Source organism: Crinia signifera, chromosome 4, assembly GCF_055691185.1.
Source record: "Crinia signifera chromosome 4, ASM5569118v1, whole genome shotgun sequence".
In the NCBI taxonomy this organism is placed as follows: domain Eukaryota; kingdom Metazoa; phylum Chordata; class Amphibia; order Anura; family Myobatrachidae; genus Crinia; species Crinia signifera.
The window spans coordinates 16,187,376-16,259,464 of record NC_139220.1 but is presented as its reverse complement, the minus strand read 5'-3'; the positions used below and the strand labels follow the sequence as shown (position 1 = coordinate 16,259,464).

The 72,089-nt window shown below is 47.4% G+C and overlaps 2 protein-coding genes across 4 annotated transcripts; one reads left to right on the top strand and one right to left on the bottom strand.

Annotated features, from left to right (window-relative positions):
- Window positions 1-12,144: 12,144 nt before the first annotated feature.
- Window positions 12,145-62,422, bottom strand: SLC37A3 (solute carrier family 37 member 3). Of its 2 annotated transcripts, XM_083181225.1 has the most exons (16): window positions 61,906-62,422; window positions 60,474-60,644; window positions 34,580-34,720; window positions 30,449-30,563; window positions 29,567-29,659; window positions 26,948-27,031; window positions 26,102-26,247; window positions 22,500-22,596; window positions 21,336-21,420; window positions 21,015-21,202; window positions 20,271-20,412; window positions 17,977-18,078; window positions 17,214-17,261; window positions 15,379-15,530; window positions 13,720-13,785; window positions 12,145-13,250 (listed from the first exon to the last, which is right to left on the bottom strand). In XM_083181225.1, exons 2-16 carry the CDS (start codon window positions 60,530-60,532, stop codon window positions 13,158-13,160), a joined length of 1,611 nt encoding a protein of 536 aa, XP_083037351.1. In that variant the 5' UTR covers window positions 60,533-60,644; window positions 61,906-62,422; the 3' UTR covers window positions 12,145-13,157. The 2 variants fall into 2 exon arrangements, with proteins under 2 accessions (XP_083037351.1, XP_083037353.1); XM_083181227.1 differs by lacking the exons at window positions 60,474-60,644; window positions 61,906-62,422 and adding an exon at window positions 36,950-37,096.
- On the top strand, window positions 41,332-56,072 carry RAB19 (RAB19, member RAS oncogene family). Of its 2 annotated transcripts, XM_083181224.1 has the most exons (5): window positions 41,332-41,390; window positions 43,497-43,765; window positions 48,102-48,387; window positions 49,208-49,391; window positions 50,777-56,072. In XM_083181224.1, the coding sequence occupies exons 3-5, from the start codon at window positions 48,193-48,195 to the stop codon at window positions 51,040-51,042; spliced, it is 645 nt and encodes a 214-aa protein (XP_083037350.1). In that variant the 5' UTR covers window positions 41,332-41,390; window positions 43,497-43,765; window positions 48,102-48,192; the 3' UTR covers window positions 51,043-56,072. The 2 variants fall into 2 exon arrangements, with proteins under 2 accessions (XP_083037350.1, XP_083037349.1); XM_083181223.1 differs by lacking the exon at window positions 41,332-41,390 and having other exon boundaries at window positions 43,298-43,765.
- Window positions 62,423-72,089: the final 9,667 nt, after the last annotated feature.

Here is a 72,089-nt window from a genome sequence, read left to right as displayed (position 1 = left end):
GTGTAGGAAAACAGACGTGATAGTCGATCTGCTCCCTGCGACTCTCGATGTTATTAATCTATCTCTTATACTTCAGCTGTTGGCTTCCCTTGACAGACACAGGGTCCCTCCTGAATTATAATACGGCGCATTGTATATTGGATTGTTATTATATATTTTATTGTGGTAATAGGAAATTAAACGGGAGCTGCTCCTTGCGATGTCCTATATTTGATTTATTCACATTGTATATTCCTGTGTTAGTTATTTTTATTGTATTTTTTATTAGATCATTAACATAGGGCCTAATTCATACCTGCCCTCCAAACGCATGCGCGCCCCCCACTGACCGAATCCTCGCAGTAGCGCGGTTGTGTACGCTTACACATACGCTCACATGCAGACGTGCGGAGGAAAAATAATTAGACGGAATGATTTTTCCTCCCTTCGTGGATAAAAGGAAGTCTATGCTTACCTGGATGGAGATGGCCGAAACGGGGCCGACCCTGTAGTCATGAGACATCAGTCGCACGCCATAAGCAGGCATGGACACACCTGTGTTGGCAAGGGTACGCCCCCATAAAATGCTGGGTGTTGCCTTGCTTCCGCCCCATGCCCGCCCCGTATATAGCAAACAGCCCGATGTATATCAGGTCTGAATCACCCCAATATTTAGCAGTGTTGTACTGGTACAAGAAAGTGCATCAGCGCTGATTATAATACCAAACGATAAGGGCTTTTACACACAACATGACTGGAGACAGTTATACAGTGGAATACCAATTTCCCAGTTTGCCAGGGTCTGACCCATTGCCCGGCATTACTGTTTAAACTTGACCCTCCCCCTCCAGTCCTGACTCCTCCCCTTCCCATTCCTGACTCCTCCCATTGTTGTAAGATTGCCCCCCCCAATAATAATTACAAAAAAACAATAATATATGTCAAAGAAAAAAACCCTGCATGGGGGGGGGGGGGGGGTCTGCATTGCAAACACACTGTACTGTACGGGGGGGGGGGGGGGGCGGTTTACTGTTTAAACTTGACCCTCCCCCTCCAGTCCTGACTCCTCCCATTGTTGTAAGATTGCCCCCCCCAATAATAATAATAATTACAAAAAAACAATAATATATGTCAAAGAAAAAAACCCTGCATGGGGGGGGGTCTGCATTGCAAACACACTGTACGTGCAGCCGGACACACCAGCAGCCGGACACACCAGCTGCTGGACAGTGCGCACACAAGGGAGCTCCAGGCTGTGGCTGCTCCTGCTAATCAGGCGACTTCATCCTGAAAACGGGCACACACCCACCGTGTGCCTGCCCGGCAGTGCTGCAGACACAGCCCACCCCGCACTGTCTGTGAGCAATCAGGGTGGCAAACCACCTAATTTATAGCCCACCGGCCAATAGGACGGCAGGATGGGGAGAGAAAGCCATGCTACTGTATATCAGCTACTGGGTGAGAGAGGCGGCGTCATCACCTCCCCATCATCACTACAATCATTACTTTGTAGGTGCGGCTGCAGATGCGGCCGGGAGCAATGAGGGGTATACCCCTCGCCCCCCGCAGTGATTCCACTGGCCTGGGGGGGGGGGGGGGGACCGCCCCATTCGCCCCCCTTAAATCCACCCCTGAGTGGATGTAGTAATGGTAAGGGGTAACTGTAATGTGGCATAATCTTTTAACGGGGAGGACATTATAATGTTACAGAATAAGAAATGGAGGGCACTGTAATGTGGCACAATATAAATGGGGGGGGGGGGGCACTGTAATGTGGCGTAATCTGAACTGGAGGGCACAGCAATAGGTCATTATCCGCATGGCTCATTGTAATGTGGAAGGCACTATGTTACATAATAAGGACTGGGGCACTGTAATTTGGCACATTTTGAAATGGAGACATTATAGTGTGGCATAATAAGGACTGGGACACTGTAATGTGGCACAATATGAAGTGGAGGCACTATAGTGTGGCATAATAAGGACTGGGACACTGTAATGTGGCACAATATGAAGTGGAGGCACTATAGTGTGGCATAATAAGGACTGGGGCACTGTAATGTGGCACAATATGAAGTGGAGGCACTATAGTGTGGCATAATAAGGACTGGGGCACTGTAATGTGGCACAATATGAAGTGGAGGCACTATAGTGTGGCATAATAAGGACTGGGGCACTGTAATGTGGCACAATATGAAGTGGAGGCACTATAGTGTGGCATAATAAGGACTGGGGCACTGTAATGTGGCACAATATGAAGTGGAGGCACTATAGTGTGGCATAATAAGGACTGGGACACTGTAATGTGGCACAATATGAAGTGGAGGCACTATAGTGTGGCATAATAAGGACTGGGGCACTGTAATGTGGCACAATATGAAGTGGAGGCACTATAGTGTGGCATAATAAGGACTGGGGCACTGTAATGTGGCACAATATGAAGTGGAGGCACTATAGTGTGGCATAATAAGGACTGGGGCACTGTAATGTGGAACAATATGGAGTGTGGCATAAGAACAATATAGGGGGTTATTCTCCGCTCGGGAGGAAGTGGGCAGACAGCTGACATCCGGTGATGTCAGCTGGCCACCCCCCGCACATCGAGGAATTTGCATGAGAATGCCCAGCGGTTGTAATGGGAACGCCCATTAAATGCATATGCAAATGGCCCAGCCCGCCGCCCCACCACACCCCCCCGCCCGCACACACTTGGGTGCATGCGCCCGGTGAACACCCTGTTCATTGTGGCCTCACACACCCGGCGTCTGCGCATGTGCAGAAATGCATTTACGCATGTTCAGATGCACACCATCGGACCCCTTGCAAACGAAGGGGTCCGAACGAACAGACCTGAGTGCGGGCCCTGGTTCCAAGAGCTTACAATCCGGTATGAAACAAGACATTGAGAAGACTCGAGTGCAGGGTTTGGAGCGGCGTACCAGCCACATATAACATAATACCTGTAATGACTAAATATTAAATCAATGAATAACCAAAAACAAGAATCTACCACTAATGTCATTTTTATTAGTGGTATGAAGAGCACAGGACCCCGTCTGGGCCTATTTATCTGCTTCTGGAAGCACGGCCATCCTGTGTAGTAAATGACATTTCGGTGCGCGAGGGGTTAAGCGCCGGAGGCACAGAACTCGATAACCAGCCAAGCCCAGTGACAGGCGCAGATCCGGATAATGTTATTGCCCCGGCAATACCGCAGCTGTCTAACAAGCGTGTAAGCTCAACTCACCTGCCTGCAAAGGCTGCGAGACAAAGAGGGTATCGCTGACTAGTTTGGGCACCGTTCCAAGCCGGGGGAATTGGAATGAAGATTCTGCCGTTACATTACTGCTCCAGTTATTCCGACAGATAATTATGGCTGACATAATACGAAAGGTGCTGTCTTCGGAGCTGACGCTCGTCTCCTTTTCAGACATCCAAGTGACAAGCCCCAAGACTCATCTACATTAAAGATGCCACATCACCCGCGAGACTGCTCCGTGGCACACTCTCATTAATCATACATCTGACGGAGGGTGCGAGCGGAGGCCCCAGCTAGAGTGGGACACTTGCCATGCTTTGAGAACAGCCCCTCCAGTGATAAGATGCCGGATGCTCCGCTACAGGGATCTAATCCGTCGTGTTTGTACGTAATTACTGGTGTAAACCAGGGAACGGGAATGTGCCTCAATCCCGCTCGTCTCTTCTCATAGCAACATTTGTATGGTTAATTTAAAGAGGCAGCATTGAATCTTCAGTTGGTCCCGGTCGATAGACTCTATTTCCGACAGGGGAAATAGTGGCCGCCGCCTTTTCAATGCTGATGTTTCCGACAGCATTGACGTTGGATTTCGACAAAACGGATCCGACTTTTCAACAAGTCGGATGTTTTGTCGGAAACTGCCGCGGATTGTCGAATTTTCTCCAGAATCCACGGCCGTTTTTGCCGACACACCCACACACACACTTTTCACCACTGGAAAGGGGGAACATTGAATTGTGCCTGTCGAGTATCTGTTGAGCAGAGCGAAAACGGGCCAGGATTCCGACTGTCGGGACGTTTCAGACAGTCGGAATCCCACATTGAATACCACCCCTAGTGTCTAGATCAGGGGTAGGGAACCTTTTTTGTGCCAAGGGCCGTTTGTATGGGGAAAAAATCCTCCGGGGGCCATATGTAAAAATTTCTCCTACAAATTGTCCTGCTTTAGCCGTCCCACGCTCCGGTGGCTGCCACTGAATAGGACTGACAGTCTACGGCTGCTGTTGATTAAGAGGAATCTTGTGAGAACTACGGACCAATCGCGAGAATTCCCCTGTACTTGACTCCTGGCAAAGCCGCTGGGCGGTTGGGAGGGCCACTCAGACCGGCTACAGGGGCCGCATACAGCCCCCAGGCCTGAGGTTCCCCACCCCTGGTCTAGATAGACAGCCAATATGTCTACCCCAAAAAAGGTCAACATGCAAAAAGGTAATCAGGGTCAAAATGTTGACATGCAACCAGTCGACATGCAATAGGTTGTCAGTGTCAAAATGTTGACACATGAAACGGTTGACATGAGTTTTTTCTGTGTAAGGAGGCCCCGAGCCTGAAGCATGCTGAGCCAGTGATTGCTAACCTTGACCCTCCAGCTGTTGGTATACTACACATCCCAGCATGCCTTGCATCAGTTTTAGCATGGCCAAATAGCAAAACTGTAGCAGGGCATGCTGGGATGTGTAGTTCAACAACAGCTGGAGTGTCAAGGGTAGCCATCACTGCGTTAAGCTAACTGGGGGTCAATGTCGACAGTTGTCGACATTGCCACCAAACAAGTGAAAACCGCATGTTGACATTTTTGCATGTCTACCGTTTTCATGTCGACATTTGACCCTGTTGACCTATTACATGTTGGTCTTTTGGGTAGACTTAATGACTGTCTATACCAAGCATGTCCAAACTGTGGCCCTCCAGCTGTGGTGAAACTACACATCCCAGCATGCCTTGGCATAGATTTAGCATTCCCTAATATCATAACTGTGGCAAGGCATGATAGGACTTGTAGTTTCAGCTGGAGGGCCATAGTTTGGACATGCCTGGTCTATACAGATAATAAAACTTTGGCGATCATGACATATTCTTACAATCAGGCTTTTGAAAACATTCCTAATAATTTGACAAATCATTGATGAAACCCAGGATGGTCTCACACAGAAATATGGCAGCGTGCCCTGTCCTCTAGTTGATGCGGAGCTAGCTATCCCAGAATGCTTTGCCAGCCCTTGGAGAGCCACAGGTTTCCTTTACCATAAAGTATTTATCATATTTATGTTGTACTGTGAATCCGTTTAGCACCTGCTCACCCATACACGGAATAATTAACCATCATTGGCGAGTAAGTGATCGCTCCTCATTACTGGGAGCCAGCACGGTGCCAGGTGGCAGCAGAGTGTGTGTGTGTGTGTGCGCTCTGTGGTGTGGGTGCCAGTTGTTTTGCTTTGTCCATTTCTCAATCTGTTCCGAGCGGGTAACACTCCTCTCTGCATCACCCCCTGTCCCCTGGGGGACCGCTGTGCAGGATTACTTACAGGTGTGGCTGGCTCAGCTGTCAGGTCTTTTCTCCGGCCGGACACCTGCACACAGAGGGCAGGAATGTGACACGATAACGAACTTTCACGGCCTCTAGAGAGGTCAGTGCAGAACCTGGGGGGGAAGAGGGGGAACCAGGTGTCCTTTTGGTGGTAAGACTTCAGTTGTTTTTTTTTTGTCCTCGACAAATGTTATTACCACCCCCGACATGAAATAAAAAAAAAAAAAAAAAAAACACCCCATCCGGCCCTGTAGCTCTGATTCTCAGGGTAATGTGGGGGATACGGCAGCCGCTGGCCAGAGTGAACGGCGGTCGTTTTATAGATTCAAAAACCATGTGCGCCATTCATTCCTAACCGACACATTCTACAGATCCACAGGCGGTCTGGAAAACATGGACTGTTATCGAGTACCGGTTTTGCCATCCCTGACTTAAAGTGTAGCAAAAACAAGCCGTCTCCATCTCTAAAAAAATCATTTGGGCCCATCTAGTACATACTATTACTAATATCCTAAGGGGGTCTTCTGCAATCGCACCTGCATAGAGAACGAGCCCTTGGTCACCACCACCCATCTGTGTATGCCACTCTTTCCTACCCCCGCTCCTGTACAGGAAAACCCTCTCCCGTACTTCCTGAAACACTTCCCCAAACCCTAAGGTTACTCCGATAAACAAACAGCAGGGGTGGAAGGCATCAGTCATCGAGCTGAGAACATGATCCCTACTGTCTGTCTGTCTCCCTCTATCCTTTAGCCCTGTCTGGACCGAGAGGTCAGAGGGATTTATTTTAGGAAGCTGGATAGTACAGATCAACAGGTCAGTCTGCCCTCCTTAAACAAAAGTTGTTTTAGTTGGTGTAACGAGGGCTGTCAGAGGCTCTTGTTTGGACTGTGCGTCTGTCCTCGGTAATCAGTCTGGCCTCTTAATTGCAGCAGAAACTGGTGTTGGGTGAAGTGGCTGCTCCAGACCTCTGTAGACCAATGTTTACACCATGGGATCCTGGTTATTAGTGCCACCGTCTACCACCGCGATGACGATTTCACACCATAGCAGTATATGCAACAAGGACTCGTGCAATATATTGTATATAATATACACCTACCCACATTTGCACTGATTAAGGTTGGCTTCTTAAGCTGCAAGCATGGCAAGATCAAGCTCCGTCACCGTCCCTCCCTCTCCGCAACAAACGACTCAATGAGCACATGCTCAGACTCCTAAACATCGGAACGGGGCCGAAGTCGCCCCGTGCTGAGCGAACTTGAATCAGAGCGTTTGTTCTCTGACAAAAAGTTACTTTTTTTTTTAAGGGTTTGCAGATAACAATCCAAATGACTATAGCAGAAAAAACATTCAGAAAAGACGTTCGGTCGGCAAGCAAAACGTCAACCTCTCGTGATGTCATGATAAATGTCAACATTCATTTGATATTTTAACCATGCCGGCATTTGGCTCGTCGGCTGTCTCCGTCTTGACATTCTGACGGTCGGCATTCAGAACCTGTCTGCATTCTGAACGTATACCACCCAAAACCACGACTTTTCCAGGAGACCAATTCTAATTGAAATGAGCAGGTTAGTACACACCAACTACAGCCGGGTACACACGGAAGCGGCGGGACGCAGGCGGTGGGGCATCCCACGTTTTCCCCGCCGCGGTGGCACCCTTTGGCTGCTTGAAGGAAAAACAAAAACACAAAAAACAAAAAAGTGACGACCATTGTCAACACAATCATCCGGATTCCCCAGGACAGTAGACCGGCCTCCTGGATCACAGGGGACGGTAGAGTGGCAGAAGCTTGACAATGTAATTTGCAGTGTAGTAGTTATTGAGGTCCGCTGCGGTGAACCGCTGAAAAGTACGGATAAGATATGACGCCGTGCACCATGGCACATATCTGTAAGGTAACGCCGTGCACCATGCCACATCTCCCTAATATCATCTGACGAGGTCTACGCCACTCTCAGGTATGTGCCCCATCTGCATTGTTCTACCTCTCCCATACGCTTACCACATATCACCATGAACTAGTCCTAGCCCTTGAGCACCGAATGCAGACAAACCTCCCTATTGTATCCCGCAGCTCTGGCTGAGAGGTGAGCATGTGTCTCCCAGCAGAAGATCTCATTGTACATTGTGTTCCTCGCCTGTGAATCACCAAGCAGACAGATGTTTATAATGTACCTCGCCCTCTTCTGGTCACTACGTGGAATTACAGGCTGCTAATCTCAAATCCTTTGTTCTTGTTGGACATAATAAAGGCAGGGTGCTGAATGTGATACACACACGTGCGTGTGTGTGTGTGTGTGTGTGAGATGTACATATGTAAACTATATAACAATCTACATAATATGAAGAAAAGATAAGAACCCAACAGAAAACACCAACACACGACAATATCACTGTAGAATTTTTATATTGAATTGTTTGGAATATACAGAATAAAAATGAATAAAAAAATAAAAATAGCAACTAAAACAGTGAGGAACGGAACCCTATAACAGATGGGAACGAATGAAAAATGGCTGCTGAGGATTTGATATTGCCCTTAGCAACCAATCAGAATCTGCTCATTTAGCACCTTCTAGAAAATAACAGAATCTGGTTGCCATTAGCAACATCCCATCTTCAACAGAACTCCCACCTTAGTAAATGGTATGGGTCATTGGGTCGACCAACTTCCGGTGTCCCTGTATCGGTCGGCAGGCTTTATGTCGACACCTGCAATACGTCGACGTGGCTAAGGTCGACGCAAACATTAGGTCGACAATGGCAAGGTCGACAGTCAAAAGGTCGACATGAGTTTTTCATGTTATTGTCCCGAATGTCGACATGGACACGGTCAAAGTGTACCGCGTCCCCTCGCATGGATCGCTGCGCTCGCCATGGTTCGGGCACAGCCCCTCGTTGCGCTCGGCACACTATTCTATTCTACCTCCGCACGCTAACGGATGGTAGGGCATGAAAGACCGCCTGTCGGCACATGTCGACTAAAAAAAAAATGGTCTACATTGAATGTTGGAACGATGTTAATATTCTTATTTTAAAGTGGCTCCCCACGGGATCTGCGACTAGCGCTAGGGCTGTTGAGCTTGACTAGACGATGGACCTAAAAGGGTTAATAAACCCCACAGTGTATGTATATAACAGCAACTAAAGCAGATGTATGGCCGGACCGAAGCAAGTCATTCCCGTCAACGTCTGCTTTCTCTTTTCCCACTTATTTTCCGTTTGCCCTAACTTGCGCCGAAGCCAAAAAACAGACGGCAAATGTTCCCGTTGTAAAAAGAGCGATTTATTCCAACCAAGTTTATTGTAATAATTAAAAAAAAGTTCAGCATCTATTCCAATCTAACTCTAGCAAACACGCTTCTTTACTGGCAAATAACACATGATCAGATTTAACCTGTTACCTAGAAGACTGCAAATGTCTCACTCAGACTGATGAAGCTGCCCTGCCAACTTTAAAATCCTCTTACACAAATTGAGGAATGGTCCAAATTGTATTTTGTGCCATCCAGCCATAAAAGCTGCACTGGGGCATTTTATTGGGTAAAATGCGGAATGGAGTTGGAATAGGAAGCATTAATGGCTTCTCTTAGATTCTCCAAATTGTATAGATTTGTATCTCCCGCTACATCTATCTCGAGAAAGAGAGAGAGAGAACATGAGGAGGCGTGACCAGTGCAGTGTGGGTGTGGCCATAAGCCCAAATATTCTCCCTAAATACATAAAAAGTTTTTTTTGTCAACAGTGCGAAGGTCGACATGAGATTTTCGTAATTATTTTGCGCTGACATGTGCCGACAGGCAGTATTTCATGCCCTACCATCCACTACGGCGTGGTGGGAGAATAAAATAGTGTGCCGGAGCAGCAAGCTACTGTGCCCAAAGCAGGGGACCAAAAAAAAATTTAAAATGAAGAAAAAAACAGACAAAAACTCATGTAGACCTTTCAATGTGTCAACCTATTATCTAGATCTCCCCCAATGTTCTCCTTCCATAGCTGCAGCCGCAGTACCGTGCTCAAAAGTGGATTCTATTTTAGTTACAACTGTTCTCCAATTGTTCTATCATTTGTCATTTCATAAACCCTTCTTGCAGTACCATCTGCAGCCTACGGGGGCACGGGGACTCTTGGCTTAGTGACATCACTGTGAGCTGCACTCACATAAAATTCAGTTGAGTCGAGAAAATACACTAAGAGCAGGTTACGTGCGAGACAGCAGCCAATGAGTAACATCCAGGGAGCAGACTGTCTGCAGTCACTGACTGACTGCTGCTGCAAATTTGTCACCCCATTACGTGACCCTGTGGGGTGTAGCTCTAGAGCTTAATAATATAAATATTTTCTTGTACAGTGGATTCTTCAGTGTCGAGTCAGCTGGATATAATGAGGATTTCAAATGACAAGAGTCTATGGATAACTATATTCATTGGTCCAAAATGATCTTTTATATTGCAAGATTCTTTTACTTCCCACGTGGAACATAAGAACCTTCAAGCACAGAAACCCATAGCAGGAATGCATTCATTTAGGGCAGGTAAGGCCAAACTAAGGCCCTCCAGCTGTTCTGAAACTACAAGTCCCATCATGCCTTGCCACAGTTTTGCCATTAGGAAATGCTAAAACTGTGGCAAGGCATGCTGGGACGTGTAGTTTCACATAAGCTGGAGCGTCACAGTTTGGCCATTTTGGCAAATTTAATAAGATGGGAGATCTTTTGAAGATGGGCTGTTGACCATTAGCAACCAATCAGATGCTAGTACCTTCAAATAAAGGTGCTGAGTAAATAGAATCGGATTGCTTGCTTTGGCACCGCCTTATTTCTGTTAATAGGAGCTCAGTTTACCGTAACTATCAGGTGCGAATGAACGAGTTTGACATTATAAAGTGAACAGTACAAATGCTCAGCACTTTACAATGACACAGGATTGTCTGGTGGGCCTCACACATCACCACACAGTGGTAGAGGCTCGGTATACAGTATAAAACACAACAATGAATCTGCTTGACCAGCTCGGTATAAAGGTGCCCCGCTCCCTTCTGGCCGGAATCTCCGCAGCGGCTCTGTGCAGCTGTTGTACCCTGGGCACTGCCAGTTCCCGAATACAACACCGGCGGCAGATGGATTAGGCAGCTGAGGAGTTGCGAGTGGCGGCCTCAGAAGTGACCGTTTCCACAGATATTTACAGTACTTCTTAATACACAGATGCCGACATGTATAAACTCCTGCCGGCATCTGTCATCCAGGTCAAATAGGCGTTACTATCACTGTATATAATCACTAACATCCAAACTCCCTTGTATATCAGAGCATAATACACCAGCTGTACAGAGAGGATAAGGTGCTGTACAATCAGATTCCAGCAATCTTATCTAGTACATTCTAAATAAATACATGACATCTGAAATCTAATTGGCTCCTAAGTTCTTCATTTGAAGTCTTTACTCCCCCTTGAACTCATACAGTTGGTTATTTCTACTATATTGTGTGTATACTAACTGGTTCATTACACCATGTGGGGGGGGGGGGGGATTTAACGTCGGGAAATATTGGAGCTTACCTATTCAATGCTGCCGTTAACAACACCGCTGAAGGACTTTCTGACACTTGACAGCCGGAATATTGAATTCCAGCTGTCGAGTCACAGTCTAAAGAAATGAAAACGTAACAATTCCGACTGTGGGGACGGTACGACAGTCTGAAACCTGGACTGTATATCCCCCATAACCTGCACTTTTCCCTTTCCCATTTACAGAGGGGGGATTCCGAACCCTTAACAATGGAAGAAACGGCATTCTAATTTCCCTTTAAACCCCTTTTCCATCTACAAGCCGGGTCACACCCAGGATTTTGTACCCAACTTTTGAACCCTTTTACACTAGGAGTCCCCACCTTCCATAGTGCTGGGCGGGTGACGTCATCGAGTGGCGGGATCGGGGCAGTGCTGGGGGATGAGAGCATCTCCCAGTGCCGGCTTTTGCATTGCAGTGAACGGGACCCGGGTCGTATCGACCCAGGTTACCCGTTTACACTGCACAATGCCCCGGGTTAAACTCGTGTTCGACCCTGGTCTCACGACCCGGGTTATAACAACTGGGAGCATTTCCACCTGCCTAGAATCCCGGGTTTTGCACGCTCCTGTGCAAGTACCTGGGATATTTAGGATAGTGGAATAGGGGTCATCGTGTCATTATCACCTCACTTTCAATGTGAACTAAGTATTGAATGTTTATCTTAGCTACAGATGAGGCATTTGGGGATGGGAAGGGGGCTGTGGGTAATGCCACATGGTCCACAGAGGAGCACCTTGTATTCGGTCAGTGGGTGACAAGCCTACGTATTGGAACACTGTGTGTAAGCCTGAAATTAGCAAACAAAGTTGGATGATTTTTTTTTTTTTTTTTTGACAGCAATTGCTACAATATTAATTAATAACTATTTTAAAAAACTAATAATAAAAAAAAAAGAAAACCAGTAAAATAAAACAGTTCCCCGATTAAGGCTTGATAATGATTGTAGACAGAGAAGCTCCACCCAAGACAAATGATAGCCATTTCTATGAAATCGTTGGCACAAGTAACGGAAAATTAATTGAATTTGACAATATTTTGTTTATCAAAAGGACACGTACACGAGCAGCTTCCAAATGTCCATTATATGTATCCACTTCCAGATGCTCACGGTCGGTACCAGACTTCTTACATCAATACCAGCCCATTTAAACTCATCCGGTGACTTCATTCCACCTTGGCGGAATAGTGCGAGACATTCAGTTGCATGTGGCATGGGGTTCTAAGCAACACATGCCTTTAGCACCAGCATCTGCCTCAATGGGCCTTAGGCTTGCATAATGGATACTAGGCAATGATTGAAACTAAATCAATTCCACCAATTAACAGCGTTCCTTTAAAACACAGGCTCTCTCTGATTGGAAGAGTTGAAGCATTGAAAGGATTGTGGGTAGAAATATGCAAATGATGACCATTAACCCCCAGAAGAGGCACAAGGTGCGATGAACATCATCCGCAACGTTGGGCTTATTTCACCGACAGCGATTTGTCTTCTCACTTCATGTAGTTCCCTTTACAATTGTTGTAGGCACAGAAAATGTATTAACGTCTTTAAATAAAGAAAAAAGTTGGAGGCGGTAAAGTGTCTTGTCAATGTTTTTTTCGCTTTTTTTTATATAAAAAAGTTTTTTCTTTTTTTTTTTTAAATTCAAAAGTGTTTTGTGCATGTGCTGAAAAAAACCCCGATAAAAAATAAATCCTGAACGTAAAAAAATTGAGCCGGCGAATTAGAATGGATCAAACGATCCATTTTTGTAAACCTTAAGGTCACGATTCCTTTTGTCAAGATTGGAATACAAAAATACACGTTAAAGACAAGAAAAAAAAAACAAAAAAAAAACAAAAAAAAAAAACAATTAAATGAATAGTGTTAACCAGTTCTAAAAATGATCCATTTGATGGATTCGCGGAGTTTCCAAAATCGGCCAATGATAATCCATAATTCCTTGTCCTTTTGCTTCTGTGTGTTTGACGTTACATTCCCAAATAAGATTGTCTAGTATGGGTGTAAACAGGTGTCAGTAAATTTAATTGTCACCCCGTTAGTTGAGACGTCCGCCTGTTCCTCCCCGCTGGCCTGAACTCCCGTACAATGAGGGGGATTATGAACATAAGGCTCATAACGGTCTGTAGGAAAAGAAACGCAACCGATTTGGTGATTTTTTTAAAATAAGATAAGTGGTCAGGAAAAGGTTAAACATATAATAATAAATAAATAAAATAACTACACAGACATATTAGAACCAGTACTGCACTTTATAAGCTCACAATCTCCCACTTCATGGTAAGGGCTCCTGTCTCTTCATCCTGGCAGCTACTCTCTGGTCTGTTGTGATGTTTGAGGGCTCAGACCCACACACACAGCAAACTTGGTAGAAGAAGCTGCTCCCACAGGCCACGTGCAGCAGCTCTGCTCTGTCCCTTACACATGTGGTGGCAGCTCTGTTGATCATATTATATACTATTGATATTGCGGTCATAATTTAAGGCACTTGCCAAGAGGAGAGGGGTTTCTGTGCACCAGAACCCCCCAACCCCCCCATGCGTTTGCCTATTCTACCCCATCATTTCTAACCACAACAATTAGTGATCTTACCATAAGGATGAAGAAATAGAAGACCCACATCCAATTCAGGGCTCCCTGGATAACTGAAACCAGAACCTGGAGAGTAGAGTAAAGATCGAAAATTACTGGCCGACGCGTTTCGTGGAGGGATAAACCTTCGCTTCATCAGATCAAGTTGTGGGTTATTTCACAGTGAGACACATCAGATATACACTAATTGGGGCTACCACTTGACCAATCATTACAAGATACTCAGCTTCGTTATTACACAGTGGGGTGGGGTGGGGGGTGTGTGTGTGTGTGTGTGGGGGGGGGGGGGGGGTGTCATCTTGAAAATGAAAGGTGCTCTGTTATCAAAAACAGATTTGCCTTCAATATAGATAAGCAGATGCTTGGATCAGAGAACAAGAGCAGGCATCATAATTCCAGAAACCCTGTATATGTGATCAAGTCCAGTGTTCATTACATCCATTACACCTGACCGAAACACGCAAAAGCTTGCATTTCCATACAGGTGACATGCGCCCCTGTTCTGTACCAAACTGCCATGTACAGTTCACCAAGTGATGGTTATATACCGGCCTCTGTCTGACCCTATGAGTATCTACGCCCAACACAGGGATGCTTTGAGAATTTCCATATAACCGAGTGGGAAGCACAATTACTGGCCTTATTATACAATTCACCAGTACATTATGAAATAAGACCCAGGATATGACCTGATGGGGGTACACAAGGGTTATAAATCAGTGGCGGATCCAGAGGTGGGGATGCAGCACCAAAATTCAAATAGGGGAGCCACACCCACTGAGAGCGAGTCAGTTTGGAATGACAGTTGATGGCACTTGCTGTGTCTCGCCTATTTGAATTTTGAACTGCGCTGCAGCCCCCTCCCCTTCCCTCTGGATCTGCCACTGGTTCTAATATTATCTAGGAAAGTGTTTAGTGACTGAATACTGGATTTTAATCACCGCGCGGCTCTATATGATGCGATTCTCCTGGGTGATCCCACATTCTTGGATACATTGCCGAAGCTGCAGCATATACTTTACCGAGGCATAAAATCCTCTGCAACATTTGTCTTAATTACATCATGTTAATATACATACATCAATTTTTAATACATATCGATTTTCTTCTTAGCTCTCAGTCTGCGCTACATTTAAAAGGACACGGCATAAACTACTTCATGTAAAGACACAGCGGCAGATGTACTAGGCCGTGGAGAGTGATACAGGGGAGAGAGGTAAAGTAGCAAACAATACGCTGCTGTCCTTTTTCAAAAACAACAACATGGCAGGAAGTTGCGGATAGGCTGGTACTTTATCTCTCTCCTCATGGGAAGGCCTCAAGCCTCTACCGGGCAAATCTTCAGCGTTTGGGGCAGGTTGGTTTAGGAATGTTTGCAAAGAAACCTCAATGGTTTTACGGGCGTCCGATCACCGCCAATTTAGGGTAGTGCCAACACAAGAGTAAGATGGGCAGTCGTTGCATAGTATAGTACAGCTGGCTAACGACTAAATCCGTATTATATTCAACAGTGAGCCTGACCAGATCATAGGCCTCCGCAATACACCCTGACACCCCCCCCCCCCCATATTCTCCTTGTCGGCGTGAGCGGCTCCTGCCAGCAAACATCATGGTACGACATTCATCTGTAAACTCAGATCCTTCATCCCACAGACTTACTTGTCCCAGGGCGGCACCGACGCTGCCCGTACCGTCTACGATCCCTGTAACTGTGGCCAGAGCCTCGCTGCTGCCTCTCACCATCTCCTGGCGGCCCAGGTCTGCGGAGATCGCCGAGCTGATCATGTTAGAGGGACCGCCGATGAAGAACCCTGCAAATGAACACGTCTGTACTTGTAACTGGTGGTTCAGTTTCACATTAGGTACACACAAGTGCGCACACACACACACACACAAACACAGCTGGTCGATGGTCTCTGGTTATCTTTCCGCACTGAGGGGCTGATTCAGAGAAAGCCTGCTGCAATTGTACTAGCACTGCACAGAAATAAATACATATATTCCCACACCTGTAGCGTGCCACACATAGATCCAATCACACTACCCCTTTCCGCCCTTCATCCCAACAGCACACACTTCCCCTATGCCTGATGCAGCATTATCAGGCCAAAATCAATTCTGCATAGAACACAATTCCGCCCACACCCCCCCGGATCACACAGTCTACAAAGCCAACACCTGATTGTCATCCAATGACACGCAAGTGAAGATGTGACAGAGTTGGGAAAGTCTCCGGGCCGCCTGCGGTTGCTAAACATTAATCAAAACTTATGCTGCAAATGGACATGGGTGCAACTCCGAAAGAGCCCTCCAAGCGCACTCCCCCTAGGTTCGGCTTCTTACCACTAATATTTATATACACTATAGTATCTCACTGGCGTGCCGCGCTGGGCTTCCTAGCTTATGATAGTTTTTTGGGGTGCCGCACCCTGCACCTAGATATAGCGCTAGGGACCCCCAATATACAGAGAAGCCTTGACGTGGCTTGGGGGCATATCATACACCTGCGCAGGTATATGTAACCAATATCTCTGAATTCTATTATCATGTTGTGTTCAAGATTGGTTACTAACATTACTCAGTGTGCCGGGGGAACCAATGTCTTGTTACTTACCCAGTATTAACCCCTCACTCATGCACCTGAGTAATATTACTGAACTAATTGAGCATCTACCACTATCCATATATACAACAGTACTTAACAGAACCTTTAACAATGCTCTTAAAAAGACCTATGTTGTAATAGTATTTAAAAATAATAATAATTTTAATTATATGGCGCTCTTTCTTTAATAGGACTCAAGGCGCTTACCAGATAGAATGAACGTAATACAGTACAGGAACAATGAAGGACAGAAAAGCTTTTCATAAACTATACTTAAAGGAGTTCTGGAAATAACTGAGTGAACAGGAAAGTCTTGAGTCTGTTTTTAAAGGATTCTAGAGTGGGGGCCCATGAACTGTGGGGGGAAGCGAGTTCCATAGAGTCAGAGCCCCATGGCTAACAGCTCGACCCCCAGATGGATTATGGGAGATTCTAGGTACTGCTAAAAGTCCTACAGATCACAGTACTCGGCTGAGACGGTATTGTAATGTGAAGTATCAAACTGGTCTTGTACTAAACAGAGGAGACCCAATATCTAATCAGTGCTAGATTACTGAGCCGTGAACCGTACCCCACGCAGGGCCTAATTCAGCTTGGATCCCTAAGTTGCAGCTGACTGCGAGGAGTAAAGGGGTTTACACACAGTGCGATGCTCAGATGCGTTTTGAACTTTTTAGTTCCAAACGCGTCGCATGCAGATCACGTCCTGTTTCTTTTGCCTTGTGATGCACGCTCCCGCGCATCGCAAGTTAAAAAAACTCTGTGCATACAGCACTTTCTGTACACCTTAACCAAAAAGTCAGCAAAGCCAGAAAAAAAAGCAGTCGCAGCATTTACGGACGTGCAAACATTTAAAGGGCCTGTACGCTGCCGATTCCTTAGGACATACCTGTTATAGTCATGAGAAACGCGTTAAGCGGCTTGTTGTTGGGGGAGTCTGGAAAGAGGAAAAAAATAAAAATTAGGTCAATCCCCCAATTAATCGATCATACAATCCCCAATTATCTTGAATACACTCAAAAGGACAGGGGCGCTCTTACGACAGCAGTCTCATTACCTGAGGATTTTGGATAAGGGATTTTTGCGTATTTCGGATTTTTTTTCTCTCCATACTTACCTGGTTCCCAGGTGATGCCTCAATGGTCCCCCCCGATGTCCATCGGGGGAAATCAAACAAAAAAATAAAAAATTCAGAAAAAACGGTTTTTGGAATATTTCGTTTTTTGGATCTACAGATAAGGGAGACTCAACCTGTATTAGAGAGCTGCTCTTTAAAGAGACCGTCAAATGAGACACGGAAGTGAATTCAGCAAAGGGTTATAGTCTGTTAGACCAGCGTGAGTTCCTGAACGTTTCCCACGGCTGTCACACAAATCACACTGCAATCACATCTAATCTCTAGTGGAACCGCAAGCACAGTAATATAACGTATCTGCTTCCTCTTTCTCTTTCCCGCGATAAACACACAAGTGGGCAGATGAGCGCAGCTGTGAGTGAAGCACTGATGGCAACGTGAACGGCCTGCGGGGAAAACTTCTCAGCCGCGAGATGCAACCGAGAGAGTTCTATAGGATGAGCCCCCCCGCAACGCCGAATTCCATTTAGTATTATACCAGGACAGAGACGGAGACCGATTTTGCATAACAACTCACGGCTGTATCCGAGCAGAGAGCCTACGGCGCACACCAGACTGACGGCCAGGACGGGGGACCTTTTCTGCATCAAGTCGGAGATAAACCCCTGGATGGTGCCACCTGCAGGACAATGAGGAGACTACATTTACTACAAAACAATATATAAAAACGTGGTACTCTTTACCTAGCACGGCGCCCACGATTTTGATCGTGGGCATCGCAGGTAAAAAAATCGCGGGCATCGCGGCCATTGAATGCACTAAAAATCGGGTGCGACGCGATGCCCGCGATTTCCCATAGGGAACAATGTTAAATTTCTCAATTGACCCGATTTTACTGTTCAATGCCTCAATTGACATGATTTTTCCATAGGAAACAATGTTAAATGTCCCACAGAGGCCAAATAGGCACCCTGAAGTGTGAAATGGCACCCACAATTGTTAACGCGACCCCACGATCAACGTCAACCCGAAGCGTGGCGAGCGCAGCTAGCCCGCGAGGGGCGGCGGTACGCGTCCTACGACCTTTTCATACCCCCACTATCCACGTCGGCGTGGAGTCGAGAATAGAATAGTGTGGCAAGCGCAGCTAGCCACCGTGCCCGAAGCGTGGCGAGCCCCGCGAGGGGACGCGGATACCTTCACAGGTAAACGCGTCCCTTTGCGGGCTTCACAGGTATCCTCGTCCACTCGCCACGCTTCGGGCACGGTGGCTCGCTGCGCTCGCCACACCATTCTATTCTCAACTCCACGCCGACGTGGATAGTGGGGGTATGAAAAGGTCGTAGGACGCGTACCGCCGCCGCTCGCCACGCTTCAAGTTCACGTTGATCGTGGGGTGGCGTTAACAATTGGGGGGGCCATTTCACACTTCAGGGTGGCTATTTGGCCTCTGTGGGCCATTTAACATTGATTCCTATGGAAAAATCGTGTCAATTGAGGCATTGAACAGAAAAATCGGGTCAATTGAGAAATTTAACATTGGTCCCTATGGGAAATCGCGGGCATCGCGTCGGTCGCGTCGCACCCGATTTTTTAGTGCATTCAATGCCCGCGATGAGCGCCGTGCTAGGTAAAGAGTACCAAAAATGTATACAGCTGGATTGTGAGCTCCGGAGTGGTCGCCAGAAACTGTGCGGAACCTGGGTAAGAGACCGTTAAGGATCTAAAGTCAATACAGTGATTTCAAAAACACAGCTACATAGTATCGTCAGTTTGTTTCCGTGCACTACAACTCTCATTATGTTCACCCACAACCTCCTCTATTACATAGAAGCCGCTTTGGGAATGAGCCCAGACAGAGGCTGGAAATGCTTTGATGTGCAGTGCCTTCTAAAAACTTCAAATGGTGATGACAGGGGTCATTATCCCATTACGGTTTATTGCCAATGAAAAGTCACCTAAGCCGGGAGTTTCACACCCTCTTCTGTGCAGTGACGCAGTTGTCACCTTAATGTTACACTACAATAAAGGATAAAACAAGAATCGCGGATATAAATACCCTTGAAAACCAAGATGGTGGCAACTTTTTAAATTATTTATAGGTAAGCAACATGCCACTTCTAATACCCCATTTATCTCTTAATCATATCTAAAAGGTATTATGTGGGCCACAAGATTGTATAGGTAACAGGAAATGTCGGGGTGGACAACATCGGTGATGTGAAGCTTTGTACTTCACTCCTAAAGTGTGAATACATTTTTGGTAATAAAAACCAAAAAGGTCATTTATTATGCTTACTCCTGATGTGTGGGTAGAATTGTGTTATTACCCCTTTAATTTTGGGGGGTGTATTTTATTTTACAAAGACACAGCTTATTTGTTAAAACACTTCTACATACCGTGACGGGTTCAGATATATTCTTAGTGGTGAAACAAGCTTACAACCTAATATCCATTACTTAATTGGAGGGAACATCGGTATTGAAATCGGATGTCTATTCTGTTTGGATTCAAATATATACTGAAAAACGTCAATAACCAAGATATAGAGTGTGTGATGTTAAAAATATAATATAACAGAATATACGCAGGACTGTGACTGAGGAGAGGTGTGTGCCCAACTACCCTCAACCAGGGTGGACAAATGATACCACCTGCCCAGATTGCACCTACATCTACATGGCAAGATGCCTAAAACTCTGGGTGCTCTGTTCCTTCTTGTTCCAGGTGGCCCCGCCCCTTGTCATGACATCATGAGTTAGGGGGCGGAGTAGAAATGCACACATCCCAACTTGTAATGTTGCCACGGAAACAAGTTCACACTCTGGATGTCCGGCAAAGACTGGATTAGTGTGTACCGCTTTGCTCACCTATAATACCACCGATGTCGTACCAGATAGACAGCTGGTCCGCCTCGGCCTCCTTCCAGCCGAAGTTGATGCTCAGGTAGAAAGGAAGCCAGAAGAAGAAGGAGTAGTTCACCAGCTTCAGGCAGGCATAGGCCAAGGAATACTGACGGAACACAACACTGGAGGTTAGAACATACCCAATGCTTCCCAGATATTTTCAACACCAAAAAAAAAAAAAAAAGGGACATTCTCAGTCCAGAGAAGCGAAACGCGTGCCTGGGGAGGACCACAAGCATCAGTAGGGGATTCCTAATCGCTGAGGTTCAACAAGCCCAACCCAAGTTACACGGCCCTTTTCCACTAAGCCTCATATGTGACATACACAATCCACATTTCCCATCGTTTGATCACCACCGAAATGCGTAATTCAAAGCTGGTCAGCTAAGGTTGTCTATGACAATCAGAGGAGAGAAAGGGAAGTCTATAAATATTCCGTAAAACATTTCTCTAGATGGAAAAATGGATAAAGAGTAGAACACCGCCATCTAGTGGTGATAAAAAGTAATGGTTCTAATAAGTAGTAAGTTCAGTAGAATTTTTGTCCTATAACGGAGACTACTGTTACAAGCAAATAAAAAGCATTCATGGAAATTGGATTCTTATTCCTGCTTCATAGTATTCTCAACACCCATTGAGTATTTGTGGACGGAAACAATTAACAGATCATACAGAACCCCATACTACCTATACATCATCGGTTCTCACCAGTAAGACACCGGGTAAGCAGCAGGCCTGCACAAACCCAATGGCTTTGGTAGAACTGGCACGGTCTGGAGCTTGTATAGAATAACTGGTTTCACTGTCTGCGTCGTTCTCCTCGCTCATAAGGGGCCTGTGCACTTCCTCAGCCTGGCCGTCAGCCTCTTGTTCCTCTTCCCCAGCGTCTTGTAGGCCTGGAATAAAGAATCCCCTTTTATAACGAAACTTTGCTCCGCAGAAGGTAATAAAAAAAAAAAAAAAACCTTCATATTTTTTTTATTGAGTTGATTTATTTCTACGAATAATTAACCAGCGCGTTTCGCATACCCAGCTCTTTAGGTGAGGTCACCAGGCCAAAGAAGATGATTAAACCTCCAGCAAACTGCACACAGGCGGTGACCAGGAACGCGTACTAGAAAGAGCAAGACGTAGAATTAATAAAATAACCATATTTTTAAAAAAGGGACAAACACTTAAAATCAGGGAAACGAGCAACGATATAGCAGGACGCCGGGATGGGTAAGGTTCTTACGCTCAGATGGTAGGAGAGCAAAAAGGTGCCCATGCATGGCAGAAGATATACGGGCAAATCAGATCTGCCTGTGCCACTGGGGGAGAATGGCGGGAAGGTTTGGAGCACAGCTGGAATAGTGTACTTTAGGGGTTATTCAGACGTGCTCGTTGAGCAGCGAATTCAGACCAGTCTCCATAGGTATTAATGTGCACATGCAAACCCGCAGCTGCAAAATTTTCATTCGATGGAGCGCTCGCCACCTAATTGACAGGCAGTTGGCGCTCCGGGGTGGACAAACGGCCTTTCATCCACCTGTCTGCTTGGGCCAGGTGGATGAGGTCACATGACGCCTGCGCCCACCACCAATTCGGACTTTAGCCTGCTTACTAGGCACCAAATATACGCACCCTAGGGATAGCCATCGATGTTTAGAAAACATAGATGGTTTATGGCCGATGCCGAATAGTTTTGACATCGATGAGGGAGAACCAGATGGTTTCCCACCATCGATGTCGAGCCTAAACGAATTGTTTAATTTTGCTTTTTCCTGGGGCATGGAGCATAGCTCCTCCCAGGACACCCGTGAAGCCCCGGCCCCGTATTCTGATTGACCCACAGGCCAATCAGTCAGAGACAATGGATGACCATCGATATGTAAAGACATCGATGTTCACCCATTGCATAGCTATTTACCATCAATGGCCAGTTGCACTTTTGCCATCGATGGCCAACTCTAATGCAACCTAGCGCGCAGGTATGAATTGGGCCCATAAGGTGACCATACTATCGGCTATAAATCGACCAATAAACCAGCAGATAAGATCACACATAATGAGCAGGGAAAGTGTTGCTTTGGACACAACAAGAAAACACAAGAATACAACACATGGCAACGAGGGAGGGAATGAGACAGAGAAGTACAGTCAGTCAGACCTGTATATAAGGTACATGTAATGTTTAGGACGCTAGCAAATTACCTCATATCCATATTTTAAGACAGAAGATGCAAGAAAGGCTCCTAAAATATTCCCCACAGAGGCACAAGCGCTCCACAGCCCGAATATCACGCCCCGTCTGCAGGGGAAAACAGAAATGGAAGAATCAGTTTAGGAATTTTCTTAAGTATCTCAACTAGGCCATTCAGCCAATCACATTAGAGGCCGGCATTTTGGGGATTGAACAATCACTGAGGAGACTGCAGCCTATAAATTCATAAGGAACTAGTGACAGCACTGAGGCACAGCCTGACTAATCTGTATGAGGCCTGACTGACATGCGCCAGGCCTGACTGACATGCGCCAGGCCTGACTGACATGCGCCAGGCCTGACTAACAATATTCATGAAACATTGGATTCTATTAAAATTAATACGCTATCCTGTCATGAATATTAATTCAGACCACAAAATGGCTGCCTACAATCTGTTTGGGTGACAGGAAAATGCAATCTGCTGCAATGACAAATAGTTTATTTGCAAGGCATTTATATATATACTAGGTGATTCATCGCGCCCTACGGGCGCTCTTCACACCGTCGTAAGGGGCTGCGCCCCCTTAATTTGTGAACATTTGTATATGAGAAAGATGGTTAGAATTGTATGAAAGATGGCCTGTATTGCAACTTGAGTTATAGGTGAAATGTGTTAAATAGAGAGCATATGATGTGGAAGGGGGTGTGTATTGTTTTGTTTAATTAAAAAGCGGTTACAGAGTAAGATGTACATTGATAGTGTGGATGGTACAGTGACATTTGTGGGTGTGGGGGGGGGGGGGCTGTGTGTGCGCATGTTGTTTAGGTGTGTGTGTGTGCAATAGTATAGTAGGGTGTTTCTGAGTCAGCGGCTCCCCACTGGCGGAGGTCACGACACAGGAAAACAGGAGGCTGGGTAGTGATAAGGGTGTGTGGGCATAAGGGGGACTAAAGAGGAGGATGGGAGATACTGTGCAGCTTCTGCCAGTGGGTGAGGGTCCAGCGTGGCATTACAGGATGGTGGCCCTTAGTCAGTGTCTCCTCCTACTGGGTGGGAGTTCGGGTGCATGAGAGCAGGAGGCTGGGCTATGAGGCATGATAGGGGCATGTGGGCAAAACCACGTCAGCAACTACCCAGTGGTGGAAGTTACGGTTCAGGAGAGCAGGAAGCTGGGTAGTGATAGGGGTGTGTGAGTATACGGGGGACTAAAGAGGTGCTTAGGGGTGCCGTGAATTGCGGGGGGTGCCGTGAATCAAGGGAGGGAGCAGGTGTCGGCGAATCGCGGGAGAGGGCGGGGGTCCGCAAAGCGTGGGAGGGGGCGTAAATTGCGCGAGGGGGGGTTGCGAATCGCAGGAGGGGGTGCGCGGGGGGTCCGTGAATTGCGGGAGGGGGGGCACGATGAATCACCTAGTTGGTTATATATTCTTGTAAAAGGATGGTAGGAGGTTGCTGTCATTCAGAATGCATTTACATAAACAGTAATAGTAGCAGTAAAAGATCTGACTTAAAACACCTACAGTAAAACAGAACAGGTGTTATATATTATACAAAGAATTGGTTGATGAGGTATAGGTTGACGTGCACATAGTTGTCACTGGAAAAAAATTGCCACAAGAAAAAATCAACATAGAAAGATCAACACATGTAAATGTTGACATAAGTGTGACACCTCATTGGTGTCCATGTCGACACATGAGAATGAATATGAAAACATAAAAAAAAAAGAAAAATAAATCTTCAAAAACTCATGTCAACCTTTTTCATTGTCGACCATTGCCGTGCCAGTGTTTTGCATGTGCCATTTAATCCTGGGGTTGCCGTGAATCGCGCGCGGGGGTGGGGGGGGGAGGGAGGAGGTGAGGGGTGTCCGCGAATCACGGGAGGAGGGGTCGTGGGTGGATGCCGTGAATTGCAGGAGGGGCGCGGGGGGTTGCAGTGAATCGCGGGAGGGTGGGTCGTGGGGGGTTGCCGCAATGACAGGAGGGGGGGTCAGGGGTGGGGAATCACGGTAGGGGGGGTCGTGGGGGGCACCGTGAACCGCGGGAGGGGGGGCCCGGGGGGTTGGCGCGAATCGTGGGAGGGGGGGGTCGCTGGGTGCCGCGAATCGCAGGAGGGGGGGTGTCACGGGGTGGGGCCGCGAATCGCGGGAGTCACCGGGGGTGCCGCGAATTGCGGGGGGGGTGTGCTGCAAATCGCGGGAGGGGGGTCGCGGGGGGTGCCGCGAATCGCCACAAGAAAAAATCAACACAGAAAGGTCAACACATGTAAATGTTGACATTAAGTGTGGCACTTCATTGGCGTCCATGTCGACAAATGAGAATGAATATGAAAACATTGAAAAAGGGAAAAATAAATCTTGTCAACCTTTTTCATTGTCGACCATAGCCATGTCAGTGTTTTGCATGTGCCATTTAATCGTGGGGATGCCGTGAATGGGGGGGGGGGGGGAGGAGGGAGGTGCATACCTCCCAACATGACACATTGCTCTGTTTCTGGACTTTCTTCTTAATGTATGGATTACCATCACCTGTGCTTAAACACATTTCTTATCAATTATCCTGTTTAAAATGACAGGTGATGACAATCATAAATTAAGATGGAAGTCCACAAACAGAGCATTCTGTCCCTCCTGGAGAGGGTCATGTTGGGAGGTATGGAGGTGGGGGGCGCTCACCTGGTGTGTCTGGTGAGTAGCTGTGTCTTTGCTGTGTAACATGGAGAGGCAGAGGGTGTCTGGCACGGTCTGTGGGCTCACTGGGCTGGTTCTCTGTCATGTGAGTCAGTCATGTGAGTCAGAGGCTCCACCCAGCGTTACAGCTCCAGACACACTTTGAGTGACAGATGTAGCCAAATATATAAGAGATTTTTTCCTCCCTGACACTTTATACATAAAATAAAGAAGCAACAAACAAAATACTGTTTACAACAAAAGGACAAGGAATAATACACATTGGGCCTAATTCATGTGTGTATGCATTGGCCGATATTCACACAACATTGTGATTATCAGGATGAACTGGGAAAGGTTGGGAATACGCCGGTGTGTAACAGACGTTTCAGGCATGTATCTGCCGCCGATAGTCATGCCAGCGAAATGCAGGTAAGAAACATGCGTAGTCAGCTGATAATCGCTCAACTGCGTAAATACCGACGTAACAACCACCTCTGAATTTCAAACAGTCTGCAGTGTTCCCCAGGTTGGGAACCGCTGCGTTAGTGCAAACTTCCCTTCTGACAGTCGATTAGCAATTAGCGAACGTACCCAGTGTTTTTACTGGAAGATGCAACAATTATATTCCTTATTTATCATGCATGAGGTGGAAAATGGCGGAGTAAGGTTTAGGAGAATGACTCTCATTTGGTAAAAAAAAGACACCACAAATAAGTTAAGGTAAGGTAAGGTTGTGGAAGTAGAGGGTTCTGGGTTAGGGTTAGAACACTCACTGGTATCAGCCAGTATCGTGACAGTTGGAACTCCGCTGTCAGGACTCTGACCGCCACTGACCAATCCGTATTAACTGTTTTTTTTTTTTTTTTAAATACTCCCAAGGCAAATATTGTATAAGGTTTATTGCTATTAAAGAGTCCCTATAGTATATGAAAACCTACCCGGATTTCCCGAACCAGTTCCCCATGACGGCCACCACGCAGGGCCATCCGGTGGACTGAAGCAGTCCATTAATCACCCACATCAGGCAGTAGAAGGTCTTGTTATAGAAGTGCACCCACTCCGTGACGGTGCCAAACACAAACATCTGAGGGGAGAGACACAGGAGGTGGTCAGAAGCAAACATGGGGTAGAACAGCGAAGGCTGACCCAGACACTCCAGCTGTTGTTGAACTACACATCCCAGCATGCCCTGCTACAGTTATACTATTTGGCCATGCTAAAACTGATGCAGGGCATGCTGGTATGTGTAGTTCAACAACAGCTGGAGTGGCAAGGGTAGCCATCACTGCGGTAGAAGAACAATCCTTAGCGAGCGCCGCTCTGTCCGCCCAACATCCAAAAGCTTTACAAAATTAAAATAGGGACTTTTTACTTTTTAAAACAAAATGTAATTTTTTTTGTGTTTAAAAACCCTACAGCTTTTATTTTATTTTTTTTGTCATTTAAATAAAAAAGGCAAAAATATATATAGAGATATAAAACAAACAAGCGTTTGAGCCCAAAAGTAATAGGCCTTAAATATGTTTTTGGATGGAGACTTTCAAAAGGGATTCCCAATTTTAGCATTCAGCTCAACGCCCCCATATGGGGTACCCAACATATACAGTCATTGCAGGAATTAAAGTTCAGCCGAAAGCTCGCTTGCTCACCCATTCTTATTCTGGATATGTTTTTTTGCTAATAAAAATAAGGACCGTGTTACAGGGTAACGGGGCAGCCAGAGTACTAATCATACGTGCACGTTACAGATCACGGAAATCACTGGCCGATGCGTTGATACTCACCGTTACCGCAGAGGAACACATGCCAAAGGTCAGCACATATCGCATGTTTAGCCGGTCCCCTATGATGCCGCTGATGAACAGGCCCTGCGCAAAATATTACAATGTATAAAGCGGTTTCTAGTTCGGCATGAAAACGTGCACAGATTTCTACGTTTCCTACAACAGTTCCCGGGGGAAGTACCTGCATTCATTCTTATGTTATGGAATATCACACCCCGACAAAGATGCACTATTATCAACTGTCTCGATCTAGTAATAAATAGCGAGCATCGATGTTACCTAGGAGACTGCAAATCAAACACTCAGCTAGATGCTCCTCCCATATTTCAGAATAATACAAGGTAGGGGTAGGCTCTCTAGGTGCCACTTTCCGACAATGGAATGGAACAGAATCATTATCATGGATAAATTAAAATTTCTGTATAAAAGTAATTAAATGCCCTGAACGCCAGGACACCCTGCAGGAAAACTGCATGTGAATGTCCGATGGTGCGATTATTCCTAAAAACTCCCTACTGTAAATAACTCCGAAGAAGTGGGCATGGGTCATAGGGTCGACTCAACAAAGGTTGACATACATTAGTTTTAAAGGTCGACAGGGCTTATAAATAAATATATTTATCTCATGTGTCGACAATGGGTTTTTTTGGTCCCAAATTTTGACTTAAGTCGACAAGGACACTGTATCAGCTTACCGTCTCCCCTCGCATAACTCGGAATAGTCGACACACTGTTTTATTCTCTCTCCACGCCCCCTTGTGGATGGTAGGGTATGAAATATCGCCCGTTTTTTATTTTATTTTTTAAAATGTGAAAAACACATGTTGTCCTTTGATTGTTGACCTTCCCTTTGCCAACCTATTTTATGTGTTGACCTTTAGTCATCCATCTAATTTATGCCGATCTTCATAACGTCAACCTTAGCGACCGTATCCCCAAGGAGTTTGGTCTGCAACTTCCAATTGAAGTCCAACACATTTTCAGTTCTGTCCTCATTGGTCAATAGCAAGTAGGTCATCCCTTGCCCTAATAAGGACACGTCTCTTAAGGTGCCCACACACTAGAACGATTTTTGGTCGATCGGCCGATTTTACCCCAATCTCCCGGAAATCGTCCGATATCGATGGGATGCGCGCTACCGCAGATCTTTTGCTAAATCTTCTGATCTTACGTGCTGCATGAAAGATCAGAATATTTAGGGAAAGATCCATAGGAACGCACATCGGATCTTAAGATAAATCTTTGGTAAAGATGTGCGCTTGCCTGAAATCTTTTGTAAAGGACAGACAAAAGATTTCAAGGCAAATGTATGCGCACATCTTAAGATTGCAGATCTTTCTAGTGTGTGGGCACTTTCACCATTGGCCTCATACTGGGAGAGGATGATTACACTTAAGGTGGCCACACACTAGAACGATTTTTGGGCCGATTGGCCGATTTTCGATAAATCGGCCGATATATCGGCCGATATTTACCGATAATCGGTCGAAAATCGGCCGATGCTCGCTCCCGTGGATCTTTTGCTAAATCTTCTGATCTTACGTGCTGCACAAAAGATCAGAAGATTTAACAAAAGATCCATAGGAACGCACACGGGATCTTAAGAAAAATCTTTGGTAAAGATGTGCGCTTGCCTGAAATCTTTTGTCCAGATCGGACAAAAGATTTGAAGGCTAATTTATGCGCACATCTTAAGATCGCAGATCTTTCTAGTGTGTGGGCACCTTTAAATGTGAAGAAAGATATAATAATTATGGGGAAGAGAAGAAAAACAATGGTAAAGGTGCCCACACACTGGAACAATTTTTTGGCCGATTTCCGATAAATCAGCCGATATATCATCCGATGTTTACCGATAATCAGTTGAAAATCGGTCGATTTTGATCCAATGCGCGCTCTCGTGGATCTTTTGCTAAATCTTCTGATCTTACGTGCTGCATGAAAGATCAGAAGATTTAGGGAAAGATCCATAGGAACGCACACGGGATCTTAAGAAAAATCTTTGGTAAAGATGTGCGCTTGCCTGAGATCTTTTGTCCAGAATGGACAAAAGATTTGAAGGCTAATTTATGCGCACATCTTATGATCGCAGATCTTTCTAGTGTGTGGGCACCTTAAGAGTTAATCTTAGAGTTAGCTCTGAAAGCAAGTTCACTAGAACAGCTACAGCAGCCAGATAAGAGCCATATCTAATCTTGTTATAGGACCTTATCATCCTGTAATAATAACATTACATAGGCTTGTAGTCTGTAACAAATCACACAGTAATGGGGCCAACATACATAATGATTCCTGGGCATTTTCTAAGCGATGTTACTAATTTAACTACATCGATCAGAAAATGTGTCGATAGCGATGTACAGCCCCTGCGCGTCGCTATCACCCGGCGATTATTATTCAGCATGCTAGATATTAAACCACTTAATCGCCAGCCAGGGCCTGTGTCCTCACCGGAGAGCACTGACCCTGACAGATCGCTCAGCGGCAGTTTGCGGTGCAGCGCTGTGTGCGGAGTGGTCCAGCATTGCTCAGAACACTCACCTCCCCGTATCGCATAACATTTAGAACAACAGTAGTAGATCAAGGACTACAAGGAGACCTACACAGGATACAACTCACCACTGCATAGGAGAAGAGGAAGATGGTATCGAGCAGCCCGAGGAAGATGGTGGCGGATTTGGGGTTAGGGAAGAGATGATTGCCATTCCAAGTCTGGTGGAGAAGAGAAGACTATATGTGAGAAACACTTATTTTCATGGCCAGCAACTGAAGGAGGAATCCAACCTCAAACACATTGTGTACAATGGCCGGACACATGTCTCCTCCCCCCCCCCCCCCCCCCCCAAGGGCCTTATACCAGGAATTATACCGGGCAGGTGGCTTCATGTTTGTCTGCTGGATAAGTTCCGACACTATTCCAACATGTATTACTTATTTAAGATTATAAATGTACAACCCCTTTATAGCCTGATGTCTGTATATTTCCATATTGTACTTGGTACCTACTTGGTGCCCGCAGTATTTTGGTCATTAGTACCTTTATACCTAGTACTGTGCCAATGGCTGACGTTTGATTGGACCTTAGCTGGACAATCTCACTGTAAAGTAGGCATAAGATGCATTAAGGGGGTGATTCAGGTTGGACAAAACCATGCTGCGCTGCAGCTGGGGTTGATGTAACATGTGCAGAGAGAGAATTAGATTTTGGGGAGTTATTTTGTTTCTGTGCAGGGTAAATACTGGCTGCATTATTCTTACACTGCTATTTAGATTTCAGTTTGAACACACCCCACCCAAATCTAACTCTCTCTGCACCTGTTACATCTGCCCCACCTGCAGTGCAGTATGATTTTGTCCGTTACAGGAGGAGTTTCAACCTGAATCACCCCATGTAGGTTATATTTTAGAGATATAAAAAAAAAGGAGATGCCTCCTGATGGTAATATTTCCCCTGTACAAAGCGCCCCCCTGTATTTCTTCCTGGTCGGACAGGATTCTCACCTTGTTGGGGTCCACATTGTACACGGAGGTGTTTAAACTGGACGGCGTCCACTGGTTACTGATGCTGACCTTTACGTTACTGAACGCCTTCCTGGACGCGTGTAGAAGGGCGTAGCTGGGGGGAGGGACAATCAGATCAATAACCAATAACAGGTGAGCTGATAATAACTTACTACTGTGTATTGTGATTTATCAACATTCACTTATACTGTATATCACCAGAATACTCTGCTGCACGTCACAATTGGGATCAAAGCAGTAATAAGACAAGATGGGAGTAATAAAAGACAGACGAAGGGGTCAGATTTTTTTAGGTGTTCCTGCCATTAACAGTAACTGAGTGTTGTGCACGTATAGAGCACTACATGGCCCTGGATGACCTGATTTCTTCCTTAACTATTAAAAACCAGGCCGTCACTGCTATTCGGTAACCCTGGTTGGTTTCGAAGCCATTCTAAATCTATGCTCTAGGACAGTGGTTCCCAACCCTGGTCCTCAAGTACCCCAACAGTGCACGTTTTCCAGGTCTCCACAGAATCACAGGTGAAATAATTAGCTCCACCTGTGGATCTTTTCAAATGTGCCTGAATAATGAGTGCACCTGCCGGGTGACCTGGAAAACGTGCACTGTTGGGGGGGTACTTGAGGACCAGGGTTGGGAACCACTGATCTAGGAAGTATAGTGATCGCTAAATGTAACACTTTCATTACTCCGGTTTAGATTCTCCTTCTGTACTTTTTTCTCTCCTTTTTTTTCCCTTTTCTTTCATCTTTTTCTTTTTGCTTTATATGCTTTTCAGGGGTGTCCAAACTTTTTGCGACGAGGGCCAGATTTGGTGAGGTGAAAATGTGGGGGCCGAGCATTCAGCCTGACATTCTTTGAATCATTAATCACATCAGAATGGTCCCCCACTCTGCCCCCATTCACTGCATGTCCCCCAGCCTGCCCCTCCTTCACTGTATGTCCCCCATTCACTGTATGTTCCCCACAGCCTGCCCCCCTTCTCTTAAAAGTCCATCAGTGACCCCATTCATTGTATGTCCCCAAGCCTGACCCTCCTTCACTGTATGACCCCCATTCACTATGTACTCCACTCTGCCCCCATTCACTGTATGTCCCCCAGCCTGCTCCTACTCCCCCTTCTCTGAATGGCCATTACTGCCTCCATTTACTGTATGTCCCCCAGCCTGACCCTCCTTCACTGTATGTCCCCCACTCTGCCCCCTCCCTTCTCTCTATGTTTTCCAGCCAGAGGAAGGAGAGGCAAAGCAGGCACTGCAAGGACAGGAGATGCTTGGGCTCCCGCTGCCGCACTCCTACACTCTGCATGTTACGGGAGCAAGCTTCCCCCTTGCTGCCCCCCTCCCCACACACTGCTGACACTGTGATTGTGGAGTAGGGTGATATACGATTGCAGCAGCAGGGGTAGGACGCCAAACACATCTGACTGGTGGCCGGCACCTCCTCACTGCAGCAGAGAGCAAGGTAAAGGCGCGCTCGCCGGGGCCCCACCTTTAGTGTCCTGTGCTTCCCACATCTGATGCTCTGCCTGCTTCCAGCTGGAGGCTGCGGGCCACTTTAAATGACAGCACGGGCCGCAATTGGCCCCCGGGCCTGACTTTGGGCATGCCTGGTTTAAGTGTACCGCGTCCCGGCGCATGGCTCACTGCCCTCGGCACACTATTATATTCTGCTACCAGGCTTTAGTGGATTGTAGGGTATGACATACCTGCCTGTCGGCGCAAGTGGGCTAAAAAAAAAAAAAAAAAAACTGAAAAACTCATGTCGATCTTTTGACGGTCGACCTTCCCATTGTCGACCTAATGCTAGTGCCTACTGTCCAACCCCGTCGACCTTAGGCCTGTTGACCTATTTCAGGGGTCCACCTAAGCCCTGTCGATCTTCAGTGGTCGACCACGTGCATTTCGCCCTAAATCGGGTCGACCAAGTGACCGTATCCCCTTTACATTAGATGCGATGTTATTTGAGCCTCAGTCACGCGTCGCTTCTTTTGAATTATGTATATTTGATATTATACAATAAATGGTCAACATTGTCCAAAGTAATACTCTGAAATGTAGAGTTCCCCCATTAGAAAAGGAAAGAGAATGACGCAACTGAATACATTTTATGGGCCTAATTCAGACCGGTTAACAATTTTTGCAGAAGGACAAAACCATGCTGCACTGCAGGTGGGGCAGATGTAACTTTTGCAGAGAGTTAGATTTGGGTGGGGCGTGTTCAAACTGAAATCTAAATTGCAGTGTGAGACTAAAGCAGCCAGTATTTACGGGGTTTACGCATGTGCATATTCAACCCCAAACATCGGGGAAGGGGCCGAATTCGGATTGGGGTCTGAATCAGCCCCAAAGTGACGTCTCCATCTCCACAATGACCCCGTCACTTCTCTGTGCACTCGCTGTTGTTATTACATTCCTCGTTCCTAATTAAACAGATAATAACACAACTGGTAACGTGACATCTATATCCTGGACGCAATGGCGGACAAACCTGTAATTCGGGTCAGGTCAAGAGAACGCTGGGATTGTGGCCAAACAATGCAGGAACTGTAATAAAAGTGTTTATTCTAGCACCCTGCGTCTAACAAAACCAGTGCAGTTCCTCTTCCCTGTCTGTGGTGTCGCTCTCTGCTGTGGTGTTCTAGCACAGTTCTGGCCTGCATATCAGTGCTGAGATACAGACCACACTGTGCCAGAAGCACCACATCAGAGAGACTCCCCAGGCAGGGAAGAGGAACAATACATGTCTGACATCCGTAGAGATTGGCGCGGCCCTGTCGCCACGCTTGTTCGTCATTTTCTCTCCCGTGGCTCTCCGCGGGTGCGACTTTGGTGCGCAAACGGACAGACCTGTAGTTACAAAGAGCAATAAGCCACCTGCAAAGAGGAAACGTTTCTGTTGTGTTTCCAATCTAATGATTACAAAGGTCACCTGGCACTGGCCTACGAGTTAGAATTTTGGGGCCAATTCAGATATGACTAACATGCTGCTGGAGTTTTGGGGGCAGTGAGAGGAGGCGCATCAGAAAACCAAGTGTATCGGCATTACCCGATGCAGATCTACTGACCTTCGGCTGCGTGATTAATACCCCTTTTAGACCGAAAATACCGGGTTGCACCTTAGATTAGATCACGGGTCCGTCCCAGCATTTGCAGTCAGTAAGCTCCCTGTCTGACCCAGCTAATTACATCACACGGAGGCCAGGGCAGCAGCATATCCTCAGGGGAAAGGGGGCGTAGGCTGCGCTTGGAGCCGACAGAGCTGCCTTCTTCAGAGTGTGATTCAGACCTGGGTCGCTAGACCAGGGTTACCCGTTAACACTGCACCTCAACCTGAGTCAGAGCTGTGTTCAACCCTGGGTTGAAATCCCGTAAAGACCCGGCAATAACCCGGGTGGAGAGTGAAAGGGGTGTTAATCATACATTGAGTAACCTCAGGGATACTAGGACGTCCGATGGTCACACAGTTGCTCCTTTTTTGCATATTTTAGAGATTCTACCACTTCAAACAGAATGGAGGGTCATTTCTGTTGAGAGTCGCGGAACTAAGTTATGTAATTTTCCTGCTAGGACGACACATTGGCAATATCTAAAGCAGTCATGTCCAAACGGTGGCCCTCTAGCTGTTATGAAACTACACATCCCAGCATGCCTTGCCACCGTTTTAGCATTCCCTAATAGCAGAACTGTAGCAAGGCATGATGGGACTTGTAGTTTCACAACAGCTGGAGGGACATCGTTTGGCCATGGCTGATCTAAAGGGTTTGAAATCTCTATTATCAGTTACATTTTCCAAGCGGTTTTTTGCAATCTCAGCCCATAGCTGGTGAGCGGCCATCTGCCGACCAGTGTGTGATATTGCAATAGATGTTTTGTATAGTGTCTGATTGAAATAAGTAACAGTTGTCTAGAACCCTAGAATGTCTGTGTGTGCGTGTACATGTGGTAGGGAATATAGATTGTAAGCTCCACTGGGGCAGAGACTGATGTGACTGTTCAAATACTCTCTGTACAGCGCTGCGGAATATGTGTGCGCTATATAAGAAACAAAATAAATAAATAATAAATACTACAGGTAATAAGTAATGGCCCTGAGGTCTCTCTCCTCACCTGAAGAACGTCAGGAGGAAAACGGCCAAGTGGTGATGTGTGTAGCGTGCACAGAACCTCCGAGTGGCGGACGCCCTATGGGGGGACACCGGGAAATCCATGGCTTCAGATCCTGCAGGCCCCAAGTACTCTGCCTGGTCACTGAAAAAGAAAGAAGACATGTGATACAAGGCAGAACATAAGCTTCCAGCAGGACTTGTAGGAGGACTATGGAACAAGCCAATGCAAATGAATGTTTTAGATGCGGGGACCAAATCATTCAATGGTCGTCGACAATCGAATGATTTGGTACGTACACGCAAAACTAAAACTCAGGTATCTTATTTTTGCGTGCGCCCTGTACGGGAACAGGGTGGGCAGCTGACACCTGGTGAAGCCAGCTGCCCACTCCTGGCAGCCTCATCACTGCTGAATTTCCATAGGAAGGCCCGCCACTGCCCCATGCCCCCCCGCACTGGTGGGTGCGAATGGGACGGCGAACTAGCAGTTCATTGTGCCCGTTTGCACCCAGCGTATGTGTAGTTCCACAACAGCTGGGGGTCCATGAGTTTGACACCACTGCTCTATAGTAACACAGCACCTCTAGGACTACTATGCCAAGCATAATTCATAACACTGCACATCTAAGACTGAATCGCCTAGCATACCTACATAGGAATACCAGACCTCTAGGACTACCACACCAATTCCTCTAACATTGAACCTCTGTGACGACCGCGCCAGTACCTCTATAGTAGTGTTTCCCAACCTTGGTCCTCAATGCACACAAACAGTCCAGGTTATAAGAATAGCCATACATGGTGGCAGGTGAGAGGACCTCAGTTATTTTGATTTAATCATCTGCACTTAAACATGGATATCCTTGAAACCTGGACTGCTTGTGTGTCTTGATGACCACGGTTAGGAAACACTGCACCTCTAGGACACATGTTCCCAATAACACCGCACCACTAGGACACGTCCGCCCAATAACACCGCACCTCTAGGACACATGTTCCCAATAACACCGCACCACTAGGACACGTCCGCCCAATAACACCGCACCTCTAGGACACGTCCGCCCAATAACACCGCACCTCTAGGACACGGCCGCCCAATAACACCGCACCTCTAGGACACGTCCGCCCAATAACACCGCACCTCTAGGACACGTCCGCCCAATAACACCGCACCTCTAGGACACGTCCGCCCAATAACACCGCACCTCTAGGACACGTCCGCCCAATAACACCGCACCTCTAGGACACGTCCGCCCAATAACACCGCACCTCTAGGACACGTCCGCCCAATAACACCGCACCTCTAGGACACGTCCGCCCAATAACACCGCACCTCTTGGACACGTCCGCCCAATAACACCGCACCTCTTGGACACGGCCGCCCAATAACACCGCACCTCTAGGACACGTCCGCCCAATAACACCGCACCTCTAGGACACGTCCGCCCAATAACACCGCACCTCTAGGACACGTCCGCCCAATAACACCGCACCTCTAGGACACGTCCGCCCAATAACACCGCACCTCTAGGACACGTCCGCCCAATAACACCGCACCTCTAGGACACGTCCGCCCAATAACACCGCACCTCTAGGACACGTCCGCCCAATAACACCGCACCTCTAGGACACGTCCGCCCAATAACACCGCACCTCTAGGACACGTCCGCCCAATACCACCGCACCTCTAGGACACGTCCGCCCAATAACACCGCACCTCTAGGACACGTCCGCCCAATTACACCGCACCTCTAGGACACGTCCACACAATAACACCGCACCTCTAGGACACGTCCACCCAATTACACCGCACCTCTAGGACACATCCACCCCATAACACACCTCTAGGACACGTCCACCCAATAACACCGCACCTTTAGGACACATCCACCCAATATCACCGCACCTCTACGACACATCCACCCAATATCACCGCACCTCTAGGACACGTCCGCCCAATAACACCGCACCTCTAGGACATGTCCGCCCAATAACACCGCACCTCTAGGACACGTCCACCCAATTACACCGCACCTCTAGGACACATCCACCCCATAACACACCACTAGGACACGTCCACCCAATAACACCGCACCTCTAGGACACATCCACCCCATAACACTGTACCTCTAGGACATGTCCACCCAATAACACTGCACCTCTAGGACACATCCACCCCATAACACTGTACCTTTAGGACACATCCACCCAATATCACCGCACCTCTAGGACACATCCACCCAATATCACCGCACCTCTAGGACACATCCACTCAGTAACAGTACACCTCAAGGACTAACACAGCCATGCACACCTTATGGCCAGACATACAACCTGCACCAGGTATGTCACTCTGACCATGGGGCATTACCCGCCACCGGAGACTCCTCCGACCAGCCAGATTCCCTCCTATGTCCCCGTCTCATCAGTCCAGAACCGGCAGCTGCCCACAGTGCGGACGTCAACACTCGTGCACTTCCGGCATCACGTGGCGGCTCTTCCGCGCTAGGCACGCTGGGAGTTGTAGTTCCGGTTTGCTTGTGTGTGGCTGTGGGCGTGGCTGTCAGCCAGGTATCATCAGCACAATAGGTGTGTGTGCCGCTCGCTGTGCTCGCATCGGGCAGAGAGTGAGACGAGTCTCGTCCTCTCCCCACTTACGCCCACACTCACTCCTTCCCTCCTTACTCTCCCAGACCCACGGGGCTGCGCATTTAAATCGCTATGTGGTATACACACACACACACACACAGTGATTTCCAGGCATTTTTTTTAGAGAATTTGTGAAATAATGTAAAATCGCTCAGAAAAATGTGCAACTCTCTCTGCACCTGTTACATCTGCCCCACCTGCAGCGCAGCATGGTTTTGTCCATCTGCAGAAATTGCAGCCTTGCTTACAGGTCTGAATTATGCCCTCGCTACCACACTTTCCTCACCCCCCTCCCAGTCTGCACAGCATATTGCTTATTGCCTTGCTGTGGTTCATGCTGCATCATCACTGCTATTACAGTGGGACTGGGGTTGGTGTAATGTGGGGGAGCATTGCACTGGTGCCCCCAGTTATTTCCGTCCTAGCTGCAGCATTGTCAGTAGATGTGGAAGGTGACACTGCACTGGATGTTGTTAGTATGGATGCCAATTAGGGTGAGGCTGGCATTTAGCCTGTGCCTGCTGTAAAATCATTAAGGCCCGCCTCACACTTTCTGTTACCTCCTGTCCGCTTCCCAGCGGGTGACCCCTTACAGTGACTGCTGCTATTACAGTCCAATAAGAATAATTAGGAAAAATATGTCACGGTGCCTCCCAAAATCTGGGGTCTCTCTGGTACGACGCTTTCCAGCAAGTTCCTGTGTGTACGCATACAAAGGGTTAATGCATGTGGATGAATGGAACAGCCGCTGGCGGGAACCTGTTATTGTCACTTTGCTTGTGTGCTCAGAGATGCCCGTTTGCAGTAAAAGAGCAATCAGACCCGGTTTTATTGCCCAGTTAAAAGTTACATTTGGCCAGCAAAGGTGAGAGCCATCTGTGCCTTCTGCTGGCGGCAGGTGCAGGGAAGGGACGCCGCTGCATAGGTAGAGAACTATTACCATGAGGTAAATGGACTAATAACCTTTATGTATAGTGGGATGGTCACCCATGTGCCGGCAGGTGGTTGATGGCCATTTTTGGCATGCCAACTTATCTACAGGGTTCCAACTCCAAAGAACCTGCAGATGCTGCCAAGTGCCCCATATGAATCCAGGTACTGTCATTATGTGGGCTGGCGCAGTGTGAGTGCCACTCCAGGTTATGATTTCATACTGAGCATGCTCATAAAACCTAATGCGCCATGCACGCTAGCTCAACAACCAATGGGTGTTCGGGAGGGAGGCTGGCGCTTCCGGAGCCGTAGACACACCCCTAGACACACCCAAAAGGTTGGATGGTAAAGCAATAATTTTATGTACAGAGATTTATTCTATTGGAGTTCTTCCAACTCAGCAAGGCCTTGACACAAAAACCACACAAGGGGCTAATTCAGTTCTGTCCATTGTCGGCTGGGTGTAATAATTCCGTGTTTGCTCTTATTCCGCACATCGGGTAGTTTCAGTTTTGGGTTTAAATAACAACATGGAGTCTGCTAGATATCACTTCTCTTTTCCAATGAAACGGGTGTTACCAGAGGTTTACCCATACCTCCCGACTGTCCTGCTTTCCGCGGGAATGTTCTGTTTTTTGGGGGATGTTCCCGTGTCCCGCCCGGGACCGGTAGTGTCCCGCAGCGGGGGGCAGATGAGAGTCCCCCCCGTCACCCGTGAATAGACGCTGATTGCCTGCACACAGCGTCTATTAATGCCCCCACAGCGGAGAAACCGGGGGAGTGGCTTCACAAGTATAACCCATGCCCCCTGCCCGCTATGTCACGCCCCCAACACCAACGTCCCACCTCCTCCCTCCTCAAAGTTGGGAGGTATGGTTTATCCCAGTGGTCTCCAGCCTGTAGCTCGCGAGCTACCAGTAGCTCACGGTCATAGTTTGGGTAGCTCGCCTAGCTACAGTACTGCTGTCAGCTGGGATTAAGTGCCTGAAATCAGGACCTGAATCCGGGAGCCACCACAAGGCAGGAAGAGAGAACCCGGAAGCCACCAGCAGCTACAGAGGGATCCAGTGTCATTGTCCCATAGCAGACTGGAGGCCGCTCCTGGGACCCACGAAGATGCACACCACCGACAGCCACTGGTGGGAGACAGCAGAACAGCTGACACTCCCACAGAGATAAGTGGGAAGGTCATAACTCCCAACTGTCACGATTACAGCGGGACAGTCCCGATTTTCGGGTCCTGTCCCGCTGTCCCACCCACGGCAGGCATTGTCCCGCTGCGGGGGGTGGCAGTTGGGAGACCCCCCAATCTAATAGAATAGACGCTGTGCGCATGCGCACAGCGTCTATTCTCGTATGAAAATGAGGTTGCGGCTAATTAGCATAAGCAGCGCCCTCATTTGCATACGCCCCGCCCCCTTTTCAGGCGCTTGCGCGGACAGAAGTTGGGAGGTATGGAAGGTAGTTGGGAGTCACTGCGAGATGGAGAGGGGATCGGTTGGAAGTTGGGACCACAAGAGGAATCAGCAGATTTTTCTAAAAACATTTTTAGTAGCTCTTCAAGCGGTTTCATTTTTCTCAAGTAGCTCACTCTTCAAATAAGGTTGGCGACCACTGGTTTATCCCATCTGGATGGGATGCATTTATCTCCTTTAGCCTCACCTACCCGCTCAAGGACAGCAGTTCCCAGCGATCCTGGGATTGAGCTCCGTGCGTCACACCACGCTGAGAAATGTCCCAGGATTGGCCTCCTTAAGCCCCATACATACTAGGCGATATTGTTCACAATATCACTCAGAAAGGGCTTTCTGAGCGATATTGTGGGCAATATCACCTAGTGCAGGGGTTCCCAATCTTTTCTGAATCACGGCACCCTAGAGTATCAGAATTTTTTCTAGGCCAAAAAAAATAAATATGAGATTGGGTTTATATGCGATTCTTAGGGTCAGTTATGTGGTAAAGGGCAGGATTTGCTTCTGTTTGTACACATTTTATGATTGGCAGCCACCAGCACTGGTTTTGCTCATAAATAATTACCCATTGATAATTTAAATTGGTCCTGGACCACCAACCCAGGGCACCCCTGCAAGTGTCCTGAGGCACCCCAGGGAGCCACGGCACACAGTTTGGGAACCACTGACCTAGTGTGTACACTGTCATTAACGATGCGCATTCCCATGCATTGTTAACGCCCCCTTCCCTTAACAAGCCTAAGGTGGACAGGGTCAAAATGTCAACACATGCATTAGGTCGACATTGGGAAGTGCGGCATAGTCGACATGGACACCATATCGGTGCACCGCGTCCCCTCGCATGGCTCTCTGTGCTCGCCATGCGAGGGCACCGTACCTCACTGCTCTTGGCACACTATTCTATTCTCCCTCCACACCCTAGTGGATGGTAGGGCATGAAATACCACCCGTCAGCACCCGTCGGCTCAAAAAAATTGTGAAAAGCCAGTGTCGACTTTTTTGACTGTCAGCCTTCCCAATGTCAACCAAATGCATGTGTTAACCTTTCACCCTGTCGACCTTAAACCTGTACATCTTTTGTCTGTGTCAACCTAAGGACTGTCGACGAGCCGGTGCAAGGTGCTCTGGGTTGACCACGCTCCATGGGAGGGGGGGGCGGGGCTGAATCGGCCACTGGCGCCGCCATGCTCCATGGTGGGGGGAGGGGGAGAGTGAAGGAGCAGCGTCTCGCTCCACGGGGCGGGGGTGTGTATGTCAATCTTAATTGTGTCAACCTAACGACCGTGTTCCTCTTGGAGCAGGCATCGGAAAGAGTGTCCCCCACCGAGTCGCTGACGCCGCCAATATCATCGGTGGGGGACATTGGGTAGTGTGTATAGGCCTTTAGTTGTGCTCTATACAAATGATGGCATGAGAACAATCGGATAGATAACCATGATGTATAGTTACCTTGCGTCTACTCCGGTAGCGGCTGAACCACATAAGTGATCAAGCGACGGCTGTTGAGTAATCGGATTGTTTATTAATGATCTAAGCTAGTTCTCCATTTGTAATCACTATATAGCGCAGCCCGAGCTTGTGACGGCGCAGTGCAGCGTTTTATGATTTACCATTTAATGTCATTGATTGATCGCTATCTTAGGATGACAGATTAATTGCTTGTGTGATTAATTGCTTGTGTATGCGATTTGTTTTTCTTTAGAACAGGAAATTCTACTATGACATATCGCATTGAGATTTCAGAAGGACGAGTCTCAGGTAATTGCATGCACCAACTTACCGAACCGATGTTGTGCGGATACGCATGCGCAGAACCAAGTGACCATCAAATGATTTATTCTCCTTTCGTGCCACATGCTAGCAACGGGATAAGGGCACCAGGGGGTATTGTTCAGTCGGACGGGCGATTACACGCAGCCTAGGGAACAGTTCTGAATTAGGCCCTATGTGTAAGCAAAGAACACCTCCTATTATAACCACTGTCTCTGCCGCTCCACCTGTGATAGATCCGCCCCTCCTCCCATGACAATAATTATTGCAGTCAGACTTTGAGCTGTAACTGCATTAGCGACTTGTACAATGGCAGGGTGATCACACAGCAATAAAGCGGTGAAGGGGGAGGGGGCTGACTTCTCAAAATGAAAAGAGGTGCTATTGCCAATAGCAACCAGTCAGATTACACATCATGATTACACATGGTGTGGTTGGTGGCCAGGGTTGATATCGGCGGCCGGCGGGGATCTGCCAGCCGCCGATATCAGGGACGGCGGAGGGGGAGGGGATGGGGGGCCATGCTGCATTGAGCAGCATGGCCCTCCTTACGATCTAGTAGAAATAGACTGTGCCACACAGTCTATTTCTAATTGCGATACCACCGCCGCCACCGCCGCGGGGCAGCGCATTGGTATTGCATCTGTATCCCAAACCCCCTTATAGAGTGCGATTTTGGCTAACTGTCCTTACGATTTTGACTATATAGTCAAAATCGCACCGTGTGTGCGCTTCTTTAGTAAATGTAACCCTTAGCTGCAATCTACCGATGGCTCTGGCCCACCGCTAGATGTCAGCGAGGAGCACAATACCTTAGGGCCCTTATTCAGATCTCTTCGCTCGGACGCGAATTTGGGCAGTGTACCGATGTTGTGCGTATATGCATGGGCAGAACCATTTCTGCGCATGTCAGTATGCAGGGAGCGAGCGAACTCGGGGAGAAGTCCGTCGCCTTCCGAGCAGGGGGTGGAGAGGGGCTTTGCGGCCTGATCAGGGTCATTACCATATGCGCACGCCTTGCATTTCATGGGCGTTCCCATGAAAACTCAGGGTGTGTGTATGTAAATGCGGTCATGATGTGCGTGTAGGGGGGGGGGATAGGTGACATAACCGGATGCCAGCTGCCCGCCCATATCCCTGCTTTTCTTCGCTCATATGTACGCGTGGTCTATACCACTCGTGCATGGGCGAGCACTTTCCACATCATTCGATGGTCACGGTAGGGTCCTGCAAATGGGGTCTCCCTCCCGGCCCCCCTGGAAAGGTGGGCAAGTCTCCCACTTTTTAACCATAGCCCCTGCTCCCCCTCTCCCCGCGGTCTAAAACTATGAATTTCATGGGTCTGCGGGGAGGGGGTGGGGCTAAAATGACGTGATTCGTGTCATTTAAGCCCCTCCCCCCATCCACGGACCCGCAAATTGATGCTGCAGCCTGTCAATGGGGCGGGGCTTGGTGACATCGGCCGCGCCCCGCCCCCAAAACGAAGCCTCTTCCCACCCCCCTTTCACTCCTCTCCGGGCTTCTCCTGGGGAGGGGTTTCAAAAAGTCGGCAAGTATGGCCTAGAAGTAGGCAAGTGCGGGAAGGGTGGTTACTATAAAATATAGTAAAAAATGATGTAATAATTATGGGCTTCGTGTTTGATACATATCGCTTTAAATGTAAAGTGATAAGTATTTTTTATTATTATTATTATCATTATTATTATGATTACTATTGTTGTATATATTTTGTTACAAAATAGTGTACATTAATTTTTCTTACACTCGCCATATTCTTAATAATAAAAAAAATGATAAAAAAAATGATCTATAAATGGCAAAAAAACTCCAAATCTATTGAACGAAGCTAAAATGATTTATTTGCCATTGACAATCAGACAATGAAACCCGGAGTGAGAGAAGATGTCACTGTCTAATTACTGTATCTCATTATAACAAGCACAAGAGCCTCCTTGTAATCGCCGTGTACAGTAATTGTGCCGCTCTGTTGTATACGCAGTGGTGACACTGAATACCATCGCCCTGCTGCAATGCAAAGCATTTGCCTAGTTTACTTTATACTTGTGTTCAAATCTAAATATATCTTCTTTATAGAGTGACAAATGCAGTGCCATCAACGGGTTAATGCGTTGGAGTATGCACTATGCGTCTTCTTGGCCTGGACAGTTTTATAGAACACCCAAGGGCGTTAAAAGGTTGTTTGTCTACTGCCAAGACAGGTGCGCTCACTTCCTTATTGCTTCCTGGACTACAACGCCCAGAATGCACCATTAGAGGACAGAGGCAGGTCTGTTCATCCAGGTGAGATGCAGTCGCAGGATGGTGTGTGACAGGTAAACAGGTGCTGACGGCTGGGGCCACAGGTAAGGCATCTGGAAATGATTGAAGGTTTGTGGTGGGGATATAAATGCAGGAGTAATATGTGCTGTACATTGACACTACTGGGGATGTATAAAATGTTATTACTGCACTTTTCTATCATCCTTGTTATTGCTAGAAAACACGATTTTATCGCTATGTTGATTCGGGAATCAACAGCGATGTATAAAAAAAATCTCAACTCCAAACTACAAGACCTGTCAGCTGCTGCTGGGACTTGTAGTTCAACAACAGCTAGAGATGTTGTATTTGTCCTAATACCTTTCATGATAGAAAAAACGTTTATTTAATTGAATGTTATACTTTGTGTTATAAGAGGCCTGTGACAAACAGACCTATTATTTTTGGCCTTTAGATGATTACCTAAAAAAGAACTATAAGTCCCAGAATTTCCTGCCAGCTTTTAGTTGCAAAACCACCGCACCTGTCGAAGATGTGACACTTTCAGAACGTACATTGATTTGTGAATTTGAATGATCGCAAGGCGCAATATATTTAAATACTGGCAATACGAGAAATACTCCTGGGATCCCAAATATCTTTTCCGTTTATTGACTGGCCGACGTGGAACTGCTTTAACCCTTTGCAATGCCCGCATGGCGCACTGATGTCACTAGTGAATTAATAGGGTGAATATTTGTTTCCTGCGGAACGTCGACAGTTAATCTTTAAGCTGACGCATTTATGTTTTGTGCAATGTAACTTTTTTTTTTTAAATATATATTATTATTTTAAGTGGGAGTCTGGCTACTTTGTATCGGTGGTAATTGCTGGTAAAATAAACCTGAAGGGAATATAGAAAGTCTTGAATATTTTACAGAGGCCTATTCAATGCTGGTCTCTGTGTCACTCACTGGCGGGGTATTGTTGCGTGGTCTTCTGACACAATGTTACACTTTCATTAGCAGCCAGTGTTTGATGTCCCTATTGTGTTTCATCCCTTTGATGTTTCTCTGCCTCCGGACACAAAGCACAGCATACATTTATTATCGTGTAGTTCTGTAAGGAATTTTTTTTTTTTGCCAACCCTGAGTGGCATAAGATTGCAGGTCATCCCCGTGTGTATCGGGATCCAGGCGTCAGTATTTGGACTGCTGGGATTCTGACCTCCGGAAGCCCGAACCGGACCCTTCTGAACAATATCTTTCACTATATCCTTTAGTGTTTATGGAGTTTTAGTCTCTGAAGCTGACAACACATTGACCAAAGGTCTTTTTGCCCAGTCTCCTCTCCCCTTCCCCTTGTATTTAGATTTTGCACTCTCCACACCTAGTGGTAGCACCCTAACCCTCAGGGCAGGGCTGCCATGAAAAATTATGGGGCCCTGGGCAGACAAAATAGGAAGCGCCCCTTCTCGAACTCAGTACTCTGTTTCGGCATTGCTTCAAGGGAAATGTGAATTTAGGGCCTTATTCTAGTTCACTCTTAAAGGCAAATTCCTTCTCAAATGGACAAAATCTTGTTCACTGCAGGTGGAGCAGTTGTAACGTGCAGAGAGAATTAGATTTGGGTGGGGTTTTACTTCAAAGTGAAATCTATATTGCAGTGTAAAAATAAAGCAGCCAGTATTTTCCCTGCACAGAAACAAAATAACTCACCCAAATCTAATTCTATCTGCATCTGTTACATCTGCCCCCCTGCAGTGCACATGGTTTTGTCCATCTGAGAAGGAATTTGCCTCTAAGAGTGAACTAGAATAAGGCCCTTAGTTATGATATATTATACTTTATAGACTCTGGGCCTCCTTCCTGTTCAGGCCTGGGACTAGAGTCCCTGCACCCTCTGTACTGCACTGTGTTACCCTGTACTTTATTCTTGTTTTACCCTCTACAACAGCTACAGAGGGAATTAGGGGGCCCCTTCAAAATGATGTTATTATTTATTACCAGTTATTTATATAGCGCACACATATTCTGCATCACTGTACAGGGAATATTTGATCATTCACATCAGTCCCTGCCCCAGAGGAGCTTACAATCTATATTCCCTACCACATGTACACGCACACACAGACATTCTAGGGTTAATTTTGTTGGGAGCCAATTAACCTACCAGTATATTTTTGGATTGTGAGAGGAAACCGGAGTACCCAGAGGAAACCCGCACAAGTACGGGGAGAATATACAAACTCCACACAGTTAGAGTCATGGTGGGAATAGAACCCATGACCCCAGTGCTGTGAGGCAGTAATGCTAACCATTACCCCATCCATACTGCCCCGTATATATAACACATGGTGGGGATAGAACCCATGACCTCAGTGCTGTGAGGCAGTAATGCTAATGATTACTCCATCCGTACTGCCCCGTATATATAACACATGGTGGGAATAGAACCCGTGACCTCAGTGCTGTGAGGCAGTAATACTAACCATTACACCATCCGTACTGCCCCGTATATATAACACATGGTGGGAATAGAACCCATGACCTCAGCGCTGTGAGGCAGTAATGCTAACCATTACACCATCCGTGCTGCCCCGTATATATAACACATGGTGGGGATAGAACCCATGACCTCAGCGCTGTGAGGCAGTAATGCTAATGATAAATCCATCCGTACTGCCCCGTATATATATAACACATGGTGGGAATAGAACCCGTGACCTCAGTGCTGTGAGGCAGTAATACTAACCATTACACCATCCGTACTGCCCCGTATATATAACACATGGTGGGAATAGAACCCATGACCTCAGCGCTGTGAGGCAGTAATGCTAACCATTACACCATCCGTGCTGCCCCGTATATATAACACATGGTGGGAATAGAACCCGTGACCTCAGTGCTGTGAGGCAGTAATACTAACCATTACACCATCCGTACTGCCCCGTATATATAACACATGGTGGGGATAGAACCCATGACCTCAGTGCTGTGAGGCAGTAATGATAACCATTACACCATCCGTACTGCCCCGTATATATAACACACGGTGGGAATAGAACCCATGACCTCAGTGCTGTGAGACAGTAATGATAACCATTACACTGTCCGTACTGCTGTTATGAGAACATATCAATATTTCTACCTGTTCTCAAATTCCTTACGCTATATGTGTTGTCAGATTTATATGTGTGTAGCTTTGTTTAACCTGGTTAATTCTATACTGATGTAAAGAACCCTCTGGGATTAGTTCTGTGGCAGACAAGACCCCTATTCATCCAAATTGTCCTTTTGTTACCCCTAGACAGGGTGAGAGCTGATGTCTATGTAGTTCTATCTGGTAGGATTATTTTCATTTAGGAAACCTGATTTTCCTTAGAACATTTTTTACCCAATATTGACACCAGTTTACGCTCTAATGATTTAAGGTGTAATGTTTCTGCACCTTCTCACTTAGCATTTACATCACTTATGATATTTGTTATCAAGTTTATGTGTTTAACACTCACGTCTGAACACAAATTGGGATTCTCTAGGCTGGGGAGCTGATAATGTCACCCAGTGACGCTGCCAACCAGGAGTGAAAACTGATGCCCGCATGGGGAAGGACACACTGGTTCACAATTGTGCGATTTTGTTTGGTGAAAAAAAAAACTGTGCCAATCTTTTTCACCAAACCCCCCCCCCCCCCAAAAAAAAAATCTGCAATTTTTCCCCCTCTCACACATTCCATGACGATTTTTCGTCTGGGCAAAAAAATCCGGCACTGACCTAAACCACGTGGATCAGTGAATTTGTCGCGGATCCGCCTATGCATCCCCCCCAACAAAAATAAATGTGAATTGTGAAAAGGTATGGGAGAAAACATACTTAATTATTGCTGATTTTTTTTTGCATGGTGAAAAAAAAAACAGCAATGATTAAATACCCCCTATATCAGTGATGACTAACCTTGACACTCCAGCTGTTGTTGAACTACACATCCCAGCATGCCCTGCATCAGTTTAAGCATGGCCAAATAGTAAAAATGTAGCAGAGGGCATGCTGGGATGTGTAGTTCAACAACAGCTGGAGTGTCAAGGTTAGCCATCACTGCCCTATAGTGTGTACACTGATCCGATCTGCTGGTTTATAAATGTTATATCTTTCTTGCCTACTTGACACTTCTTTCTTTATTATTTTTCTTGTTTATATTTTGACATTTCCTTTGCGAGTTGCATATATCAAATAATAGGATAGTATCTTGACATATTTTGACCATAACCATGTAATCTGTACGCTTTTATTGATGCCCACTACTTGTATGATATAATACTCTTTGTGTACATGTTTCATTATGAATATATATATATATAGGGGGGGGGGGGTGGCGTTACCCCCTGTAACCACCCTATAAAAACAGATCTATTTAATCACAATTTCTGTCTGATCTCAGGTCGGCGAGATGTCTCCTGGTTCCTGATCTGCAGATCCGTAATCCTTCCGTTCCGAGATTGCCTGTACATCGCCCATCACTCACCCAGAACATGTCCATATCGGACCCCCCAGAAGATGACCCTTTTGATTTTCTATTTAAAATAATTCTGATTGGGGACTCCAACGTGGGGAAGACCTGTGTGGTGCACCGCTTCCAGTCCGGGGTCTTCAGCGACAAGCACCAGAACACCATCGGGGTGGATTTCACCGTGAGGTCCATGAATATTGATGGCAAAAAAGTCAAGGTAATCTACTCTCTTCCATAAAGATATATGCAGGGCCTGATTCAGGGGTGGACGTAGACACGGCTGCTTTCTGCGCATTTTTGGCGGTTGGCCGCCTATGACTTTACGCAGTTGCCGCTACAAAGCCCTTCTGTGGTGCACATCCGCACATATAATTGTGCAAGGACTGAGACCACCACTTTCAGCGCTCTAGACTCCACCACCTGGTGCGTATTTAGTTGCCACCACCTGTGACCACATTGCAGCTTATACCAGATGCTGATTCTCCATCTGATGGGTAAATTTACTAAGATGGTATGTTCTATTGAAGATAGCAACCAATCCGATTTGAATTATTTTTTATTTAGCACCATCTAGAAGATAATATAATCTTATCTGTTGCTATTGGCAACTCCCATCTTTGTATATTTACCCCTGAGAATCTTCCCGATCTCATCTTACTGGCCACGCCCCCTTTCTAGACTAGCCATTATCAGCTAGGGACGTGAAGTCCCTGCAGACACCAAGAAACTTAAAATAAAGTTTCTATAAAAGTGGGTTTTGTTGGACCAATAGCATCTAACTTTGGCCCTCCAGCTGTTGTGAAACTACAAGTCCCATCATGCCTTGCCACAGTTTTGCTATTAGGGAATGCTCAAAACTATGGCAAGGCATGCAGGGATGTGTCGTTTCCCAACAGCTGGAGGGCCCCAGTTTGGCCATGCCGGATCTAGGTAGTGCATGCTGGGATATGTGGTTCTGTAAACATCTTGATAGTTTGCCTACCTTGGTGTCTTCTCTATAATAGTTTATGTAAAATGAACTTGGCGGTTTCCCGCAGGTACAAGTATGGGACACGGCCGGCCAGGAGAGGTTCCGTACCATCACGCAGAGTTACTACCGCAGCGCACATGGAGCCATCATAGCTTATGACATCACCCGCCGCCATACGTTTGAATCCGTCCCTCACTGGATACACGAAGTGGAAAAATACGGAGCAGCCAACTTGATGCTGATGCTCATAGGTAGGAGGGGGTCTTCTTACACCATAGGTGCCTCATTGGGTCTGTAGATGACATCTGTAGGGCTGCGTTGGATTGGGTAATCCTGGGGGTGTTCAGCAAGTGTGTAATCATGTTAGTGCAGGAGACACCCCCCCCCCACTTCTGTGTATGAAGTATGGCGTTATCCCAGTGTGGTTACTTATTACATATCTCCCAACTTTCCTGTTTGTGATCGGCCAGACCCATGTTCTATCACAGGGCAGATTGCCTCTTGGTGTGTGTGACTGGGAGCCCCCATCTCATTTACTGCTCTGCGCTCAGTGGAGAAAGAGATGGTTCCAAATGAAAAGATGGGCAATAGGTTAACATTGACAATGGGTCGACTTGCAGGATGTCATCATTGGCAAAGGGTCAACATGAAAAAGACCCCCCCCCCCCCCCCCGGTAGAGTGTACAACGCACACACTGGGCACACTTTACCGTCCCCATTTGGAGTCCACTTCAATGTTAAAGTATGAATAAGTCCAAAAAGAGGAAGAAAAAAATACATGAAAAAAATCATGTCGACCTCTTGCTTGTGTTCAACTTTTGTCAATGTCAATATTTGCTTGTTGACATTTTGCATGTCCACCTACTGACTCTCTATCTAGACACTGTCGACCTATCATCCAGCTACCAAAGGGACTGGGGATATGGCCAGCAGCTCCCAGACCAGACTAGGGAAAAACTAGGGGCAGGACTTGTAATTGGCATTTCCCACAAGGCCGCGCCCTAGTCATGAAAGTCCAGCTACCTAATACCGCTTTCAGACCACAAATGCAGGGTCGCACCGGTACTTCGAAACGGTTCAGTTCCTATACTACCCTGCATTTGTGGTCTGTTCAGATCGCATCAGCGAACCGGCAATATTGCCAGTTAGCTGAAGTCATGTGGGGGTTCGTTGGAGTGTCATCGGGGGCGGGGAGGAGGCAGCGCTTAGAGCTGGAACTGCTCCAGCGCTCCCTCCTCCGTAGTGTGAATGGGATATGGGTCGCTCGACCCGATTAGCCCGTTCACACTGCACAGCAACATGGCAACGAACCGGTAAGAACCCTTCTTTTTTACCAGTTCATATTGCCGTGTTGCTACCGGTTAGCTGTATCTGGTAACCCCTTTCACATCGCACCAATTACCGGGTCGAACTGGCAAGAAACCGGCATGAACCCGGTAATTAGGTGCCATGTGAATATCTGTCCGCCAATCTGTCCAGGCCTCATTTAAAATAGAAATCTAACAATAAGTCACAATAGGTAACCCCTTTTGGATGAAACAGGTTAAACTGATGTGTCCGCATTGTGTTTATGAAGAACCCTTCCACTGCAGCAACCTACTGTAGATGTTCTCCTTTTGCCTTTCCCTGTTTACAGGCAACAAGTCGGACCTGGTCGAGAAGCGTCAGATCCTGTTCGAAGAGGCCTGCACGCTGGCAGAGAAACACGGCCTGCTGGCGGTCTTAGAAACCTCAGCTAAGGAGTCCTGCAACATCGATGAAGTCTTCCTCCTGATGGCTAAAGAACTCATTGCTCGGAACACTCTCCACTTCCACAAGGACGTTCCTCGACACAGCTTTGTCCTGGACTCTCAGCCCATTGTGGTGTCAAAGGAGCCAGATAAAAACTGTATGTGTGGATAGCTGGAGGCATTCGGGCAATGCTTGGATGAGTCATGTTTACCTTCCTGAATGATGCCATGGGTTCTTCCAGCAGCTACAGTGTCAGCCGCAGGAAGCCCTACCGAATGTTCAGAAAAACTGTCCTTCTCTGCTACTGGGTTAGACGTTGGGAGTATGGCTATGTATGAACCACAGCTCCTGTAATGATCACCCTGGTAGATGTAGTTCCCCAACAGCGCATAGTCTAAAAGGTGCTTATTAAGATTATCTAAAAGAAAATGTAACTTGAATTGTTTATGTTTCCAAATATCAATGGCTAGTTTTATAGAAAAAAATACATGTTATAGGAATTTACATAGTTTCTGTTATGGTCCTGATAAGTCTGCTCAATGATCATTCAGTACAGTTAGAACTTTATTTCCCTTTCCCGCAACTGTATTATGTATTCCCGAAGTTCAGTCTTACTGATATTCTACCTGGAACTCTCCTGTTAGTCTTACGCTAAGGTTCTACCTGGAGCTCTCCTGTCAGTCTTACTGGTGTTTTACCTAGAGCTCTCCTGTCAGTCTTACGCCGATGTTTTACCTGGAACTTTCGTGCCAGTCTTACTTATGTTCTACTTGGAGCTCTCCTGTCAGTCTTACTGATGTTCTATCTGGAGCTCTCCTGTCAGTCTTACTGATGTTCTATCTGGAGCTCTCCTGTCAGTCTTACTGATGTTCTATCTGGAGCTCTCCTGTCAGTCTTGCTGATGTTCTATCTGGAGCTCTCCTGTTAGTCTTACAGATGTTGTATTTGGAACTCTCCTGTCTGTCTTATGCTGATCTTCTACCTGGAGCTCTTCTGTCAGTCTTACTGATGTTCTATCTGAAGCTCTCTTTTTCAGTCTTACTGATGTTCTACCTGGAACTCTCCTGTCAGTCTTACGCTAATGTTCTATCTGGAGCTCTCATGTTAGTCATACTGATGTTGTATCTGGAACTCTCCTGTCTGTCTTATTCTGATGTTCTACCTGGAGCTCTCCTGTCAGTCTTACCGATGTTCTATCTGAAGCTTTCTTTCAGTCTTGCTGATGTTCTACCTGGAGCTCTCCTGTCAGTCTTACTGATGTTCTACCTGGAGCTCTCCTGTCAGTCTTACTGATGTTCTACCTGAAGCTTTCTTTCAGTCTTGCTGATGTACTACTCTGAGCTCTCCTGTCAGTTTTACTGATGTTCTACCTGGAACTCTCCTGTCAGTCTTACTGATGTTCTACCTGGAGCTCTCCTGTCAGTCTTACTGATGTTCTACCTGGAGCTCTCCTGTCAGTCTTACTGATATTCTACCTGAAGCTTTCTTTCAGTCTTGCTGATGTTCTATCTGGAGCTCTCCTGTTAGTCTTACAGATGTTGTATTTGGAACTCTCCTGTCTGTCTTATGCTGATCTTCTACCTGGAGCTCTTCTGTCAGTCTTACTGATGTTCTATCTGAAGCTCTCTTTTTCAGTCTTACTGATGTTCTACCTGGAACTCTCCTGTCAGTCTTACGCTAAGGTTCTATCTGGAGCTCTCATGTTAGTCATACTGATGTTGTATCTGGAACTCTCCTGTCTGTCTTATTCTGATGTTCTACCTGGAGCTCTCCTGTCAGTCTTACCGATGTTCTATCTGAAGCTTTCTTTCAGTCTTGCTGATGTTCTACCTGGAGCTCTCCTGTCAGTCTTACTGATGTTCTACCTGGAGCTCTCCTGTCAGTCTTACTGATGTTCTACCTGAAGCTTTCTTTCAGTCTTGCTGATGTACTACTCTGAGCTCTCCTGTCAGTCTTACTGATGTTCTACCTGGAACTCTCCTGTCAGTCTTACTGATGTTCTACCTGGAGCTCTCCTGTCAGTCTTACTGATGTTCTACCTGGAGCTCTCCTGTCAGTCTTACTGATGTTCTACCTGAAGCTTTCTTTCAGTCTTGCTGATGTTCTATCTGGAGCTCTCCTGTCAGTCTTACAGATGTTGTATTTGGAACTCTACTGTCTGTCTTATGCTGATCTTCTACCTGGAGCTCTTCTGTCAGTCTTACTGATGTTCTATCTGAAGCTCTCTTTCAGTCTTACTGATGTTCTATCTGGAGCTCTCCTGTCAGTAATACTGATGTTGTATCTGGAACTCTCCTGTCAGTCTTATGCTGATGTTCTATCTGAAGCTTTCTTTCAGTCTTGCTGATGTACTACTCTGAGCTCTCCTGTCAGTCTTGCTGATGTTCAGACCATAATTAGGTCAACCCTATATGGTCAACAGGCAACTGGTCCTCAGGGTCAATCACAATCCAGTTCCTAGGCTTCATATGCAACGTAGAACATATCGATATGGGTCTGTTATACAGATCTGTTCTGCAGACTACCTAGAGCTCATTGAGTGAGTAACCGGCACCAAGGACAATACACAAAGGAGGAACCATGGTATTTTGTATATGCAAGATTCAAGCAAAACATTTATGTGACACCCGGGAAATGAATGCTGGGATTGTGTCTGCTGAGTTGGCAAAAAAGTGTAAAAAACTCATGTCATGACCTTTTGACTCTCGGCCTTCCCGTTGACGACCTAATGTTTGTGATGACTTTCCCCGACCCTGTCAACCTTAGTCATGTCAACCTATTTTATTTGCCGACCTAAGCCCTGTCGAGCTCTAGTGGAAAGCAAGGAGCACAGAGGACTTAGAGCAGTAAATCAGCCATGGTTGATGTGTCCAAGTCCTCTGTTCTCCTTGCTTTCCTGTCATCAGGGTGTAGCGAGTAGGACCACCTAATACCCCTGCACTCACAGTTCAATTTGGTCTATTTTTCTATTCGATTTTGCTTATATAAGCAAAATGGAATCGAAATCCAATGGACAGCGAACGATTTCAGCCGCATTCGATCCTGATGCGCAGCATTGAAATCGAATAGAAAAATTTACTGTGCCGGCAAGACTATATAGTACAGATCTGTTCTGTATAGCCCAAATTAAATGTGTTTTGCTTGCCGTTCGATTCGTCCCCAATTGGATCGGGATGGAATTGTGAAAACCCTTAAAAGTAAACCAATGTTTTCTGCGGACTGCAAAGCTGGCTGCATAGACCATGGTGTTGGGCGGTGGATGTCCCATAACCAGGGCAATGGTCAAGAATGAGCCAAGCATCAGACCTTCTCCGAACGTTCTCTGTAATGGGGTGGCTGATGGACAATGTCTAGGTCAACACCAAAAGTCATCCTCAACACAAGCAAAAGGTTGACATGGAAAATGCCGACACAAGCAAAGGGTGACATGGAAAATGTCGATGCATTGATGGTCTACATGATTTTTTCACGGTGAAGCTTGTGTCAACGTTTTGTCAACCAGAATAAGGGCCATTGTCTGTAAGCTATAGCACACCGCTGGAATGGACAAAGTAGAGAATGATTTACATGCTAAACATAAATGCACCTTTGCAGTCCTGGGAACACAATGGCATTGGTCACGCTGACTGCTTGTGTGTGTATATAGCTGTGGCATTTCCGTATACATTTTTAGACTTCTGCGAGCCGCTACAAAACAGGACTTGCAACATTAACATCATTCCATAGGTGGACAATCACCGCCTCCAGTAACACAGCCTCACCCACACAACATACAGGCAATGCTGCAACACTGTAACAGCAAAGACAACACCCGCTGCACTCTGACATTAACAAAGGGATCCCTAGCCTCCGAACACAGGCAGTTGGACAGGACTGGCCCACAGGGGAAACCCCCGGTGGGCCACACAGCTTGAGAACTTCCCCCATTCTCTGGAGCTCAGAGTCCGGACTGTGCGCTTGAATTATACATTATACGTATGTTACACATTATGCGGCGCTGGACTATGGTGGACATTCTACAGAGATTTGCTGTTATTAATTGGGAACATTATTATGTATGTACAAGCAGAATTTATTATATACAGATGGAGCCACGCTTATCCAGACCGCTTGCGTCCCGTCTCGCCGCCTTGCTTGTGTTGATCTTTCAACTCTGTCAACTTTAGCCATGTTGACCTATAAAAGATGTCGACCTTCAGCGGTTGACGCAATGCATGTCAACCTTAATAGGTTCGACCAAATGAGCGGATCCCAATGAATTGTCCATGCACTGTAACATGACAGCGCCCCTAGTGCAGGAAAATATATCGCACACACTTTGCAAACATCAGGCTCCAGCATACAGTAAAGGCCGGGAGTGATATCAGTGTCACCTGCTTTCATGTCACCGTATAGATGTAGTGAGCCAAGCAACCGAGATGACATAAAATAGATTATCACGCGGCGCTCTCCGGTGCCAGAGTTCACAGTACAGGTTGGAACAGTCCAATACGATCTCTGCCTGTTATCTCGCCTTAGAGATAACGCGCCGCAAGCAAACACAATCCACCAGCAAAACGGGTATATCACACGCGTGGTGTATTATTTGTACAGCACAAACCTTGTCCGTCGCAGATAGTATAAAAACTGCGGGGCTAATTCAGAATCGTACGTTATGGGACGAATTTGTCTCCACTGTTTGGTATTTGTGCATGCGTTTTTGAAAGGGATGGTAGGGGCGGGCAGGCGGTGGAGTCAGGGGTTTCAGGGGCATGCCCATAATAAAAAAATCGGTGCACCCATGAAAACGCTGGACGTGCCTGCTCGCGGCTGGAGGCTGGCGCCCGCCCTGAATTTGTTTGGTTAAATTCGAGAGGAATTAAAAAATGCAAGAATAATTTGAGAACATTTTTATTTATTTTTTCCCGGGATTAATAATATTTTTTATAAAAAATAAATAATCCAAAGCAATTATTTTTGGCTGAAATAGAGGCTTTCATTAACTTTGGGGGTTCATAATCGAACAAAAAAGTTGACTTGGGGGTAATTTGAAGCTATTTATAAAATGTCAGGTAATGATTGGCCCAGTTAAGCTAATCAAAAACTTCCAAGTGTCTCTTCAGTCATTACGGAGGATGTCCACGGAGTTCTGAATCAAGTCCCGATATGTTTACCTTGAAATAAAGAATTTCCAACCATCTCTCACCCTCAGGGGGTAAAAAAAAAAACTATGAGTTTAACCTGATTGCGTCAATGTGACTTTTTTTGTGATTGCAAAATGCAATTCGCAACTAATTGGATTGACCCCCAAATCTGCAATTGGAGGGCACTCTCGGCCCCCTGGAAAAGTGGCTACGTCTCTCGGATCCTGCCCCAGCGCGTGCACCTCCTACACCGAAATAATAATAGATCACATGATCCAGAGCACAATGGTGAAGCACTGTAAAGGGTAGGCGGACAATTTGGTGAATACAGATGTGTCTTTTTGTGTCTTTGCGGTAAGCGAATCACAACATAACCCTCAATGATGCCTTCGAGGGTTGCGAATGCATGTCTAACACCACGATGCATGCGCATCACATTGTGAATAGTATTCAGAGTGGTACCTGCAAAAAAACTTGTAAGGATTAGTATATAATGATTACACCCTTTTAGGGAAAAATTATATTATAAGTGGTCCAGTGCTCCTGTCCCTAACTCACCCTGCGATCTGGTGCGTGTGCTGGATGTTGATAGCACAATATGCCACCGATCTGTGATGTTAGCCGGATCGATGTAAACTCGTGGCAAGCCTCAGGTCACCGGAGGTGAATTAACAGCTGTTGAAAGGATCGCGGCTGAAGCTTGGTGCAGGGACGGTCTGTGCTTGATGTTATTGCACAGTATGATGTACTGCTGCGGTCCCGTTTGTCCGGATTGATGTTTGCCGCATGTAGCGGGAGCCAGAAGTGGCCGGAGGTTTGCCGGAAGCTTGCGCCGACCGCTGTGGGGTTTGTAGATGGGCTTGTGCAGGAGCAAACTGGAAGCTCTTCTGGTCTCCAACGCGTTTCGTGCGTCCTGCACACTTTTTCAAGGAACCTTGTGTTGTGTGTTAGCAATATAATAGGAACCTTAGAAGTGTGTATATTGTATTAGCCCAGAGAATACAAAGACACGGCTCCCCCCTGCTACCCGGCGTGAGCACAGAACGAGCAGCGGGAGGTGGAGAGCGGTGTCAGCACCAAACTGACAGCCGGCTCCCAGACCCTCCGTGAGTCTGTCTGTGCCTGCGCTCAAACGCCTGGTATATAGGCAGCCACAGGACTGCAACCCTATAACATATGCCAGCTGACATAAGCAGGCCCGGCGACAGGGGGGGTCAAGGGGTACAAGTGTGACTGGCCCCGGCAAACTGAAGGGCCCCAGAGCCTGGCCGCAGCCGGGGCCCGTCTGTAAGCTGTATTACCTTTCATGCAGCCCATCTAGTTTGTGTGCCACCACCTGTCTGTGGACGCTGAATCTCAGCGCCGCAGTGACCATGCAGCAGGGGGACACTGCAGCGGGAGCAGTCCGGGAGGGGGGGGTTACAGGTTGTTGTCCCCCACAGGACTCGAGACGCAGCACCCGGAGCGTGGCACACAGAGGTTGCTGCGTCTCGGGTCCTGTTTGTGTCTGTGTTCAGACCGCGCCGCCCGCAGCCGCTCAGCAATCCTAACCTGAGTCGGCTGCCTGGCGTGACGGTGTCCCATCTGCCCTGTGCATGGATGGCAGGGGGACAACAACCTGTAACCCCTCCCCCCTCGTGGACTGCTCCCGCTGCATTGTCCCCGTGCTGTGTGGTCACCGCGGCGCCGCTGACTGCGATCAGGCACTACTGTACAGAGCCACCCCACGCATTGCTGGTGGTCTCCAGCTATTTCGAGGAAAGGAAGCAAGGGTTGGAGAACATTGCGCTCTGCTCTCCCGAGTCCTCCCTTCAGTGATCAAAACAGAAGCAGCTGAAGTGAGTAGCGGTGAGTGAGCACTACAGGGGGCATTATGAATAGAAGTTGCACTACCAGGGGGCATTATGAATAGAAGCGACACTACCAGGGGGCATTAAGGAAAAATGAGGCACTACAGGGGTCTCTATTGATAAAAGCAGCACTACAGGGAAAATTAAGGAAATAAGCGGCACTACAGAGAACACTATAGCAGCACGGTATGTTTCCCCCTGGTAACGAGCATGTGAATCTTGACATCAAGCTAGAAACCCCTTACAATGAGCATGTAACTACTGGCAGGCAAAAAGCATGTAGGCAAGCGTGGTGCGTGGCATAATATGTTATTGGCATTAGAGCATGTGGTATAATATGTAATGGGCTTTATAGTGTATGGCATTATGTGTAAAGGGCATTACAGTGTGGGGCATATCCAATAGGCATTACGTGTGCGGTATAATGTGTAACAGGCATTATAGTGTGCAGAATAATGTGTAATGGACATTATGGATTACAGTGTGTGGTGTAATGGGCATTACGCCGCATGGTATAGTGTGTAATACCCCTTTTAGACCAAAACGCCGGGTCGCACCCGGCTTTTTGGACCCTGGTTGAAGCCGGGTGCGACCCGGCGTTTAGGGGCATTTACACCGGACGGGCTTAAATGCCCGCACCCCCCTCCCCCCCCTTCCCGGCGCTTGAAGATGACAGCGCGATGTCATCTTCAAGCGCCAATTGACGCCACCGTACCCGGAACGCTGCTGGGGGCAGCCCAGCACTAAGGTAAGCTGCTAGGCTGCCCCCAGTCCCCGCGCGCACCCCCCGCCATTGGACAGGAGGTGAATGGATGCCGCACACAGGCATCCGTTCACCTCCCTCCCCCGCCGCCGCTGCTGTCTGCAGGGTATAGCAGACAGCAGCGCCGGCTGTCAGTGTCAGACTGACAATCCGTCCAACCTGCGGACGCTACGGTCCGCAGGTTGGACGTTCCCCATTCATGTAAATGGGAGCCGGGTCATCCGACCCGGCGTTCCCATTTACACCGCCCTCTACCCAGGTCCTAGCCGTGTTCTACCCAGGTCAGGACCTGGGTAGAAGTCCCGTGTAAAGGGACACGGCGTTAGGGATTTACACCACCGAAGATCCGGGTCTGACCCGCCGCTGACCCGGATTTTTCGGCGGTGTAAAAGGGGTATTATAGGCATTACTATTAAACAGTTTATATTGATATAAGTAGCCTGACACTGTTTGGGAGGTTTACTGGGTCACCGTGTGGGCCTACATGGTTTTATGCCACTGCGAGGCCTTCAGCCAACCAATTTAAGCATGGCAGCGACCATTCCTGTGGTATCCAATGTCTGGAGGTCATGCCTTTTTTGCTCTGTGACAAATTATGGGGGGGATTTTTAACTGTTCGCACTGGGAGCCAAATTGTCGAGAAACAGCCCTGATGGATGGCCTTTTTGTGCACCCCATGTCATCTGCTCCTGTGCCCTGCCTTCTCGCCACAGCAGGAGTTATGGGACGTTCGGAGAAGAGAATTGAAGTTTACAGTAAGTAACATTGCTGGTCATAGGTCGCCAAGTTTATTGGGGTTGCCTTCAAAGAAGAATCAGATATAGCATGGGTTCAAAACAAAGCTTAGCATTGTGATTTACCACAGACAATGCTGCTGAAACAAAGGGCCCTGGATTCTCAAAGTATAGGTGGGGAGGTGGGGCGGGCGGGGGGGCCCCAGATATATCAGTGTACAGGGCCCCAAGATTTCTGTTGCCAGCCCTGGACATAAGCCATATAATACAGCAGAACTTAAACAGTGTGGCGAGGATAAACCCCGCATCAGCTAGAAAGCAGTAATATTACAATCTGAGGGACAGTGCGGCAATTGAAGCCGCCGATCACAGGGGAGACTAGGTAGCGCGGGGAGAGTGACTATAGAGGGCAGGGGCGGATTGGGAATTAAAACCAGCCCGGGAAATATCTTGATGCAGCCCTAATGTAGGGGCGTGGCACAAATTTTTGGGGGTGTGACCTAGCTATATGGGGGTGTGGCCTATTTAAAAAGGCCACTCCCCATTTTCGCCGCTGTGGGGGGCATGGCTAGTGGCTCTCTGAGCAGCTGGCTATGTCCTCAGGCTGCAGAATAGGCGCATGGGAGGGGGGATGCAGGGTGGCGTAGAATGCTGGGAGGGGAGATGCAGGGTGGCTGAGGACGAAGGGAGGGAGGACGTACGCAGGGTGGCATAGGATAGGACGCAGATTGTGAGGGGGGAACGCAGAGTGACATAGGATGCAGGGAGGGGAGTTGCAAAGTGGTGGAGGATGCTGGAAGGGGAGACGCAGAGTGGCGTTGGTTGCATGGTGGCAGAGGATACAGGGAGGGGGGACGCAGGGTGGCGTAGGGTGACAGAGGGGAGACGCAGAGTGGCATAAGATGTGGGGAGGCGGAGGATTCAGGTAGGGAGAGGGGAAGCAGGGTGGCGTATATGTATATGTATGTATATATATATATATATATATATATATATATATATATATATATGGTATTTGGTGCTGGACAAACAGCGGCACTCCACAGGATTGTGTTTAATAAGGCCGTTTCGGGGCCATAAACGGAACCCCTTCTTCAAGGTGTATAAACAGTACAGTAAAGTAAGATCCTACCTTAAATACCGGAGGAATGTATGTGCCTCTCCGTCCGTGCAGGGAACCAGCCTGGGCATCTGTCGTCATGTCCGGCACTGCGGTGTGCGAGGAGGCGGGTTGTCATGGGAACAGGACGCTGCTGTAGGTTGAATAGGCTGAGGACGCGCTGTTCCGTGCATGGGCTCGAGGCTGTGGAAACAAAAAGAAGTTATAATTATACAGTGTTGTGCAAGTAACAGCTAAATAAAGTGAACACAGTGCAATGGGTGATATAAAGATGAAAATAAGGGACATAGCTACAGATGAAGTGCTCATGCATGTAATAGGGTTATCTAGTCGTAAGTGGGCTATCTGATGATGAGGGACAGTCCAGTGTACAAGCTGTATCTGGGGGGGCACTGCTGAGGGGAAACTAATATGACATAAAACGTCACTCGTCCATGAATCAAACTAAATGCTGGGATCTAGATAAACAGGTTCAGTGGGAGTCTGTCATTGAGACCATGGGGTTTGCTGCACCCCAAATTAAATATCCATCTAGTCTCTCTCCGCAACAGAGCTCTAGCTCTGTCACCTACCCGCTTGTTGATGGGTTCATGGTCGATTACCATGTGTCAGAGGTCAGAAAGTTTGTGTCCCTTTTCACTGAAGTGCCTCGCCACGGGTTGGTCCGAGGCTTTGCCGTCTATGGCCGCCTTTATGGCCGACCGGTGTTGGGCCATTCTTTCGCGTATAGTGCAGGTGGTCTTGCCTACATAGAGGAGGTGGCAGGGGCATGTGATGACATATATTGCATACGTGGAGAGGCAGTTTAGTACATATTTGCATATTTGATGGGTGCTTACAATGTTAAATGCACCCCCACTAGCAACGCAAACCCGAAGTGCAAACCCGAAGCATGGCGAGCAAAGCGAGCCCACGAGTGGTGGCAGTACATGTCCTCCGACCTTTTCATACCCCCACTATCCACATCGGCGTGGAGTTGATGTTAGATAGTGTGGCGAGCGCAGCGAGCCACCGAGCCCAAATCGTGGCAAACCCTGCTAGGGGATGCGTATTACTTTACATGTATTCCGCCACGCTTCGGGCTCGGTGGCTCGCTGCGCTTGCCACACTATCTGACATCAACTCCACGCCGACGTGGATAGTGGGGGTATGAAAAGGTCGGAGGACGTGTACCGCCGCCGCTTGCCATGCTTCGGGTTGGCGTTGATCCTGGGGGTTGTGTTAACAATGGGGGGCCATTTAACATTGTAAGGACCCACCAGGGTGCTTGTACAATAAAAAATCATATACCATTGCATCGTATGCCATTGTATGGCATACGATGCGATATTTTATTGTACAATATCACGTCGCATTGCATACCATATTAACTGTTATGGTATACGATGCGATGGGCACCGTGCTAGGAAACAAGTACCAAGACTTCTAATAAATTATAAATTACCTGCTTGTTGCCAAGGGGGTTAATGTCCGTTGCCAAGGGTGTTAATGTCCATTGCCAAGGTGGTTAATGTCCATTGCCAGGGGTTATTGCTTGTTGTCAAGGGGAGTTAATGTCTGTTGCCAGGGGTTCTTGCTCGTGGCCAAGGGGGGGTTAATGTCCTTTGCCAGGGGTTCTTACTCGTTGCCAAGGGGTAAATATGCATTGCCAGGGGTTATTGCTTGTTGCCAACCGGTTCATATTTGTTCCCAGGGGTTAATGCTCATTGCCAAGGGGGGTTAATGTCCATTGCCAGGGTTTCTTGCTTGTTGCCAAGGGGGAGTTAATGTCCATTGCCAGGGGTTCTTGCTCATTGCCAAGGGGCTAATATGTGTTTCCAAGGGGTTATTGGATGTAGCCAAGGGGTTAATGCTCGTTGCCAAGGGGGGTTTATTTCCGTTGCCAGGGGTTCCAGCTCGTTGCCAAGGGGTTAATATGTGCCCGGCCACCTGCCCCTCAGCTGCTGCTGCCCCTGCCTTCCCCTGCGCAGAGAGAGACAGATGCTAGAAGTCATTTTTCACTTCCAGCGTCTCTAACAGGTAGCACAGCCCGGCAGCATTACCAGGAAGTGCAGGGCCAGAGCTGTGCTTCCTGTCAGACGCTAGAGGTGAACTATGACTTCTAGCGTCTGTCTCTCCATGTGCAGGGGAAGGAAAGACAGGGGGAGGCAGGGGCAGCCGTAGCTAACGGGCTGGTGGCCGGACACATGGGCTGCCAGCCGGACACATGGGCTACCGGTGCGGCAGCTATTGAAGTGAGGTGGGGACTCGGAGCGAAAGCCAATCCGGCACTGCTGGCGGCCGGAATGACCTGTGGCTGTGAGTTCTCTGAAACAGTTCTCTGAAACTGTCTGCGGTATGGGGGCGGCCATTTTATCGTGGTCCGTCTGCATAGAATTATTAATTGAATCCAGGAGGGGAGCCGGGACGCGCAGACAGGTAAGCCTGCGGCGATGGGTGGGGGCGGGGGGGGGGGGGCACCGGCGGCCGGGGTGAGGAGGCCGGCGGGTAGGGGGGAGGCGCCCCCCATTAACGGCGGGGGGTGCCCCAAACAAAGCTACGCCACTGATATGACATTACTGTCAAATTAATTGTTTTGTTTACTAATCAACAATCAACAGTCTTTGAAACATTACTGTAAACATTACTGTAAACCGCGGGCAGCTCATCGCTCAGTACAAAATATATGTGGTGCACATACTTTTTGTACTGCCTACTGATCACATCGCATGCAAGTCACATGCTAAATGCATGCGTTGCGATGCGATCCAGCCCATAACAGGTGTGATCATCGCACCATGTATGGGCACCTTTACAGGTTATCCAGTACTTACTAAATATATTGTTTTTAAATATTTAAACCCACCTATTATATACAATACTAAGGGACAGATGTACTAAGCCTAGGAAAGAGAGGAAGCAGAGAGAGAGATAAAGTCCTGTCATTTTTGAAACACATGGCAGTTGGGAGCTAATTGACTGGTACTTTATCTCTACCCACTTTATCACTCTTAAAAGGTTAGTACATCTCCCCCTAAGTAACTTACTTTTAACTATTAATAAGTAGCTTTGAAAAAATACTTTAATCAATAAAAAGTCTTACTAAGTGACTAAGGGGACAATGTACTAAGGGCACCAAACAAAAAGGACAGACACAATCCTGTGCATATCGCTTCTCTGTATATACTAGGACAGGGGTTCTGAAACTATTTGCTCTGGGACCCCGTCAGACAATAAATATTATTACAGGACCCCAGCAAGTTACCACAGAATGGCCGCCACGTGTGTGGACAGTGAAGTGAAGTGACCGCTATTTTGATAGGGAGGCAGTGGGTAATGAGGGGATGGAAAAGGGGGTAGGGTGATAGAAGAGGGAAGCAGAGGGTGTTTACTTAATGAGTTATCCCCTGTCCCCCCTCAACAAACACATTAGTCTGATGGTCAGCAAAATGTAGTCGTGACCCCATGCAGGTGGTCGGGACCCACTTTGGGGTCAGGACCCACAGTTTGAGAACCGCTGCACTAGGTGTGTACTAGCATGGCGCCCACGATAATTATTCGCCCAATTTTTGATCGCATCGCATGCCATAAACCCGATGGCATGCGATGCGATTTTGCCCCATATACGATGTAAAATTGTATAAGCACCCTAATGGGTGCTTACAATGTTAAATGCACCCCCCACTATAAACGTGAACCCGAAGCGTGGCGAGCGCAGCGAGCCCGCGTGGGGCGGCGGTACGCGTCCTCCGACCTTTTCATACCCCCACTATCCACGTCGGCATGGAGTTGATTTTATATAGTGTGGCGAGCGCAGCGAGCCACCGAGCCCGAAGCGTGGCGAGCGCAGCGAGCCCTGTGTGGGGACGCGTATACCTGTGAAGTTATGCGCGTCCGCTCGCCACGCTTCGGGCTCGGTGTCTCGCTGCGCTCCCCAAACTATATAAAATCAACTCCACGCCAACGTGGATAGTGGGGGTATGAAAAGGTCGGAGGACGCGTACCGCCGCCCCTCGCGGGCTCGCAGAGCTCGCCACGCTTCGGGTTCACGTTTATAGTGGGGGGTGGCGTGGGGGTGCATTTTACATTGTAATCACCCATTAGGGTGCATTTAACATTGTAAGCACCCATTAGGGTGCTTATACAATTTTTAATAGCATCTCATCGCATTATATGGCATTGTATGCCATATACAAAGTCATACAATTTTAAAATTGTATGACATAGTACAACATCGCACCATCGTATGCCTTATGGTGTGCGATGCGATGGGCGCCGTGATAATACACAAGTACCGATTTAACTGTCTTCAGCATAGTTGCATGAAAAGCAGTCTAGAATATTACCTTGCCATCAGCTTACCACTAGCTGTCACCTCTAGTGCCAGCTGTATCACCTCTAGCTTCCTTTTTCTGCTTCTCCTCACAGTGGAAGCAGGAAGTGAAGTGCCATTAGGTGACAAATTGTACAGTTGTCAATAAAGTTTTGACAAAAAATATCTTATGGTTCCAACTGCAGGTCGGGAGAGAGGTGAGTGGGAGGTTCCACACATTCCAGTCAGGACTCTGAGGGGGTGAATTAGTGTTCACTCTCCTCAGTGGGGGAATTTGTGCTGCACATTGGGTTAGCTGCCTCCTGCTACACAGTGTTACCAGGCGATGCAGGAATGGCTTTATCTCTATGGTGAGGGGAGTATTAGTATGTGGACCATTCATTTGAAACAATATTTTACCGCCATACTTGCACCCCTGAGTGTAAGCGTCATTACGGTGTGGGGTATAGTGTAAGTGGCATTACAGTGTGTGGCGTATAGTGTAAGGTGCAATACGGTGTGTGGCGTATAGTGTAAGGTGCAGTACGGTGTGTGGCGTATAGTGTAAGGTGCAGTATGGTGTGTGGCGTATAGTGTAAGGTGCAGTACGGTGTGTGGCGTATAGTGTAAGGTGCAGTACGGTGTGTGGCGTATAGTGTAAGTGGCATTACAGTGTGTGGCGTATAGTGTAAGGTGCAATACGGTGTGTGGCGTATAGTGTATGGTGCATTACGGTGTGTGGCGTATAGTGTAAGTGGCATTATGGTGTGTGGCGTATAGTGTAAGCGTCATTATGGTGTGTGGCGTATAGTGTAAGTGGCATTACGGCGTGTGGCGTATAGTGTAAGTGGCATTATGGTGTGTGGCGTATAGTGTAAGCGTCATTATGTTGTGTGGCGTATAGTGTAAGTGGCATTACTGTGTATGGTGTATAGTGTAAGTGGCATTACGGTGTGTGGCTTATAGTGTAAGTGGCATTATGGTGTGTGGCGTATAGTGTAAGTGGCATTACGGTGAGTGGCGTATAGTGTAAGTGGCATTATGGTGTGTGGCGTATAGTGTAAGCGTCATTATGGTGTGTGGCGTATAGTGTAAGTGGTATTATGGTGTGTGGCGTATAGTGTAAGTGGCATTACGGTGTGTGGCGTATAGTGTAAGTGGCATTATGTTGTGTGGCGTATAGTGTAAGTGGCATTATGGTGTGTGGCGTATAGTGTAAGTGGCATTATGGTGTATGGTGTATAGTGTAAGTGGCATTACGGTGTGTGGCGTATAGTGTAAGTGGCATTATGGTGTGTGGCGTATAGTGTAAGCGTCATTATGGTGTGTGGTGTATAGTGTAAGTGGCATTACGGTGTGTGGTGTATAGTTAAGTGTCATTACGGTGTGTGGCGTATAGTGTAAGAGTCATTACGGTGTGTGACGTATAGTGCAAGCGTCATTATGGTGTGTGGTGTTTAGTGTGTCATTATGGTGTGTGGCGTATAGTGTAAGCGGCATTATGGTGTGTGGCGTATAGTGTAAGCGTCATTATGGTGTGTGGTGTATAGTGTAAGTGGCATTACGGCGTGTGGCGTATAGTGTAAGTGGCATTACGGTGTATGGTGTATAGTGTAAGCGGCATTATGGTGTGTGGCGTATAGTGTAAGCGTCATTATGGTGTGTGGTGTATAGTGTAAGTGGCATTACGGCGTGTGGCGTATAGTGTAAGTGGCATTATGGTGTGTGGCGTATAGTGTAAGCGGCATTATGGTGTGTGGCGTATAGTGTAAGCGTCATTATGGTGTGTGGTGTATAGTGTAAGTGGCATTATGGTGTGTGGCGTATAGTGTAAGTGTCATTACGGTGTGTGGCGTATAGTGTAAGTGGCATTATGGTGTGTGGTGTTTAGTGTGTCATTATGGTGTGTGGCGTATAGTGTAAGCGGCATTATGGTGTGTGGCGTATAGTGTAAGCGTCATTATGGTGTGTGGTGTATAGTGTAAGTGGCATTACGGTGTGTGGTGTATAGTTAAGTGTCATTATGGTGTGTGGCGTATAGTGTAAGTGGCATTACAGTGTGTGATGTATAGCGTAAAGCTGGGTACACATATATACAATCCCTGTTTTCTTGCGAGCGTTCGTTCGACCATACACGGGACCGACCACCGTAGTGTAAGGGGCATTATGGTGTGTGGTGTATAGTGTAAGTGGCATTACGGAGTGTGGTTTATAGTGTAAGTGGCATTTTGGTGTGTTGGGGATAGTGCAAGTGGCATTACAGTGTGTGGAGTATAGTGTAATCGTCATTACAGTGTGTTGTGTTTAGTGTGTCATTATGGTGTGTGTGGCGTTTAGTGTGTCATTACAGTGTGGCATTTAGTGTGTCATTATGGTGTGTGTGGCGTTTAGTGTGTCATTACAGTGTGTGGCGTTTAGTGTGTCATTACGGTGTGTGGCGTTTACTGTGTCATTACGGTGTGTGGCGTATAGTGTAAGTGGCATTACAGTGTGTGGTGTATAGCGTAAAGCTGGGTACACATATATACAATCCCTGTTTTCTTGCGAGCGTTCGTTCGACCATACACGGGACCGACCATCCACAAACACCTGCCGATACGCGCGTACACACCTGTACAATTTTACTTGTGACGTCTGATCTACTCCCGTACAAACAGTTGCAAGAAAATTATTGTACCACCATACACACTCTCTCGATTTGGGCTATTGACATGTCATATATAAACAAAATTATCATAATGGGCTGGGTTAAGGGCATACTTATAGCAAACCACTATATACGCATCTAAATTAGTCAGCTGGCAGGGTGACTACGGCAAACTGCTATATAGACGGGGTACGCGTCTAAATTAGTCAGCCGGCAGGGTGACTACGGCAAACTGCTATATAGACTGGGTACGCGTCTAAATTAGTCACCCGGCATTATGGTGTGTGGCTTACACTATTACGGTGTTGGGTATAGTGTAAGTGGCATTATGGTGTGTGGCGTATAGTGAAAGTGGCATTATGGTGTTGGGTATAGTGTAGGTGGCATTATGGTGTGTGGTATATAGTGTAAGTTGCATTACGGAGTGTGGAGTATAATGTTAGTGGCATTATGGTTAGGGTTACCACCTTTGTGTTAAGAGATTCCCGGACAGTGGCCCGGCCCTTGACACACCCACAGCCCACCCACTGACCTGCCCCCAGCCCCACCCCTTGACCCGTCTTATGTTGTTGGTTTTTTAATCTTTGCTTCAATTTCATTCTTGATTTTGCACACCATAATGCCAATTACATGGTACATCACACACACTAATGCCCATTTCACGTTATGCCACAAACTGTGATGCCCATTACATGTTACGCAATACACTGCAATGCCCATTACATGTTATGCCAGGACTCAAGAAATTTTCTTCTAAAAGAGGGAGAACATGGGCAGTGCACGCCAAATGCGCGCTCCTAAAATTTTCAACATAATGCTGATTACACGTCACACCCATTACATAGTATACCACATGCTATAATGCCCATTACATGTTGGGGGAAATTTACTAAAATGGAAAATCGTAAAATTCGGATTAGTATTTTGACTACGACTGCATACGGCTGTTTCAGCCATATGCAAAGTCGTGTTCCGGAGGATAATTTACAAAGCAGTCATATACAACTGCTTTGTAACCCTGTAATACATTCGTATTAGCGGCACATATATATGGCCGCTAATACGAATTAATTATTAAAAAAAATAAACTGCGTGGGATCCTCCCCACAGCCATAACCAGCACTAGGCTGACAGAGCCTGGGGCCGGTAATAAAAAATCAGGAAACCCGGCAAATAGGGGTTCCCTGATTTTTTTAAACCAGCCCCAGGATCCAGGTCCGGGGCTGGTTCCCAAAATACGGGGGACAAAATGACTAGGGGTCCCCCGTATTTTAAGAACCAGCCCCAGGCCAAACCAGCCAGCAGGGTAATGCCACAGCCGGGGGGAGACTTTTTATACAAGTCCCCCCGGTCAGCCTGGCCAGGGGCCCTGGGGGAGTGGGGACCCCCCCAATGAAGGGGTCCCCCCCCTCCAGGACTTACCTGACCAGGCTGAAGCCTGGTGCTGTCCCCGATGCCCCTGTGCGGTGGGCATCGGGCTGATGGAATGGTGTAAAAAAAAATAGAATAAAAACTATTGTCTTTTACTGTGGAACTATGAGTCCCAGCAAGCCTCCCCCGCAAGCTGGGACTTGGAGAACCACAAGTCCCAGCCTGCGGGGCATTAAAGGGCCCGCTGGAACTTGTAGTTCCACAGTAAAAGAAATAGTACAATAAACACACTGACACACGTGAAAAATAAAAGTTTAATACATCCACAGTCCACACATACTGATACTTACCTATCTTGAGCCCGTAGGTAGCCCTGGTCCCGATGTCCTGGTCTGTGTCGGCGTCTGTATCCATGTCGGCATCCCTGTCGGCGATGGCGTCGGCGTCCGGAGTGCGGCTCTCAGCTGTTCGCTTGGTTCGCGTGTCGGTTTGTTATTTTGCAAAGATCCCTTCCCTGGACTACGTCGCCCTGGGACAGGTGAGTATAGTTTCCTTCCACAGCTTCCACCATGGATTTCGTCGGACTCCGGATGCCGACGCCATCGCCGACAGGGATGCCGACATGGATACAGACGCCGACACAGACCAGGACATCAGGACCAGGGCTACCTACGGGCTCAAGATAGGTAAGTATCAGTATGTGTGGGCTGTGGATGTATTAAACTTTTATTTTTCACGTGTGTCAGTGTGTTTATTGTACTACAGGGTTGCCGACCCTCCCGAAATTTCCGGGAGTCTCCCGAAAATCGGGGCTCCCTCCCGGCCCCCCGGAAGGGTGGGCAACCCTCCCGGATTCAGGGGGGACCCCCCCTGTCCCCCGGATCGCGGCATTAAAATGCCGCAATCCTCGGGTCTCAGAGGAGGGGGCGGAGCTAAAATGACACAATCGCGTCATTTTAGCCCCGCCCCCTCCACGGAGATCACTGAATTTGCTGGTTAAACAACATGGGGGCGGGGCTTAGTGATGTCACGCTTAAGCCCCGGCCCCTGGGTGGCTACTGAATGTCTCCTCTCCGGGCTTCTCCCAGAGAGGAGAAAAAGAAAGTCGGCAACCCTGTTGTACTATTTTTTTTACTGTGGAACTACAAGACCCAGCGGGTCCTTTAATGCCCCGCAGGCTGGGACTTGTGGTTCTCCAAGTCCCAGCTTGCGGGGGAGGCTTGCTGGAACTCATAGTTCCACAGTAAAAGACAATAGTTTTTATTCTATTTCTTTACACTATTCCATCAGCCTGATGCCCACCGCACAGGGGCATCGGGGACAGCACCAGGCTTCAGCCTGGTCAGGTAAGTCCTGGAGGGGGGAGACCCCTTCATTGGGGAGGGGGTCCCCACTCCCCCAGGGCCCCTGGCCAGGCTGACCGATCAGAGGGCTGAATGCTTTGGCCGGGGGGACTTGTATAAAAAGTCTCCCCCAGGCTGTGGATAATACGGCTGCTAATTGGTGTAAAACACCCACGCAAATACGACAGGAAAATAGACCTTGCTTTCCCTGTCGTATTTGCTTTAAGCCTGCACGGATCAGTCAGATCCATGCAGGCTTCAGTGTAAAAAAAAATAGAAAAATAAATATAAAAAAAAAAAATCGGTTACACAGTATTAAAAATAGTAAAATAAAACACACTGACACACATTTAAAATAAAACTTTAATACATCCAAAGCCCTTACATACTGATACTTACCTATCTTCTTCCCGTAGGTAGCCCTGGTCCTGATTTCCTGGTCCTGTGTCGTCTTCTGCATCCATGTCGACGTCGCTGACCATGTCGTCCTCGCTGTCGGCGTCCGGTGTCCAATGAAATCCATGTGGGAACCTATGGAAGGAAACCATACTCACCTGTCCCATGGCGACCTTATATCATAAGTGTCCCCCGGCTGTGACATTACCCTGCTGGCTGGTTTGGCCTGGGGCTGGTTCTTAAAATACGGGGGACCCCTAGTCATTTTGTCCCCCGTATTTTGGGATCCAGCCCCGGACCTGGAGCCTGGGGCTAGTTGTTAAAAATCGGGGAACCCCTATTTGTCGGGTTCCCTGATTTTTAATTACCGGCCCGGCTCTTTCAGCCTGGTGCTGGTTTCAGCTGTGGGGGGGACCCCACGCTGTTTTTTTTAAAATTTATTTAATTTTTCTATTTTTTTTTTACACACTGCAGCCTGCACGGATCTGACTGATCCGTGCAGACTGCCTGTACGAATTCGTATTAGCGGCCGTATTTATGGCCAGCTAATACGAATTCCTACGACATCGGAGGGTTACAAAGCAGTCGTATATGACTGCTTTGTACATTCCCCTCCGGAACACGACTTTGCATACGACTGAAACAGTCGTATGCAGTCGTAGGGGAAATACCAATACGAAAAACTAGGTTTTTCATATTGGTAAATTTCCCCCTAAATGTCAAAAATAAGTGTATTTCTGGATACAAATACACCTATTTTTTTTTTTCAAATTTCCTTTAGTAAATTTCCCCCTGTGCGTCAAAATATTTCACCATAATGGCGATTACACGTCACACACCCATTACATAGTATACCACATGCCTTAATGCCCATTACATGTTTGCCACACACCCTGCCCTCACCCCATTCTGCAGGAGACCCACACACCCTGCCCTCACCCCATTCTGCAGGAGACCCACACACACTGCCCTCACCCCATTCTGCAGGACACCCACACACACACTACCCTCACCCCATTACTACAGGACACCCGCACACACTGCCCTCACCCCATTCTGCAGGACAAACGCACACGCCACCCTCACCCCTTTCTGCAAGACATCCGTAAACACTGCCCTTACCCCATTCCGCAGGACACCCATATACTGCTTTACCTGTATTGTGTAGGGCAGTGCACCATTAAACATCAAATCTATGAGATCCCCAATTATTGGCACCTCATACCCAGCAGCACCTCCATAACCCCAGTAGTAATCACCTATGTCTCTGGATGTCTGCTGCTGGTCCATCACCTCCATCATCATCAGCTGCTACATGCCCGGACTCTCCTGCACTTAGCCCAGTTTACAGGCATCGGCCAATAATATCTCTCCGTGCTTACAGCGCGCTCTCGGCCATCTCGGTGGCGTGCGCTGTTGCATTCTGGGCGCCCGCAGAAGCAGGTGATCGTGCCACGGACTTCTATTGCGTGCACTCAGGTGTGTTGTGGGCGTCGGGTGCGCAGATGGCAGCCAGACTCTTCTGTGTGCCCAGTTCCCGGACATTTTATAGTCCGGGAACTCCACCCGTCCGGACTCCG

Coding starts and splice junctions, on each gene's coding strand:
- RAB19 (XM_083181224.1), top strand. CDS start 48,193: ATGTCCATATCGGACCCCCCAGAAGATGACCCTTTTGATTTTCTATTT. Junction 48,388..49,207: donor TTGATGGCAAAAAAGTCAAG/GTAATCTACTCT, acceptor GGTTTCCCGCAG/GTACAAGTATGGGACACGGC. Junction 49,392..50,776: donor CTTGATGCTGATGCTCATAG/GTAGGAGGGGGT, acceptor CCCTGTTTACAG/GCAACAAGTCGGACCTGGTC.
- SLC37A3 (XM_083181225.1), bottom strand. CDS start 60,532: ATGCCCAGGCTGGTTCCCTGCACGGACGGAGAGGCACATACATTCCTC. Junction 22,597..26,101: donor AACTGGTTCGGGAAATCCGG/GTAGGTTTTCAT, acceptor TTTCCCCTGCAG/ACGGGGCGTGATATTCGGGC. Junction 18,079..20,270: donor CGACATCGGTGGTATTATAG/GTGAGCAAAGCG, acceptor ATTGTCCTGCAG/GTGGCACCATCCAGGGGTTT.